General features: G+C 50.8%; 5 protein-coding genes and 1 long non-coding RNA gene across 7 annotated transcripts; 1 reads left to right on the top strand and 5 right to left on the bottom strand.

Moving 5' to 3' along the window:
* Positions 1 to 9,687: 9,687 nt before the first annotated feature.
* On the bottom strand, positions 9,688 to 14,710 carry LOC142450163 (uncharacterized). Its single transcript, XR_012784919.1, has 3 exons — positions 14,350 to 14,710; positions 12,520 to 12,611; positions 9,688 to 10,078 (listed from the first exon to the last, which is right to left on the bottom strand). It is a non-coding gene; the product is annotated as an uncharacterized LOC142450163 (long non-coding RNA).
* On the top strand, positions 14,117 to 30,465 carry DRC2 (dynein regulatory complex subunit 2). 2 transcript variants are annotated; one of them, XM_075551775.1, is made up of 8 exons: positions 14,117 to 14,443; positions 14,997 to 15,164; positions 27,012 to 27,181; positions 27,826 to 27,964; positions 28,890 to 29,087; positions 29,261 to 29,479; positions 29,788 to 29,940; positions 30,064 to 30,465. In XM_075551775.1, exons 1-8 carry the CDS (start codon positions 14,321 to 14,323, stop codon positions 30,379 to 30,381), a joined length of 1,488 nt encoding a protein of 495 aa, XP_075407890.1. In that variant the 5' UTR covers positions 14,117 to 14,320; the 3' UTR covers positions 30,382 to 30,465. The 2 variants fall into 2 exon arrangements, with proteins under 2 accessions (XP_075407890.1, XP_075407891.1); XM_075551776.1 differs by lacking the exon at positions 14,117 to 14,443 and having other exon boundaries at positions 15,025 to 15,164; positions 26,968 to 27,181.
* Positions 20,120 to 21,518, bottom strand: LOC142450161 (annexin A5). Its single transcript, XM_075551778.1, has one exon. It carries the CDS (start codon positions 21,369 to 21,371, stop codon positions 20,406 to 20,408), a length of 966 nt encoding a protein of 321 aa, XP_075407893.1. The 5' UTR covers positions 21,372 to 21,518; the 3' UTR covers positions 20,120 to 20,405.
* A 348-nt stretch (positions 30,466 to 30,813) lies between the features above and the next one.
* FKBP11 (FKBP prolyl isomerase 11) lies at positions 30,814 to 33,789 on the bottom strand. Its single transcript, XM_075551779.1, has 6 exons — positions 33,544 to 33,789; positions 33,336 to 33,401; positions 32,875 to 32,962; positions 32,565 to 32,598; positions 32,167 to 32,237; positions 30,814 to 31,053 (listed from the first exon to the last, which is right to left on the bottom strand). The coding sequence occupies exons 1-6, from the start codon at positions 33,667 to 33,669 to the stop codon at positions 30,836 to 30,838; spliced, it is 603 nt and encodes a 200-aa protein (XP_075407894.1). The 5' UTR covers positions 33,670 to 33,789; the 3' UTR covers positions 30,814 to 30,835.
* Positions 33,790 to 39,634: 5,845 nt separating this feature from the next.
* Positions 39,635 to 57,683, bottom strand: ARF3 (ARF GTPase 3). The gene is made up of 5 exons (XM_075551774.1): positions 57,523 to 57,683; positions 43,985 to 44,224; positions 43,117 to 43,227; positions 42,796 to 42,920; positions 39,635 to 42,214 (listed from the first exon to the last, which is right to left on the bottom strand). The coding sequence occupies exons 2-5, from the start codon at positions 44,130 to 44,132 to the stop codon at positions 42,053 to 42,055; spliced, it is 546 nt and encodes a 181-aa protein (XP_075407889.1). The 5' UTR covers positions 44,133 to 44,224; positions 57,523 to 57,683; the 3' UTR covers positions 39,635 to 42,052.
* Positions 57,684 to 62,337: 4,654 nt separating this feature from the next.
* Positions 62,338 to 67,194, bottom strand: WNT10B (Wnt family member 10B). Its single transcript, XM_075552987.1, has 4 exons — positions 67,081 to 67,194; positions 66,654 to 66,916; positions 64,357 to 64,736; positions 62,338 to 63,507 (listed from the first exon to the last, which is right to left on the bottom strand). Exons 1-4 carry the CDS (start codon positions 67,152 to 67,154, stop codon positions 63,049 to 63,051), a joined length of 1,176 nt encoding a protein of 391 aa, XP_075409102.1. The 5' UTR covers positions 67,155 to 67,194; the 3' UTR covers positions 62,338 to 63,048.
* Positions 67,195 to 68,612: the final 1,418 nt, after the last annotated feature.

The raw sequence follows: 68,612 nt of genomic DNA, 5'->3' as shown, positions 1-68,612 counted from the left end.
CACTTTCAGCCCTTTTGTAGTCCTGGACCCAGTTTGGTGCCTCCTGGTTTGCCGACATCCATCGCCTGGTTAGGCAGGAGTCTCAGGGAAGTGTGGGCATTTGAGTTTGACCAGGAAGGAAGCAGAAAGCCCCTCACTGAATCCACAATTTCAAGCATTCCCACAAAAGGAGGGTGAAAGATAATGGTCTGGGAATTCTTTTGGGGGTAATGAAAACTTTTAAAACGAAAGTTTTAAAATAATTCTTTGACTATGCCAGAAACCACCAAATTGTACATATTAAATGGATGAACTGTATGGTATGTGAATTGCATCTGTATAATTCTGTTACTTTTTAAAAATTCCCATAAATAAGAATTCAGGCCCCGATCTGGAACCAATGAATTCTACCAAACAGTTCAGGAAGAAATAATGCATTGTATACAAATTCTTCCAAATATAGAAAGAAAGGTTATTTTCCCCAATTCTTTTTTACCGGGCCAGGACACCCTAATGCCAAGCCGGACAAAGACATTAGAAAACAGGGAAACTACACGCATGCTCACTAATATGGGCCTCCTAAGATGCAAGCAAACAGAACCTCACAATACATAAAAAGAGTCATCTGTCCTGAGGGGGAACGCACCAGTCCTTCTACCAGAGAGAAGGACTGTCCCCATAAAGATTACAGTCTAGGAAACTCCACGGGGCAATTCTACACTGTCTTACAGGGCCACCGTGAATCAGAAGTGACTCAATAACACACAACAACATGTTCACTTGGAGACCCTGGTTGGTGCACATGGTTAACATTCTCAGTTGTTAATCGAAAGATTGGAGGTTTGGATCACCCCAAAGTACCTTAAAGTCCCGTTGATTTCCTTCTGAAAAACCAGCCATGAAAAGCCCTAGCAAGTACAATTCTACTCTGACAAACACGAGACTATCAGGCATCAGACGCAATGAAGGGCAACTAGTTTTCATTCCAAAAATGAAAGGTGGCTTCACCGTGTGAAAATCGATTAAACCCAACAAGCAGACCTTAAACTAGTTATATGCGTTTCCATTTTTATCAGTGGCTTTCTTTTTGTTATTGTTATTTTGTTTTTTGGTTGTTGGTTTTGACTTCCTTTGTTGTTTTATTGGCTTTGCTTGGCTTTTGCACTTACTAATGTATCTGCATGTCTATCTAGGTAAGATAGGCAGGATAAATAATTCAGCGATGAAAAAAACAGGACCAGTGGTTTGGGGGGGGGGGCGGATACAAGAGAAGGGGAGGTGGGAGAAAGGAAGGGTGAGGGACCAACCAGGGACAAGGGAACAACAAGTGAACTAAAATCAATGGAAATAAGGGCAAAGGATGCCTACTGGGGCTTAATCAAGGGCAATGTAGCAGCGAGGAATTACTAAACCTGAATGAAGGCCAAACATGATGGTGGGACAAGAGGAAAGTAAAAGGAAATATAAGAAAGAACCAGGAGGCAAGCAAACAGGTCTAAATAAAGGCATGTACATATGTAAGTATATGTGAGAGGGGAATAGAACTAGGTACTCATATCTATATGTTAAGAAGGTTTTAGATGAACATTGGGCCTCAACTCAAGTACTCCCTCAATACAAGAACACTTTGTCCTAACAATCCAGCATTCTGTGATGCTCACCTTCCTGACACGATCGCTGAAGACAAAATGGGTGCATAAGCAAATGTGGTGAAGAAAGCTGATGGTGGCCAGCTATCAAAAGATTTAGTGTCTTTAAGATTTAAAGGCTTGAAGATAAACAAGTGGCCCTCTAGCTCAGAAGCAATAAAGCCCACATGGAAGAAGCACACCAGCCTGTGGGATCATGAGGTGTTGATTTGATTAAGTATCAGGCATCTAAGACCCAGAACAAAATCATACCATATCCCATGTGAATGCAGTGGGGCATGGATGGTGGCAGGGAATGGAGTGGAGACCCAATGCCCATCTGTAGACAATTGGTCATCCCCTCACAGAGTGGTCACAGGGAAGAAATGAACCAGTCAGAGTGCAGTATAGCACCGATGAAACACACACCTTTCCTCTAGTTCTTTTGTGCTTCCTTCCCCTCACTAGCATGACCTCAATTCTACCTTACAAATTGGATTAGACCAGAACATGCACATTGCTACAGATAAGAGCTCACAACACAGGGAATTCAGGATAGATGGACCCCTCAAGGCCAACAATGAGAGTAGAGATACCAGGAGGAATAGGGGAGGGGAGAGGGAGAAAGGGGGAATTGATCACAAGGATCAACCTAAAATCCCCTCCCAAGGGGACGAATAACAGAAAAGTGGGTAAGTGGCGATGGAGGATGATGTAAGATATGAAAATAATAATCTATAGCTTATCAAGTTTGTGAGGGAGGGCGGGCAGGGGAGGGAGGGGGAAGACATAGGGAGATGATATCAGGGGCTCAAGTGGGAAGAGAATGCTTTGAAAATGATGATGGTGGCATATGTGCAAATGTGCTTGACATTGGATGAATGCATGGATTGTGATAAGAGATGTAAGAGCCTCCAATAAAAGTAATTAAAAGAAATCAAACATATGAGAAATGTTTTATATCCACATGTGTGGACATTTGATTTTTGGCCAAGAGGGCACTGTAGAGCAAGATGCATCAGAGTGGCATAACTCAAGATTCATTATGATTCAGAAAAACTCAATCTCTTAATAAACTAAGAATAAAAGAAAACTTAATTCAATTAAGAGTAACTTCAGGGGAGAGGGGAAAAAAAGAGTAACTTCAAAATGACTGTAAGTAAACATTCTCCTTAAAGGGAAAAGGTTGGAAGCTTCCCCTTTGATATGCACAATGAAATACCCACCATCATAGTTTCTGTTATTGTTTAACATTGCCCTAGAGGTTCTAACGAGAGGAGCAAGCAAGGAAAAGGAATAAACATTTTAAGAATCGGAAGAGAAAAAATAAAGCTGTTGTTATTCACAGATGATATAAGCATAATGTAGAAAGATTTATAAATAAATGAGTTTAATAATATTGCTGAGTAGAAGGTCAAATTTTTAAAAAATGGTTTCATTTGTCAGCAGTCTGTCAGCAAACAGGAAAAGCAATTGGTTGGGGGGGGGGTGTTGCGTTTGTCCTTTTAACTTTTTATTGTGACTTGGGTAAAAGGTTATAGACCACATCTTTTTTTCTTTTTGGAGCTTTTTTTAAAAATCATTTTATTAGGGGCTCATACAACTCTGATCACATTCTATACATACATCAATTGTGTAAAGCACATTTGTACATTCATTGCCCCCATCATTCTCAAAACATTTGCTCTCCACCTAAGCCCCTGGCATCAGCATCTCATTTTCCCCCTCCCTCCCCGCTCCCCCTCCCTCATGAACCCTTGATAATTTTTAAATTATTATTTTGTCATATCTTTCCCTGTCCAATGTCTCCCTTCACCCACTTTATTGTTGTCCATACCCAGGGAGGAGGTTACATGTAGATCCTTGTAATCGGTTCCCCCTTTCCAACCCACCCTCCCTCTATCCTCCCAGTATCGCCACTCACACCACTGGTCCTGAAGGGAGAATCTGCCCTGTGTTCCCTGTGTTTCCAGTTTCTATCTGTACCAGTGCACATAACTCTGGTCTAGCCAGATTTGTAAGGTAGAATTGGGATCATGATAGTGTGGGGGCGGGGAGGGAGGAAGCATTTAGGAACTAGGGGAAAGTTGTATGTTTCATCGTTGCTGCATCGCACCCTGACTGGCTCATCTCCTTCCCGAGACCCTTCTGTAAGGGGATGTCCAGTGGCCTATAAATGGGCTTTGGGTCTCCACTCTACACTCCCCGCCCTCATTCACTATGATAAGATCTTTTGATAGCCAGGCACCATCAGTTTTCTTCTCCACATTTGCTTATGCACCCATTTGTCTTCAGCGATCGTATCAGGGAGGTGAGCACACAATGATATGATTTTCTTTGATGTCCGATAACTGATCCCTGGTACCTCGTGATCATACAGGCTGGTGTGCTTCTACCATGTGGGCTTTACTGCTTCTGAGCTAGATGGCCGCTTGTTTATCTTTAAGCCTTTAAGACTCCAAACACTATATCTTTTGATAGCCGGGCACCATCAGCTTTCTTCACCACAGTTGCTTATTCACCCACTTTGTCTTCAGGGGTTGAGTCAGGAAGGTGAGCATCATAGAATTCTAATTTAATAGAAGAAAGTATTCTTGCATTGAGGGAGTACTTGAGTGGAGGTCCAATGTTCTTCTGCTACCTTAATACTAAATCTATAAATATATGCACATAGATCCCATCCTCATATATAAATATATTTGCATATGGACATGCCTTTATTTAGACCTCTATAAATGCCTTTTGCCTCCCAGCTCTTTCCCCTATTTCCTTTGACTTTCCTCTTGTCCCACTATCATGCTCAATCTTCATTTGGGTTTCAGTAATTCCTCTTGGTTACATTACCCTTGATCACGCCCTATCAGGCCTCCTATACCCTCCTTACCACCGATTTGAATCACTTGTTGTTCCCTTGTCCCTGGGTTTGTTAACACCACTACCTTTTCCCCCACCTCCCCCTCTCCCATGTCCCCCAGGAACTGTTGGTCCTGTTTTCTCCACCACATTGTTCATCCAGCCTATCTTATTTAGACAGACCTGCGGAGATAGTAACATGCACAAAAACAAAACAGAGCAAAACCAAGCAACAATATACAACAAACCAATGACCAAAAAACAACACAAGAAAGGAAAGCTTGTAGTTAGTTCAAGGACTGTTTGTTGGCCTTTAAGAGTGTTTTCCAGTCCAGTGTGTTGGGGCACCATGCCTTGGCCCCAAAGTCCACCTTCAGCATTCCCTGGGGACCTCGTCACTCTGTTCCCTTGCAGTTCTGTCTGTTCCCTTGCAGTTCTGTTGCTCCCCCTTAGTGGTTTGCCTCATTGTGGTGGGATCAGATCGGGTGCAATTCCCACACTGTTTTGTCCCCCTGTAGGGTTATGGGTCAGTGAGGGGCATCATGTCTCATAGTGGGGCCGGCCATGTGGTCCTCTCTGTAGACTGGCTGCTCTAATCAGGAACATCGGCCTCAAGGACTAGTGGGACAGGATGTGCTCCATTCTCTCCTCCTCCCCTTTCATCTGCTCCAGTGTGCTCTGATCACAATCAGATATGTCCCTCTCCTGGAGCTGCAGATTCAATGCCGTCCTTTGAAATAAACTCTTCTGGAGGGAGGGGTAGGTGTCCACTTAGTAGTTGGGTTGCGGGCCAGCCCCTCAGACCTCTCCACTGGTTCAATCACATCATTTTGACCATTCAACAACTCATACACATTTTGTTTCGTGCCGTTAATTGCAATCCCATGATGCAAAAGCAAGTAAAATAAAATCACAATATATGAAAACCCAACTCCAGGTAAACTAAAGACATAAATGTAAAAGACAAAGCATTGAAGCTTCTAGAAAACAGGCTAAGATCTTACTTCCAGGACTTTAGAATGGGGAACTACTCCTGAATCACTAATAGCCCTCATTCCACTCACTCCCTGTGGTTCTTATTTCTAGCCTTCCTCCCTCCTACCCATTGCTGTCTTTTGAACTTTGTCCTCGTACAAATGCTGCACTTTTGACCTGGAATGGTTCATTGTTCTAAGAATTTTACCTTCCTGGTAATATATATATATATGATGGTGGGACAAGAGGAAAGTAAAAGGAATATATATATAATTTTATTGGGGGCTCATATAACTCTGTTGTTGTTTTATTTTATTATTTTTTAATTAAAAGATCATTTTACTGGGGGCTCTTACAACTAATTACAATCCATGCATCGATTATATCAGACATATTTGTAGATATACTGCCATCGTTCTTTTCTAGATATTTATTTTCTTTTTTATCATTTTATTGGGGGCTCATACAACTCTTTTTTTAATTAATAAATCTTTTTATTGGGGCTCATACAGCTCTTATCACAATCCATACATACATCAATTGAGTAAAGCACCCTTATACATTCATTGCACTCGTCATTCTCATAATTCACCTTCCACTTGGGTTCCTGGAATCAGCTCGGTTTCCCTTTTTTTCCCCCTTCCCCTCCCTCCCCGCTCCCCCCTTCCCCCTGGTCCCTTGATAGTTTATCACAATCCATACATCCATCCATTGTGTCAAGCACATATGTACATTTGTTGACATCATCATTCTCAAAACTTTTGCTTTCTATTTGAGCCCTTAATATAGGCTGCTCATTTCCCCCCTCCCTCCCCGCTTCCCCCACCTCATGAACCCTTCATCATTCATAAATTATTATTATTATTAAATCATTTTATTAGGAGCTCATACAACTCTGATCACAATCCACACACACATCATTGTGAAAAGCACATGTGTACATTCCTTGCCCCTCGGTGTTATTTTTCATCGTGTAGCTCTGTCTACTGCGTGACTGAGAGTGGAGGGACCAGGTGAGTTCCATTCCACCTCTGAAGGGTGACTAAGGGCCATGTTCTTAGCAGTTCTTTCCAGCTCTTTCCGACCAGTGGGCCTGGTCCACACATAGAAAGTTTTAAAGGCTATCATTTACATTTGACTTTAAGCAAATACCAAATAATTCTATCCCAAAACTTCCAGGCCTCTGCATAGGAAACACTGTAACAATATGAAGAGAAGTAAAGGGGATCTAAAGAAACAAATGTGCTAGTCCAAGTTGACGAGAGAAACAAATTCAGAGACATTCGTATGTGTGGAAGAATGAACTTGATATAAAAGAGCAATTATACATTAAGAAAACATCCCCGTCCAGTCCAGATCAAGTCCATAAATAGGATATTAGCCCATAGGTCCGATATCAGTCCATAAATTCCTCTTTAGACTCACACAGTCACGCAATGATGCCAAATGCAGAAAGATCACAGGCCAGTGGATGGAAAGTCTTGTGGATCCAGTGACAGTGGAAGCATCTCAGCATTGGCATGGGTCTCCACATGGCTCCTCCAGCTCCAGGGCTACAGCTGCCATCAGCGTGGCTCCGTCTGGCTTGTCAACAGGAATGTGTAGCAGAGAGAGTGTGTCCCACCTCCAGGGAGGAAGACAAGGTCCCAGAATCCTCAGGGGAAGGCCATGCCCACACAGAGCCTTTATTGACTATGACCTGATTGATAGGCTAGACTCTACCCTTTTGTTCAAATTGACAGGAGATTATATAACTGCCACAATAAATATACCATGTTCATGAACTAGAAGACTCAATAGTGCAAATTAAAAATTCTCTCCCAAATTTCTCTAGAAAGTCATTGCAATCTCCTATAAAATTCTCAAAAGGTGTTTCTGAGTTTTTTTTTAATGGAAAATTGTTGTCAATTTGTAAATTTATATAGAAACTCTAAGGGCCAAGAATAACTCAAACTCCGTTCAAGTAGATGTGAGTTCTGGCTTTAGTGTCTACACTTGTAATAAGCATGTTGGTGGTGGTGCTGGTCAGTCAATGAGACTCAGAGCAACCTGGAGGGGCCTAGTTGAACTGCCGTGAGGGTTGGTGGGCTGTAATACTTACGGGGGAAGTTATCATGTCTTTTTCTCACAGTGACTGAATGAGTTGACCAGCAGTCTTTTGGTCAGCTGCATAGTGCTTAACCATTTTTGCAAACAAGGCTCCTTTTAATATGTGTATATATATATTACATGTAGCCTTATAATAAAGCCATAATAATTAAGATAGTGTAGTATTGGTACAGGGCTAAGCAAACAAGCCAATGGAATAAAATCGAGAACTTGAACATCAACCCACACGTACAAGGACACTTGATTTATGACGAGAACAGTATAGAGAAGTGAAGACATCCCTGAGGCACATAAAAAATCACAATTCATAAAAATCAGCTCCAGGTGAACTATAACTATGAATGTAAATGACAAAACAAGAAAGTGTCTAGAAAATAGGCTAGGAGCCAATTTCCATGCTGTAGAATACACAGACTTCTTAAACAGTATACCAAGAGACAGACAAGCACAAAACATTAACCCTAAGGGGGAAAATAGGTAGATTTGATGAAATTAACATTTACAAATCCTGTTGATCAAAACCAAACCAAACACCATTAAGAAAACGAGGGCTCAAGTAGAAAGAAAATGCTTTGGCAATGATGATGGCAACAAATGTACAAATGACACAATGGATATATGAAAGGATTGTGGTAAGAGTTGTATGGAACCCCAATAAAATGATTTTTTAATAAAATAAAATAAAATGAGACCTCAGTGCATGGCATAAGGTGCCAGAGATGCACCTGCAGCCTCAGCACCCCGTAGCAGGTGCTCCCAGGTGCGGGGGGGGGGGGGGGGCGTGCGTCACCAGGGACATACGTGTGGGTGGCGGCCAGTTTGAGCGGTGCCTTCTCCCTGAGACTCCTTGCATCTCTTCAGCTCAAAGCAAGGGCCAACCGGGCTTGAGCTCTCCAAGATGACCAAGCAGCTGGACTATGACCTGGAGACCATTAGGAACAAAGCAGAATCCGCCATTGGTGAGCCAATGAAGCACTTCTCAGCCCTGCCAGGTGTCACTGAGGCCCTGCGCCTGGCCATGCAGGTGGAAGAGCTGGCCACAATAGCCCCTGTGATGACAGCAAATGAATTTTACAATCATGGAAGTTTCCCACAAACTTTTTGAAACCCCCTGTGTATGTCCCACCCAACGTTTGCCTGTTGAGCTATTTACAGGTTTAAGCCTTCTTGACAGGTTTAAGCACCACAAGAACCTGTTTGCAAGCGTGCCATTCCATGATCCACGCAGTATTTCTATCACCACTACCCTCCACCCCCACTTTCTCTACACTGACCCTAGTAACCACTAATACACGTTGATATCTATTTTTTAAAAAGAAAAGAAAATGAGACCTCATAAAAATTTAAAACTTTCATTCATCGGAAGACTTACCAAAAAAAAGTGAAATGATAAGCTACCATCTGGGAAAATACCATTGGAAACCATATATCTGATAAGAATCCAAATATATATATGAATGAAACGTTGACATCTTAGCAAGAAATAGACAAATAACCAAATCACAAAGTGGTCAAAGGACTGGACCAGAATTGTCACCAAAGAGGACATTCAAATAGCCACCAAACACACACGAAAAGATGCTCAGCATCGTTAGTGAACTGAGAAATGTAAACGAGAAGCTCAATGAGATGACATTACACACACACTAGGATGGCTAATATTGAAAACAGAAACAGAATAACAAATGTTAACAAATGTCGTGAGGATGTGGAGAAATCGGAAACCTGTCCACTGGTGGTGAGAATGCAAAATGCTCCAGCTGTATGCCCAAAGGTGTAAAAAAGGGGGGGATGGTAGTAATTCTTTAAAACTGAAAATAAAACAACCATGTGATTCAGCAGTTTCACTCCTAGGTATATACCCAAAAGACTTAAAAGCAGAGACTCAAACAGAGACATTGTAGCACCTTTCACAATAGCCCAAAGGTGAAACCAACCTACATGTCCATCAGAAAATGGATGGATAAACAAATGTGGGACAGACATACAGCGGGTTATTACTAAACCAGTAGGAAGAAGAAAGTTGCTACATACTATAGTATGGATGGAGCCGCATTTATGCTGAATAAAATAAGCCAGTCACAGAAGGACATAATATAACCTCATTTACATAAAAGGACAAAAAAAGGCAAATGCATAGAAATTCAAGTTTATTAGTGGTTCCAGGAGCAGTAAGAACAGAAGAACGGAGTTCCCAGTGATGGGAAAGTCACTTTGGTTAGGGAAGGATTGCACAGCTGATTAGTGTAATTACTGTCAGTAAGTTGTATGCCTGAAGAACTTGAATTGGCAAAGTTATATTTACAAAAACAGCACGGTTTAAAGAGGATCTTAGACACAGGAGGTTGCTTAGTTTCAATGGGCCCAATAAGTAAGGGCATTTTATGAACTGGAGTTATGGTTTACAATCTTCTCCCATTCTATCAGGTTCCAGTTATTGGGACTCTGAACAGAACCCTCAGAAGTGGTAGCCAGGCACCAGCAAGTTCTTCAGATGAGGCCATGGTTCATGTAGTTTTCTTTTCTCCTTTGCCCTGGGAAAAAACAAAGCAAACTCACAGGGATGGAGTCAATTCCGACTCACACCCTCTGGGATAGGACAGAACTGCCCCCCAGTGAGTCTGAGACTGTAACTCTTTACAGGAGTAGAAATTCCTCTTTCTCTCATGAAGCGGGCTGGTGGTTTTGAACTGCTGGTCTTGTGGTTAGTAACCAGGATGCCAGCAGGGCTCCCTTGCTCCAGGGCAAGTAGAGACAAATAGTTGTGTCTTAGATGGCTGCTTGCAGGCTGCTCGCAAGTCCCCAGACACTACCCAGAAAAATAGGGTGGAGAACATAAACTTTATGCCCATTGGCTGAGATAACCCAGGAGACCACGGTCCTAATCCTTCACATCGAGGAAACCAATCCCTTGAGGGATTTGGTTATGGCTAAGAAGTATCCATACTTGGTGCCCTCTGCTTGACTATATGTATACAAGTGAAAAAAAGGATAGCTACTCAGGTTTCAGATCATACATGCATGGATCTATTCCAGACAAAATGTGCTTACACGTGTCTGTCATCAGTGTGGCTGCAGACAAGTCCTCTTGGTAATGATCTTGTCTCAGTCTCATTAGGGTGCTGTCCGAAATAGGAGTTGAGCTTCCAAGGGGCTCTGCTGGGCCAATTAAATTCAAGGCAGAGAGGTCAGCTCAGAGGATTATAGCAACTGTTATTTGGGGGTCCAAAGGGGTACTCTTGATATGTTTTCTTAAAGAATGCAGGATGAGCATGGGAGCTTATGATGCAAACATTTTAAGAAAATTGAAAATGGCAATGGTGAGATAAAGGACCAGAAAATTGAGTCAAGGTATCCACTCCACACACACACCATCCCCCCATCATGGCAAAGCGCCTGCTCCTTTCTGGAGGGCAACAAGGACGGTCCTATGAGAATGTATTGGGAACCTTGCCTCGTTCACCTTACAGTCCCGATTGATTTTGCCTCCTCATGCTCCTGTTTGTTTCCCAAACTCAGAGAACACTCTCAAAGGGACATAAATTGAGCTCTTTTAGGATGCCCAAACTGCCATTTGGATGTGGTGTTGATCAAAGAGGGCAGAGTCGAGGGGGGGGGGGTGTCAGAGAGAAGGCAACAACATCTTCCGAAAGGCATAAACCAAGAGGCGGCCACACAGAGAAGGAGTCCATAAGGACAACACCTACACGAAGGAAGTGCTGCATCTTTGAATAAACAGCCACCTGAGATCAAAAGAGCAGCATTCGCCCAAAGACAAAGATCAGCAGGGTTAGGAAAGAAGGAGGCAGGAAAACAAGATACAAAGGAAACAAGGGAGATAAGGGCTGTTACATTGTGGGCATTTCAATCAAGGAAATTAAACAACATATGTATGAGAAGTTGGATAGAAAACCCATCTGCCCAGTAAACTTTCACCCAATTTACAGTAAAAAGTTAAAATTTAGATTAAAAAAAGAGAAATATCTAAACCTAGAAAGAGGATGTCAGGAGCCAGTAGCTTCATATTTTGATATTTTTGCTTTATAAAGGTTTCTATGACTTTGTAGCAGTATTTTTCACTTACCATCATACACGCACATGTATATGCATATAGATACACATAAGAAGCCCTGCTGGCACTGTTGAGTAAGCATTGGACTACTAACTGCAAGATTAGAGGTTCAAACCCAGCAGCTGCTCCACAGGAGAAAGATCAGGCTGTCCTACTGCCTCAGGACTGACTACAAGTTGGAATCAACCTGATGTCAGTGGGATTGAACTCACACACACAGAGTATACTAATATATAATCACATATTTTTTGGTTGTTGTTGCTCTTGTTTCAACATTATATGTCATGCTGTTAGTTGTCTGGTGCTGTGGAGTTGGTTCTGACTCAGAGCGACCCTCTGCCCAATAGCATATGGCTCGTGCCTGTACCCCCTCACAATGGTCGCAGCCAATGTACTAATCCATCTCTTGGACAGTCTTCTTCTTTTCCGATGACCTTCAACTTTACCAATCATAATGTCCTTAGTCAGGGACTGATCTCCCCTGATAATGTGCAAAGTACATGAGATGCTGTCTCCCCAGCCAAGTTCTGGGAGCATTCTGGATGTATGTGTTCTGAGACAGTTTAGTTTGTTCTTCTCTTGGCCCACAGTATTTTTAATACCCTTTGCCAACACCCTAATTCCAATGCATCAGTTCTTCTTTGCTCTTCCTTATTCGTGGTCCAGCGTTCATACACAAAGGAGGCCATCGAAAATGCTATGGCCTGGGACAAGCACACCTCAGTCTTCAAAATGGCATTCTTGCTTTTCAATACTTTAAAGAAGTTTGGTCAGCAGATTTACCTAATACAAGAAATCATTTGATTTCTTGATGAGGTAGTTAGTTTATTGTGCCAATCTGGCAGATAAACACATGTGGGGTTAATCGAAGGGCAGAGAGATAAATGGCTCAGTGAGCCTTACCTTTCGAGTTCTCAGGTCTCTTGCTTTCTGATGGTCGGATCAGGGTGCAGCTGCCTTAGCAGTTCCCTGCTTCAGCTTGCAAGGCTGACTTCCTGCAAGACATCCCCAAAGAGAAGCGGAATGGACCTACCCCATACAGCCCTGGGTTCCGGAGCACCTGTGTGGAGACCCCTGCCAGCGCTGAGATGTTTACACATTCACTGACTCAGCTTTCCTCCTGTAGTCGGCATCACTGCATCTGCTTTGTGAGATGGAGGAGGACTTTGTGGACTGGTGTTGGACATATGGGTTAATGTTGGACTTGTGGGCTTGGGCAGCACTGGGTTGGGATGTTTTCTTGATATGCACTTAACCTTTATATAAAACTCTCTCTTGTACATGAGTTTCTGTGGATTTGCTTCTCTAAAATACCCAGACTAACACACTTGACTACTGCTTTCACAAGCATTGTGTGAATCCAAGCAAAATTATAACCTTTGACAACTTCAATCTTTTCTGTTTATCATGATGCTGTTGGCCCAGCTGGAAGGAGTTTTATTTCTTTACACTGAGTTGTCATCCGTATTGAAGGCTGCAGTCCTTCATGCTCATCAGCAAATGCTTCGAGTCCTGCTTGCTTTCGGCAAGCAAGGTTGTGTCATCCACATCCTGCAGGTTGTTAATACGGCTTTCTCTAATCCTAATGATGTATCCAGCTTCTCAGATTATTTGCTCAGCGTACAAATTGAGTATGGTGAAAGAACACAACCCCAACACACACTCTTCCTAATTTTAAACCAGCCAATATTCTCTTGCTCTGTTCCAAAGGATGCCTTGGGTCCATGGAGGGGTTCCTCGTGAGGACAATGAAATATTCTGGAATTCCCGTTCTTCTTAATTTCATCCACAGTTTGCCACACAGTCGAATGCCTTTGCATGGTCAATCAAACACAAGTAAACCTCTTTCTGGTACTCTCTGCTTTCAGGCAAGATCCATCTGACGGACATATGTCACATATATCATAGAAATTACCAAAAGGCACTTTTTTCCTTGTTTACATGTTAGTGACATCATTAACCATCTTCACCCTCATCTAGGGTCATCTTTCCTTGCATAAAAACATAAGCATCTCTTATCTAGAGGGTGAATCATTTCCCTTTCCTCACTCCTGGTATCCACTTTAAACACTTTATAAACAGTTTGGGGTCAAAATATCAATATCATACAATTCAGCAGTTATGAAGAAGTGTTGTAAAATCATTACCACCATCAATTTTAGTGGCATCCACTTTTGAGAGGTTTTGAAAGTGAAAACAACCTTCTAATGCAGCGGTTCTCCACCTTCCTCAAGCCACGGCCCTTTCATAGTCCCTCACGTGGTGGGGACCCCCCAACCATAACATTATTGTCCTTGCTACTTCATCACTGCCATTTTGCTACTGCTATGAATCGGGCGACTCTGGGAAAAGGGTCTTTCGATACTCCCCCTTCCCTCCCCAAAAGGGTCGCGACCCACAGGTGGAGAACCGCTGCAAATGTCTCAAACCTTGACTGCAGTCCTCCAGCGGGCAGGGGGCGCTCCAAGACAGCGACTCTCCTCTCCGTCCCCCTTCGCAATTGGTCGCCGTGGTTGCTAGGAGACGGAGATGCAGAGTCCGGAGGCTCGGGGACCTAATTTCGCTGCTAACCCGGGCTTTCTCTGGCCCGAGGGCGGAGATCTCAGGTCCCGTTATCGCCCACAGTTCCGGAGGCCCCTTGCTAGGCACGTTTCCCCGCCACCCTCTCTAACGGGAGCGGCGGCCGGCCGGCGGGCCAGTAGCCATGCCTAAAAAGGGGAAAAAGGTCCTCACCGAGGAGGAGCAGCTGCTGCTGTTCCAGCAGAAGTTGTTGGCGGATGAAGAGATGGCCAAGAAGAAGGAGCGGCTCCTGAACCAGTTCTTGAAGGTGACAGGCTTTTGTATGACGTTCTTTTGTTCCCTAGCTGTCCCTGGCCTTTCCACCCTGCTGTTGCCGCAGCCTTCTGTCTATCCTGGGCTCCCCGCCTCCGGAAATCCTGAGATGCAGAGATGCAGACCCAGGGTTCGGGCAGCACTGTTGTGGCAGAGAATATCCTGTGCCGAGCATTGAGATGGGGCGGGGCTGGGTGGAGACGGTAGATAGAGTTTGCCAGTCACAACCGAGCCCCAGAGCTGGGACAGGAGGTGCGGTCAGCTGTCCCTGCAGTCTGAAACTCTGATGTTGCCCCGGAAGTGGGCATTAACAACCACATCCTGCTCTGATGCCACCCCCCTGCAGGGCATTCACCCTTGCCCCCCAAAATGCCACCAGGTTGGTCCTGCTTTACTTCAGGTCCTTCCAGAACAAGAACAGGACCCCCTCCCTGAGATTCAGGTGCCAAGACCGGTTCTGAGAAAGGATAAGGTGTCAGCTGACCCGCTGTGATCGTGCTTGTTGTCGGGTGTCAGCGCCCTGGGGGCGTCTCGGTTCCTTCATTCAGGACAAGCTGGCCAAGGAGGAGCACAACAGTGCTCTGAACCTGAATAAGATCAACACGCAGTGGAGAACTGTCCTCCGGGAAGTCAAAACCAAGGAGCTCCATAAAGACATCGAGATCCTCAGCCAGACGTTTGAACGCGTGGTGGACTGCAAAGACAGCGTCATCAAGGTAGGCACCGTTCCCATGGAAGCCCTTGAGTGCGGTTGCTTCCATGTCTTTTCTTAATGGAGAGGGTCCTAGTGAATTAGCCAACTCATCCGTCTCAACGCCCTGGCAAGACGGCGGACTGGGACCAAGCCAGCCTGTGATAGTACAAACCAACCAACCAACCAAACTCACTGCCATCGTGTCAATAGCGACCCTATAGGACAGGCTGGAACTGTCCCCGGGTGTTTCCAACATTGCAACTGTTTACAATTGTAGAAAACCTCATCTTTTTCTTTATTTTTAAAATTACTTTTATTTTTTTAGAAAACCTCATCTTTTTCCCGAGGGGCAAGTTGGTGGTTGCGAATGGCCCGATCTTGGGGTTGATTGGCACCCCACCCCATCACCACTCCTCCACAGAACTCCCATGGGCAGTACGGTTTCAATGGAATGAAAAATAGAATGTTAGTTTGCTATCCCTCTCCCTCCGTTACAGGGACCGTTCTCAGCCATTACTGGTGTTCCAAGTCAATGCCATACATTATTGGAGTTCTAAGGAATCGTAGATGTGATAGTTCAGTTTATTGTGCCAACCTGGCCAATAGGAACATGTGGGATAAATCAGGTCGAAGTTTGGAGGGCAAATAGATAAATGGTTCTGCAAGGTCCGCCCCCCTCTGTCTTGCTCGCTGATGATTGGAGTGTGCCGGAGTGTGCTGCTGCTTTAGCTAGTTCTGTGCCTCAACCTGTGAGCTACACTACCTGTAGGCCAGGCTAACCTGTGGATCGTGTTACTAGAGCTTGAGGCTCCTTCAAACCCTGCTTTGCCATGCTGCTGGTGAGTACATTGCTTGAGCTTAAGGCTGGTGGATCCTGTTGCCTTGCATTCGAAATTCCATCTGGGCCTGCTTTGCTAAGCTCCCGAGCTACTGACTGTTGGTGACCCAATTTGCTGCTTGCTGCCTGAGGGAGGACTCTGCTTGCCTTGCCTGAGAGAGGACTCTTCTGTCTGCTTCCGTGAGCTTGGACCTGGCAGCCCACATGAGTTGAAGGACTTCCAGTACAGTATCTGTTCCAAGGAAGTGCGTTGAACGGAACCCTCTGTCCTGCTGTGTGGACTAATTAGCAGCTATATTCCTTCTCGCTATATGAACCTGTCTTCATATGTATCTAAAATCATGAGTGTCCTGGTTTTGTTTCTCTAGAGAACCCTTCCTAACACAGTAGGCATGACCCACTGATTTAGTAACACGCTGGAGCATTTCCGTGGGAGGAGGCTCATACAGAGACGGGGACCAACTTGCCTGTGGCCACAGAGCTAGGGGGAGAGCTGAGACTAGAGCAAAACTCTCTTGCCTCCACTGTAGCGCTTTCTTTAGTCCAAATTCTGTTTGGCCCTTTGATTCACCTCCATTGGCCCTAATTAACATTGGTAGATGCTCTGTGGGTCAGAGCAAGTGTGGATTTTTAACTCAGGCCTCCGTATGCTTTCAGAAGGTTCTTGATTTCTTCCCATTGCTCCCTCTAAGTGATTTTGCTGTGTGCCCTTTCATCTTAATTTTCTTTTTTTAAAGATCATTTTCTTGGGGGCTCTCACAGCTCTTAAAACCCTCTGTACTGCTGTGTGGACTAATCAGCTGTTATATTCCTGTCACAATCAGCTGTTATAATCCATACATCATTTGTATCGAGCATATTTGTACATATGTTTCCATCCTCATTCTCTAAACATTCGCTTTCTATTTGAGCCCTTGGTATTTTTTCTTATTTCCAACACGTTAATGCCACATAATTTACATATCCTACAATCGAATAGTTCAATCATTCACTCGTATCAAGGGGGAATTGTACAATGACCACCACATCCACCCTAGAGCATTCCCCCAAAATCAGCTGTGCATTCACGATCGGCTCCAGTGCTCCTTCCACCCCTTCATTATTTACTCCCGAACTCCCCTTACCCTCATCTTATTTTTAACCTATGTTCACTAGCTCCTTCTCCTTACCCTTTTGTCTATTTAAAAAAATTTTCCCCCAAAGCACCAGCATTGTGAACCTGGCATCCCATCTCATTGCTCCTTCACAGCCAAACCATTGGGGAAAATTCAGCAGACCCCAGGCAGCTTCAAGCAATACATATTTGCCAGATTTTCTAACCTATCCCCCAGTTTGCTGAGTGGTGCCCAGACCACCGCTTAACTTCTATGGCTTTTTTTATAAGTGTTTTGTTTTGTTTCGCAGACTCTGATTTGAAGTTAGCAAATATTTGATAAAAAGAGGACACGTGCTAATCATTTAGGGACACTGAGCAGTGGGCCAGGCTCCTTGACCAGCCAATACGCGTCTTCTGATCAAACAGTGTGGCAGCTTGCAATTACAGGTCCTGTTACTGTAGCTGACTCACATATTGCTACCATTATGTCCCTTCACCTCCCATTTATCCTGCTTCACACCCCTCTGCTCCCTCCCTTCTCTACAGGGAAATTGCTCTGGTAAATCCACGACTCCAGAACTTAGGACACGTTTCATCATTGCGTCTCCATCGAATCTAACTGACCCTCTTGGCCAGGCCCTACGTCTTGAAACTCTCCATTCATTTCCATGTATTTGTCTTTCCTGACTTTTCTCAGGCCTCCGGGATCTGGGCATCCAGTCCTTTCTGTGAGTTTTTCTTCTTCTCTCCAGGCTTTGAAACAAATTTCTAGGGCTTAGGCAAGCGTCCTCGTTGTGCTGGTATTGAGCACTGAGGAAGTCTAGTGCTAGCTGGGTTTTCCCTGGAATCCCGTCCTTGATATTTGAGCTTCCTGGACACCTTGTTCTGATTGTGCAGGGTCAGCACGACTGGACCCGTGAGCTCCCCGTTCCCAGCCAGCCCACTTCCCACCCTCCATGTTGTGGCCCTCCCTATACTTTGTTGTTTTTTTTTAAATCATTTTATTGGGGACTTGTACAACTCTTATTGAAATCCATACACACATCCATTTGGACACATTTGGTCAATATGTTGCCATCATCATTTTTGAAACATTTTCTTGCTACTTGAGCCCTTGGTATCAGCTTCTCATATTTCCCCTTCCTCCCTCCCTCCTGAACCCTTGATAATTTATAAATGATTATTTTTTCATGTCTTACACTGACCAATGTTTCTCTTCACCACTTTTCTGTTATCTGCCCCCCTGGGAGGGGGTTATAGTTAGCTTATTGTGATTGGTTCCCTCTCCCCCCTCACCTTCCCTTTCCCCTCCTGATATTGCTACTCTCGATATTGGTCCTAAGGGGTTTATCTGCCCTGGACTCCCTGTGTTTCCAGCTCTTATCTGTACCTGTGTACATGCGCTGGTCTAATTGCCTACAGATGGGCTTTGGGTCTCTACTCTGCCCTCCCTTTCATTCACAATGATAGGATTTTTTTATTCTGGGTTTTTGATGCTGATACCTGATCCTATCCACACCTTATGATCACACAAGCTGGTGTGCTTCTTCCATGTGGGCTTTGTTGCTTCTGAGCTAGATGGCTGCTTGTTTATCTTCAAATCCAATATTAGTCCATATGTCCGATACCAATCTGGAAAATCCTCTTCAGACTCACGAAAGACATTCAATGACACCGAATGCAGGATGATCACAGGCCAGTGGATAAAAAGTCTTTGGATCCAGTGGCGTCATAAGCATCTCAGCACTGGCAGGGGGTTCTATGTGACTTGTCCAGCTCCAGAGGCCTGGGTGCATCAGGGTAGGTCCATGTGGCTTCTCCAGCTCAGGGCATTAGCATAGTTCCATGTGTCTTGTTGGTAGAGCATCTCCAAAGGGTGAAGAGAGAGAGAGTGAGTCTCACTGTCCAAGAAGGAATACCGGATTTCTCAGAATTCTCAGGAGAAGGCTATGCCCACACAGAGGCCTCATTGGCTATGATCCAATTGACAGGCTAGACTCCACCCCTTCACTCTTAATCCTCTCAAGTCCCAAATTGACACCAGATTATGTAACTACCACACTGCACTTTAGATAAAGGTTAACAGAGCAGATCATCAAGTTCACATTCAATCAGTCAGACACGTTTTCTTTCAGCTCATCCACTGCCATCGCCCCAATGTATCCTGGCTTGTCCCCTCTCCTCACTGTGTTTCCTATTTCCCTTCATCCGTCTTGCCTAACCCTCTGGACTTTGTTTTTTGGCAAGTGCTGCCCTCTTGAACTAAATGGAGTGTTATTTTACCCTGGGGGTGAGTTCAGTTCCAGAACTAAAGGGTGACTAAGGCCCCAGTCTTGGGGGTCCCACCAGTCTCTATCTAATCAGTAAACCCGGTCTATTTTATGGTTTCATTTCTGTCTACACATCTCTCTCATCTTACCAACGATGTTCCATTGTGATCCTTCTCAGATTAGGCAGTAGTAGTCGGTGGGCACCTTCTGGTTCTCCTGGTATGTTGTGTTTTATACCTTGTTTGTCCATTTGGCAGGCTGTGGTGCCTTGCGTGTTGCAATGCAAACGTTAGAGACAGAGGGAGGAAGAGTAGTTTGAAAACAAGGCCCTGGTGATAGGAATGAAGTTGGAGATCGCATGATAGAATTTTGCAAGACCAATAACTTCTTCGTTACAAATACATTTTTCCAGCAACAAACACACACACAAAAAGGCAACTATACATGTAGAGTTCTCCAGATGGAATAAATAGAAGTCAAATAAACTACATCTGTGGGAAGAGATGATGGGGAAGCTCAATATCAGGAGCTAAAATCAACCAGGGGCCAACTGCTCATATGTGTTTTTTTTTTTTTAAATGAAATGTTTATTATTTTTCATTAATCATTTGAATGCACTGTCCATAAGGTCACAGGCTTAATTTAAAAGAAAATGATCAATAACACTCCCAAGATTTCACAGTTTCAAGGCTAAGATTCCGGTTAAGGTAACACAGTTAAGTTAATATAAATGAGGTTTTACAAAATGGCTAAAATGAGGTTTTACAAAATGGCTAAAAGCAGCCTGGGCTCCTAAAGTAAAATATAAGTGGCCCGGACTCTAGACTTAGTAAAGTTAAGGACACGTTGGTACTATAACCGCCCGAGAGATAGAGGCATCGCTACTGCAGATCAAAATGAAGTACAGATATGTTCTCCTACAACATATAAGCTTTGGTCGTTCGCAGGCTAGCATGAATAAGGCAACATATGTCAAGCACCGGCGTAAGGAAGTGCAGCTAGATGTGCTGTCGGATGTGGTGACCACGGTGGCCGGCCTGGAGCAGGGGTCTCCACACATTAGTCGTCTTCTCCTCCACAGAGCATCAGCAGGGCTTTCTTATAGTCCCCAGATGTGTCCCCCTTAATCATGGAATAAAGAGAGGTGGCAAAATTCTTCCTAAACTCCATTCTTATGTTAAACAGATCGATCTCACTCCTGGAAACCACAACTCTGATGAGGGTATGGTCATCGGTCCCAGCTCCCTTAATAGCATGGTAGAGGGTCTCTGCCAGGTAGGCGGGTATGCTTCGAATAGACTTTACAACAGCGAGCAATAGTTGCTCCAGATTGCCAGAAGTCTCCCGATCAATGGTTTCCTCAATTTGAAATCCGGATATGGTCATGTATTTGTCAAACACCCTTCTCAAATGAGACACACTTCGAGTTCCGAAGATGGTGATAAACTTTTCTTCATCCGTCCCCCATTTGAGTTCCCCGGCTTGAAACAAAACCTGAGCATCTTGCTCGACTTGGGCTTCATCCAATCCAGTATCAGGGTCTCGATTAGCCTGGAGGAGAACCACCAACATCCTCTGGTAGTACCCCGACGTGTCCCCCACCACATCGTCTTCCAGGTTGGAGCCGTATTCTTCTTCATAAGCTTGTTTTATGGCTCTCAGCTCTGCAGGCGTCCTTGAAGCAATAATTTCTGTCAGTACCTTTTCATCTGTCCCAGCTCCCTTAAGAGCATGCTTCAGTTCATAGGCATCGTAGAGCTTAGAGGGCTTCATCAGTGCTACAATTAATTTTTCAAATTTTCCAGTCAGTTCTGATTTCAGGTCATCCAAGAGATCCCGGCCAAACTGCGTTTTAAAGGCCTCACAGATAACCTGGCGCTGAGCATTACTGCGGGATGTCAGCAGTGTCAGGATGGTGTCCTCGTTGGTACCCAGGCCTTTCATTGCTTTTCGAAGGGTTTCTGCATCGGCCCGCTCATCAAATTCAGGGAAGGCAGCCACAGTGCCTCTGAGAAGCTGTGCCATGGCGACTGCTCCGGTCCGAAGGTGATGGAAATCTAGTCAGAGGGACCCAGATGCTGAGAACCAGGTGTTCACAGAGAATCCCGCTGGGAGACTGTGTCACTCCGGACTAGGCTGAGATGTGGGCCATATGTAAGTTAAGATTGAAGGTAGAGAGGATTAAAACAAGTCTGTGAGAGTCAAAATACAAGTTTGAGGATATCTGTATCTCACCTGAATTTAAATAACATCTCAAAAAACCGATTGCGTATACTAAACACTAATGACAGAAAAATTAATGAACTATGGGATGACATCAAGAACATCATACATGAAGAAAGTAAACAGGCATTAAAAAAAAACCAGAAATAAAGAAAAGATCCAAAGTGGATGTCAGAAGAGACTCTGAAACTTGGTCTTCATCATAGAGTAAGCTCGGGCAAGTGGAAGAATTAATGAAGTCAAAGTGCCAAACAGGAAATTCCCAAGAGCATCTCTAGAAGGCTTGATAGAATATTATGATGAAATATATAAAGACCTACAATTAGAAAACCAAAAAAGAAAGATTACACTCTAGATATCTTAAACTGAAACAAAGAAAAAATTCAAGCCTCAAGTTGCAATACTGAAAGATTCTATGGGCAAAATATTGAATGACGCAGGAAGAATCAAAAGAAAATGAAAGAATACAGAGTAGCTACTGAAAATAACTAGTCAACATTCAGTCAGTTCAAGGGGTAGCATATGACAAGAACCAATGGTACTGAAGGAAGAAGTTCAAGCTGCGCTGAAGGCTTTAGCCTAAACCAAGGCCCCAGGAATTGATGGCATACCCATCAAAATGTTTCAACAAGCTGGGGAGGCACTAGAAGCATTCACTCATCTATACCAAGAAATTTGGAAGACAGCTACTTGACTAAATGACTGGAAGAGATCCTTTTTTGGGGGTACCCATTCCAAAGAAAGGTGATCCAACAGAGTACACAGTCACATTTTGCTGAAGTTCACCCAACATTGGTTGCAGAGAGCTGCCAAAGATACAAGTAGGATTCAGAAGAGGATGTGAAACAAGGGATACCACTGCTGTTGCCAGATGGATCTTGGATCAAAGCAGAGACTACCAGAAAGATGTCTACTTGTGTCTCATTGACTGTGCAAGGACATTTGACTGTGTGGACCATAACACAGTACGGAGAGCCTTGAGAGGAACGGGCACTCCAGACACCTCATTGTGCTTATGCAGAACCCGTACGTGAAGTAAGAGGCAGCTATGCAAACAAAATAAGAAAAAAACTGCGTGGTTTGAAATCAAGACGGGTGTGCATCATGGTTGTAGCTTCTCATTATACTTATTTAATCTGTATGCTGGGCAAATCATCTGGAAAAACGGGATTATATGAAGAAGAATGCATTTATCAGGATTGGAAGAAGTCTTAGGAACCATCTTCAGCCTTCAGTGTGGATTACAACACAATGGAAAGAAAACCCAAATCCTCCCAACGGCACCAGTAGGGCACATCCCGCCAAAGAGCAGAAAGTTTGCCAGTAAATTGTCCAGGACTTCATTTCACTTGGATCTACAATCAATGATCACTGAAGCAGCAGTCAAGGGACCAAACAATGGTTGACTGGGTCAGTCTGCTGCACACGTCCTTTTTAGAGTGTTGAAAAGCAAGGACGTTGCTTTGAGGGCTAAAGTACACCTGATCCAAGCCATGGTATTTTTAAAGTCTCATATGCACGTGAGAGTTGGATGTTGAATAAGGAAGACCAAAGAAGAATTTATGCATTTGAGTTACAGTGCTGGTGAAGACTTCTGAAAGTACCATGGACTGCTAAGGACCAAATCTGCTTGGGAAGAAGTACAGCCAGTGTGGCCCTTAGCAAGGCTGGCAAGACTTTGTCTCACATACTGTGAGCATGGTCTCAGGAGAGACCAGTCCCTGGAGAAGCACATCATGCTTCATAAAGCGGAGGGGCAGCCAAAGAGAGGAAGGCCCTCGACAAGATGGATGGACACAGTGGCTGCAACAGTGGGCTCAACCCCAAGAATCATTGTGGAAGCATGACGTGATACTTCTCAAAGTGTTGCTACGTCCACGCCCCAGAGGTTGATGACTGAGGCGACACACGACTGGGGGTACTTCGTTCTGTTGTACGCTGGGTTGCTCTGAGCCAGAACTAACCGATGGCACCCACCAACAACATTGTGCTTCAGGTGTCCCTTTGTTTTCAGGTAAAGTAGGGGGTTACTTGTTGGGCTGCTAACCACAAAGTTACTGGCTTAAAGCCACCACCTAAGGGCAAAAGGAAGGCGGTTTTCTACTCCCGTAAAAAGTTACAGCCTCGGGAGAAGCTTTACTCTGTCCTATAGGGTCACCAAGAGCCCTGTAGGGCTGCTATGAGTCAGAATCAACTCGACGGCAATGAGTTTTTTTGTGTTTGTTGTCTGTATTTCCTGTACTTCAGCAGGAATCAGAGCTGAAAGCTAAATTATCTCTCTCTGAGAGAGCTTATTATATATAATATATAGAGAGACCACATATGTGTGTAGACATATACATAGAGACATCTGTCTTTTTTGTAGGGGAACAAGATTACTAGACTGCTTCATAGGAGGTACTTCCATCAGGAAAGAGATCTTATTTCTGGTGATGCTAGCTCCTCTTCTTGATTCATTAATTCACTGGGAGAGGCAAATGCTGATATTCTAATAGTATAATTCCATTTCACTTATTAACCGGAATACTTCTGTAAAGAGATCCTTTGCCTCATTTGTCATTCACTTGCCCAGAAGTGTCCTTTGTCCATTTGTCATCCTGTGGTGGCTTGTGTCTTGATGGGATGCGATAAGCTACGCCTCTGGTATTGCAAATTAGAGCAGTACCACCCCCAATGGGCAGGTGTCAGGGGAGCTGCCAGTCCAAGACAGACTAGGAAGAAGCAAGAGGTGGCAGATTTCTGGGAACTATTGGCCCTTGAAACCCCTGTGACTAGCAGCGGAACACCGTCTGATACAGGGCCAGAAGATGAGACCCTCGGGTTGGAAGGCACTCAAAGGACGACTGAGGCAAAGCTGCCTCCTCAAAGCACAGCCAACCTCCATGCTGTGCACGGAACAAAGCTTGAGGAGCTGTCACTTACTGCTGCGACAAAATGAGAAGACAGCTGCTGCACACATTTACTAGTCCTCAAAATGTGGAAGATACAAAGTATGAATCTAGGAAAATTGGAAGTAATTGAAAATGAAATAAAACTCATAAAGATTGCAGTCCTAGGGGTTAGTGATCCGAAACGGGCTGGTTTTGGCCATTTTGAATCAGACAAATGGTCTACTCTGCTGGCTATGACAAATTCAAGAGGTATGTGTTATATTCATCATCAAATAGAACATTTCAAAATCTGTCCCGAAGTACAGTGGTGCCAGTGGTAGAATAATATACTCCTACAAAGACCAGCTAATGAGTGCCAAAGTGTAGAGGTCTGATGCACTCAACACCAGTGACCACAGACCAAGGGAGGGCGTGATGTCTTAAAGAGAGGAAAAGATCCTTAAAGTCAGGAAAGAAAGCAAAGGCTGAAATGCTTCTCAGAGGAGGCTCTGAAAATTTCTCTTGAACATAGAGTAGGTAAACGGAATGTAAGAAACTATGAACTAAAAGAGCTGAACAGGGGGTAGCTCAAACAGAAACGCGTACTATTGAAATCCGCACTGATGGAGAGTTAGAAAGCCAGCAGGGACGAACACGCCACGCTCCTTCCACGGGGAGAACTGAAGACGGGATTCGGTCATGGAGTTGCAATAGTGAGCGATTCTATGAGCAAAAATTGAATATGCATGAAACAGCAAAAGAAGATAGACTTTTTTTTGAAGTTAGACATTTTTAAACCCAGGTCAGCTACACCCTTCTACCCATGAGCAGGATGGCTAGCTGGTGTGGGATGGTTCTCAATTTTATTACAATTTTATGCTTCGTGTTCAACTTATGCTAACCTATGGAAATAAAATATGGACTTAGAAGGAGAAATCAAAAGAAGAAGATGGAAATAAAACAGTGCGTCGCCTTACCAAAAAGAATTGGTGGCCATTCAGTCATGTCCAGAGGTTGCACATGATCAGGAAGCGTGGCTCTGGAAAGGCGTCCAGGATGCACGGAAGGCACTGGCAAGAGACAAGGCTCCAGGAACTGACAGCAGCAGTGCAGGGGTTGCAGCAAATGGTGGCAACACTGGCAGCTGACTGGAAGCGATCCATATTTGTGCCCATTCCGATAGAGATGGTCCAATGGAATGTGTAAATCATCTCACAATAGCATTAACATCATACCCAAGGGAAATGCTGCCGAAGAAAAATTCAAGAACCTTTGCAACAGGACATTGACAGGGAGCTGTCAGAAATGCAAGCCAGAGTCGGAAGAGGACATGGCATGAGGGATGTCATTGCTGGTGTCGGCTGGATCTTGGCTGAAAGCAGAGAAGTCCAGGAAGTTGTTTTCCTGTGTTTTATTGACAGTGGAGAGGGATTCGAACCCACCAGCTGCTGGGCTAGAGAAAGATGTAGCCACTTGCTTCTGTAAAGCCTTGGGCACCCCATGTGGCATTTCTACTCTCTCCATGGGCTTTCTGAGTCAGAATAGACTCGCTGGCGATGGGCTTGGCTTTGTGAACGCCCAAGTCAAACCTACCTGGTGTGTTTTGATCCACCGCAGCTATGATCTTTGCCGGTGATCAGACTGACCCTTTCTCGCCAGTGGAAGTGTTCCAATTACTTATTGCTCCAAAGCACACCATCTCTAAAGGAGTGATTTTAAACTACTTACCGTGCTCTCTTCTGGTTCTGTAGGCTGACTAAGCTCACGAGGGTGGGTGCCTGGGGTCGCTCAGCCAATTTCAATCAAATGGAAGCTGTGGCTGCGTCATATGGAGATCCATTGGGCTGGACATCCTGGTGGCTGGCAGTAGATTCTGTCAGTTGGGAGCTCAGCTGAGCTGTTGACTGGAGTTTCTCATGTCCCCTGTCCCCCACCCTCACCCCTCCATGTGCAGCCCTGGGCTTCTCAAAGCATAGAGGCCTCCTAAAGGAAGCAAAATGTAAAAGGGAAAAGTGGCCAGATCCATTGGGGGCTATGCCCCAAACCGGCAGTGTCACTTCTGCTGTGCTATTGGCCAAGGCAGTCACGAGAGTGTGTTGAAATCCAAGTAGCTAGAATAAGAGGTTTCAGCTCCTACCGAGGAAGTGGTGAGGTGACAATGCAGAACACTGCTGGTTGGGAAACAGTGCTCATCTTTTGAGCTACTTCATATTGGTTCTTGAGCCCTCTCGGAATGACTCTCTTAGTCTTTCATAGCTTCTCTGCTGTGTTGGGTAACAACATGTTCCCAGCTCAATTTGCTTGTTTTCTGTCTCAGACTTCAAAGCAGCCATTTCTCTGGTCCCTTTGAGTGGTAGCTCAGTCACTGTAAATGTTTGCTATCCCCAGACCATGGGCTGGATCCACGGGGCTCTTGCTTTACATTCAAGAGTCCAGAGTCAAAGAACTGGCATTAGGAACAGGAGGGACATGTCACCATTGCTGTCCTCTGACTAGCCAGCTGAATAAAGTCTTTTTTTGTCACACAGATATGCCCTCCAGCCAGAATGGTAACTCTCTGTTTCCTGCCTAGTCTTTAGCTAAGGACCTGGCAGAAGCCGAGGAGCAGTACGCCCATGCCCTGCGCAGCCACCTGCACAATGTTGATCAGCTCTTGGCCCTGCAGAGGCGCCGGCTCAACCTCCTAGAGGAAAGCTACAACATGGAGCTGGAGGCCCTAACCAAGGAGTTTGAGACGGAAAGGTGTGGAGCCCTGGAGCAGCGGTCCTCAAACTTCCCAACGCCGCAACCCTTTCATATGGTTCCTTCCTCATGTTGTGGTGACCCCCCCCAACCATAAAAGTGTTTTCGCTGCTACTTCATCACTGTTATTTCGCTTTTATGAATTGGGCGATCCCTGTGAACGGGTCGTTTGACCCACAAAGGGCTCCAGACCCACAGGTTGAGAACCACTACCCTAGCAGTAGGGGGGGGGGGTAGGGGGGTAGTGGCCAGACTGCAGAGCTGCCACCTGTAAGCAGTGTATCCAGCCCTTTGTAACATCCCCCTTAATCATGAGCTGGCCGCCACAGGGAAGATCACACTGATTCAGGTTTAACCGTGCATCCAGCGGTAGCTTCCCTTGCCCAGGGTCACGGCCACAGTCTCCAATGCCTGCACCAACTACTTTCCAGTGGAGCTAGGATGGAAACCTCTCACGGTGTTCCTTGGAACTATAAACTTCCGTGTCGTTACCTAGTCAAGAATCAAAACAGTGATGATCACATTCCTTCTTCCCCATCCTAAAAGGAAGAGAGCCCTCCCTCCCTTCTTTATTCCACAGGGCTTAGAGCTGGCTGTCGCTGATGGTCTGTATGCTCTAGCCCCCAGGGTCTTGTCTCCCACAGGAAGATGATCATTGACCAGCACGAGAAAGAGATGCACTATCTACAAGACGTCTTCATGGCCATGGAGCAGAACTATATCGATACTGAGTACGAGAGCAAGTTGGAGTTCCAGAGCCTGTGGGATGATCTCAAAAACAAGGTACAGAGGGAGAGCAGGCCGGGAGCAGGTAGTTAAGGGAGAGAGAAATGCTCAAGACTCTTAGGACTTCTCTGGATACTCGTGGATAAGCCGAATTTTTCAGCACATTTTGGTGGTAAAATTAGGTGCCTCGGCTGATACTCGGGCCAGCTTGTACTCGAGTATATATGGTTTCAGACCTAGAAGATACTACTTTAACCAGGGTGGAAGCCAATGTCTCAGACACCAGCAGTCAAGAGAATATCAGTAGCCGCCGTAGATATCTGTGCTGCTTTCTGTAACTTCATGAAAATCGGTTGGGAAACACCAAAATCGGTTCTGAAATACCAGCGGGCTCCAGTAAGGCTAAAAAGCACCCCAGAGACCATCTGGCTTCACTTGTCCTTGGCAGATGCAGACACCAAAGCCTGGAGTAGTGAAATGACGTGTTGCTGGTCTAAGGGAGAACCAGGAGAACCCAGGCCTCCTGCCCCTTGGCCCAAAGTGCTTTCCACCATCTGGAAGTTGCAACCGGAGTAAAAGTATGGGGTTCTTTGTTCCTATTTTGCCCCACGGTTGTTTTATAAAAATTTTAGGCATGCTTTCTATGTTGAACAATTGGGGCATGTCAAATGAAAATCCACGTCTCCAGCCTTGCGGAAAAATCGAGCAACACAGGGCCACATTTCCAAATAGTGACACTCATGTGGAGCCGAGCAGCTGTGGCCCCCTTTCCGTGGAGCAGGTCCCTGTCAGTGTGCCGCAGGCCCACCCCGCCCACAGCACGCAGCAATGCCATCTGCCAGTGATGCCTCTGTGCCCATTTTCATGGGGGACCCCTGCACTCTGCTAGGCAGCCAGCAGTTGGAGGTGAGGTTGCAGGTAGACGTGAAAGGGTCCTAAAAGGATGGTTCTAAGCACTGGCGACTCTGGGCCTCCTTCCTAGAACTTAGAAGAGAAGCACTTTCTCCGCCTGCAACTGGAGAACATCGTGGAAGATCTGTGGAGAAGGTTCCAGGAGGCACTCAAGACTTACACGGATGCCACAGAGGACAGAAAGATTGCCTTTGAGGCCCTGAAGGTGAAGGATGAAAAGAGTTCCAAAGAGATTGAAGCCCAGATGAAGAAAATACAGAAACTACAGGTTAGTGTGGCCTGCCTGAAATCCAGCTACAGCGTGGCCCAGCCCTGTCGTCTCCCCTTCATTCCCATGGGACCTCATCACCGGTGGGAGGAGGTGGTCTCACTCTGACTGCTCTCAAGGAAGACCCCCAGCCAGTCATGTCCCATCTCCTATATTCCTGTCCTCCCGACCAGGATGCCATAGGTGTCTTAAGAGGCAAAATTGTGGCGCACCACCGTGAGAGTGAAGAACAGAGCCAGTATATTCGTAATGACAAGGAGTCGATCCTTATACAACTACGAAAACTGAAGGCCCAGAGGACTCAGACCCGGGAAGTCTCACAGGAGAATCTGGTCAAGCTCGCTCTGGAGAGCAATGACACCCTCAAGACCCTGCGGAGGATTGTCGACAAGGTAAAGGCAGGGAGCGGGCGGGCTGAGCACCCCCAAGGAGTCTGCAAGGTGAGAGGGTTTGGGAAAGTGGGGAGGCGGCAGAAAGCCATCCTCCTGCTCCCTACCTGCGTGGACACTCGCAGGGTCTATCTTGTTCCGTACTCTCTCCGCTCTCGCATGGTAAACGAGATGAGTTAATAAACAGGAAACACTTGGAATAAGGCCCTGTGCCAGGTTTTCTTTTGAGCTGTTGTCTCTGCCCTGGATCCCAGCCAGGGAACAACTCCTTTCCCCTCTCCTAATAAAAGATGGCTCCCTGCTTCCAAAAGGGTGAAAAGATTCTCAAGCTTGCTGAGATATGTAGGAAATACGAAACAGAAGAAGAAAAAGTGCTGCCTTTTTATTCGTCAACACTGACCCCCGAGGAGACGGTGGTGATGGTGGAAAAGAAACCAGAAGAGCTGAGTGAGGAGCTTGCAAAGGTGACATTCCTAAGGCCGGGAGCCATCACTCAGCGCGGGGGTGGGGTGGGGATGGGAGCCACACTGTGCAGCGGTCACTCATGGGGCCTGCCATGTACCTTCTCCCTTGACCTCAACTCCCAGGTGGTGATGGACTATGCAGGGATGGAGAACTTCTGGAAAAGGTATAACAAAGTGAAACTGGAGCAGCTGAGCCTGGAGCGCAGGCGGGCCCAGCTGCTAGACATCAACGGGAAGCTGCGGGAGATGCTCAAGCAGTACCTGGACGGCATCTCAGTGAGTGACGAAGTGCTTAGCCAGCTCAACCCACTCTTCATCGTCAACCACCGGAGCAACTTACCCTCCGCCTTGTCCCCGCCCGCAGCCCCGCCAGGGGCCAAGCCGCCTCGCCTCACTTACAACATCACCGAAGCAGCCCACGTGATCTCTCATACCCTGTGACCCAAGGGGACATTGTCTTCCCCCACTTGGGATTTTTTTGAGGCCCCGAGAACTTTGCTCTATTAAAAGTGTCTGAGCTCCTGATCACTGTGCTGTATTGGACAGAGCAGCCCACTTTGAGGACACTACGAATGTCAGTCCCAGGAAATGGAGGGACTTGTTGGCCCAGGCCAAGAGGCCCACTGCCTAGTGAAAATGCTGCTCCAGAATTGGGGCAACGTAAGGCCTAGTGATCCCGACAGGGGCGGCAGGGGTGTCCAAGACCAGGTCTTTGGGGTAAGGTAGGAAAGCAGAGAGAGGCCTTACCCACAGTGGGTAAGAACCATCTCAGAATGTTTTCCACACCCCATCCCTTCCAGCCCTTTGAATCATGCTTGACACACAGTGAAACCCACCGGAGAAAGTACCAGGTGAAGAATGCGAAGAAGGTGATGTCTTTCACGTTCATTGTTTATTATTTCTTTTTGCTCTTGTTTCGTTTCTCTTCCTTGAGCTTCTTTTTGGAGACTTTGGGACTGCTGGCTTTTTTGTACAGGTGGTAGCCAATGAGGCCCAGCAGGGCTGGCACCAGGACAATGCCTACCAAAGGTACAATGCCCTTCACCAGCTTTTGCCAGTAGTTGGCTCGGACCAGTGCGACCAGCTCCACATCAAACTTCAGCACTGCATCCGCTGGAGAGGCAGAGAAAGGAAGGGGGGTGTAGTTAAACTCCTGGAGGGAATTAGCCAGGGCTGGGAAGCTGCGTCGACTAGGGAGCACCGACCCCAGCAAAGGCAGGGAAAGGTTACTAACGTCCAGCATCTAGGCTGGCCAGGCCAGCCCCAGCTCTAAGTGTGGTTTAGGCCTACTGACAGGCCTTCGATAGCACAGGAAAACTTCCTGTGAATCTGAGAAGTATAAGCCATTCTCCCATCATGGAGGGACCCACCTATACCAAGTGGACCCCTACTCCCACCCCCGGAGAGTTTCTACAGGGCTAGAATGCGTTGGACTTAGGCTAGAAATGACTGTAATTCCACCAACCAATGAGCACACCCAATGTAAGGGCTAGAGAAAATAGGAGCTTCAACAGTGGCGCCCCAGAGGAAAGGGATGTGGCTTAAGTAGTAAAGTGTGTAGTGTGTGTGGGGAGGGGATTGCCCAAGCGTGAGTGGGGGTGGTGGGGAGGAGTGTAAACAGAAGTCAGCAGTTCCGAGTTGGGGGGGGGGGGAGAGATATGAGTAGAGTTTCTGTTTAGTCCCCCTCCCCCTTTGAGTCCGGGTCTTCCCCCACCCCCCAGCCACAAAGCTGGAACTCAGATCCCAACGCGCTGGAGTGCAACACCTTTTAGCTAAGGGAACATCTGTTCTAACCAGAGGCAAGAGAGATGCTTGCTGAAGCCTGTCCAGTCTTAGGCCTTCAAGAATATCTATGAGGGCTTTTGAGAGTTTTTTTTGTTGTTGTTGTAGATGTCATTAGAGACTGGGACCCTCTCTCCCCTGGTGGAGGCTGAAGCGAGAGGTGGGGATGCGGTGAGACACAGGAAAAGGGCAAGAGAGAAGCCCTGCCACCAAGTTCTGTGAGGGATGGTGCAGGCAGCAGACCCACATGGCTCCAGCAGCGCCCCTCCGGGATAAGTCTCTGGCCACCAGGGGCTGAGCCGCCAGGCAGCTTAAACAGGCATTGGTGGTCTGAGAAGGAACTAAGTGGCCCTGCAGAAAGGCACCAGCCACCCCTACCCATTTCGCAGACCGGGCCCTGACGGGCTATTTGGATGGCCTGAGGGAAAGCCCTGGCCAGATTACCTGGGATAGAAGGTGGAAATCCCCGCTTTCCATAGGCTAAGTGAGAAGGAATGATTGCCCTCCGCTTCTCTCTGAGGGACGGAAGGTGAGTGAGACACAGCCAGAAGTGGAAGCAGGTGGGCCAGGAGCTTCCATTGATCTGAAGTCCCTTGCCAGCAAACCTTCCTGGTCACCCTCAGCTCATTCGGACCCATAAAGCACACTCTCCCACCTGGCACCAGACAGACGTCCCTCTCCCTACACACCTCCCCTCCACCAACAAAACCCACAGCAGAGAGGCCCAGGGCCTGTGAATGTCCACATGGTGCCCCTGCCCCTGGCCCTGCTCCATGTGAAATCGGAACCCTTAACCCCACAGTGCCCTGCCAGCTCTGGGGCGGGAATGGTCAGATACTCACCCCACACACATATCTAGAAGGCTTTGCTCCAGTCCTGGAGGAAGAAGACACAAGGGAACTAGAAGCTACCCACATTCCTTAAACACCGGGAGGGCAAAAGCTCCCCCTTGGCCCTCAGTTGAGCTGCTTTCCACGTTTCCAAATACCAGGCTTCCAGCGGAGCTTCCAGAGAGCTCTTCAATGTGAAGTCTCTAACTCACGGGGTGGGGGTGGGGGCGCGACCAGTGTTTCCAGGGCGCATTAAGCCTTAAGGAAACTGAAGCAGGGGCTCAGGATGCTAAGAGATGCGGTGGGAAGCGCCGTGACACACCTGGGATCACCTGCTTTTGGCCAAGTTCAATCACCAAAGGGTCTCGGGTCAGGGAAGTGTCAATGATGCGTCCATCTACCAAGCTGCCCTGCGGGGAAGAGCAACAAGAGCGTGCGCTGGACACCTCTCCCTCCCGACAGGCCAAGCGCGCGGCACACACCTGCGGCCTGGGCGGCGGCGGCGGCCCCCGCAGGGCAGGGAGCAACGGGAAGCCCGGAGGGCTGGCCCTTCTCGGAGGCCGGGTTCTCAGTGCTGCGGGGGGGGGGGGGGGAGAGGAACTAGCAGACACGCTGGCCGCGGGCCGAGGCCCGAAGGCGACGCGCCCCTCCCCCTCCCCGCCACGTGCTGGGCGACCCCGGAGCCCGAGCCCAGCGACTCGCCACGTGTCCAAGGCAGCGCTGACGTGTTTCACCAGAGCCCCGCCCCGCCCGGCCCCGCCCCGCGGCCGGCCGGCTCCTCACCGTGTAGTGGATGTGAAGCGTGTCGCCGTACGCAGCGGGCTCCTCGCACGGTTCCGGGGGCTCCACCTGTGATCGAGCTTCGGGAGTCACGGAGGCTCCCACAGAGATGCCGTGCTCGCCCCGCGCCCCCGCGTCCCCCACTCGGTGCCCGCACTTCCTCCTCTCCCCGCCCCCAGGTTCCCTTGGACCCGGTGTCCCCGCGCCTCACCAGGGTCTGCACTTGGAGGCTCTGCACGGGACTTTCGGTTTCGGCCCCAGCCTCCGCGCGGCACAGCCCCCGACTCAGCAGCAGCAGCAGCAGCTGGAGTAGCGGTCGCGAGGGGCGCAGGGTCATGGCTGGACGCGGGGCAGGGCACCGGAGTGGACACCACCAGGACAGGCTGCTCGGCGGGCGACGCCTGGGACAATGTTCCCTCAAGCGTCCAGGCCAGACTGGACGGGACGGGGCGGGTCGCGACGCGCCAGCTCCTCCTCCCGAAGCCCTTCCTCCACCTTGTCCCCACCTCCTGGAGGGAGGAGGCCGCGGGAGTCTTCCCTAGTCTACTAGTTCGGCCGTTGGCCGTTCTATCCCCCAGTGAGAGGTGGGGGTCACCTAACAATACTCACTATGACCACCCACTGCGTTCCAGGCGCTCAGACCCACCCTGAAAGGTAGGCATAATTGTTTCCATTTCATAAAGAAACTGGGCCCACAAGTAATTCGTTCAAGGTCAGGTAGCGAGGTAGTGGCAAACCTAGGGCGTGTCGGCTCACCCACCCCAGCAGGTGTAGGTGGCATCCCTTTCTCTCACTCCACCCCCATTTGAATTTCTACAGGTCATACGAGCCCTGCCTTGTCTGTCCTTGAGAGAGCCGTTCAAAAGGGAGCCCCTACCCCTGAGGAATGAGTGCACGGAGGGAGTCCTTTTCCTCCTGGCATTACCTTTTCTTTCTCACCTTTCATCGACAAAGCCCTCTGAAAGGTGGCAGGAATACTCCTCCTTTTCATGTTTATGTTTATAGTGGGGTTTTGTTTCAACTATTTCATGTGGTGCTCCTAGCCAGCCCCCTTGTGCATGATTTGAAGTTTTATCGTTTTATTGGGGGCTCATCACAATCCATACATCTATCCATGTGTCAGCACATTTGTATATTTGTTGCCAGCCTTCTCAATACATTTGCTTTCTACTTGAGCTCTTAAGATCAACTCATTTTCCCCTCCCTCCCCGCTCCCCCCTCTGAAGTTTTAACCCCCCACTGCCCATTCAGGACTTGGTTCTGTGATTCAGCTCCCTCAAAAGTCGCTAGCCATTTCCGGATCCCAGCCCCACCCCTGGTACTTCATACCGTTCCCCCCAGCAGTGCTTCCAAGTTCCAGAGGCCACTGCCTGCTGGCGATCTCCATCTGGAGGGTCAGCCTGCATGTCACTCAGCACACTCTAAACTGTGGTCAGTCCTCCTCATCGTCCATCTCACCTAAAACCACTGCGATTCTCTCCCTTTTCCGGTCAGATCAGCCGTTTCATTCTCGGCTCCTGGATCCAGCCAGTGGATTCTACCTTCACTCTCTCCATTCCCATCACCACCACTCTCATTAAGGCTCCAGGTTTTCTTTGGAATTGTCAGAAGCCCCCTCAGCAGATGGGCATGCCTGAGGAAATGGAGAGCCTGACAAGAGACATGGGGTACCGAGGTATGTGCACTGTCAGACTTAGAAAAAAGTACGCCCACGATCTGTGCCTTCTATTGCAGGCAAATTATACCTTAAAAAAGGAAGCAAAAGCACACATCCTCTATAAAGGGTTACTGTTTCGGAAACCCACCGCAGCAGTTCTACTCTGTCCTGGAGGGTCACTCTGAGTCAGAACTGACTCAATGGCAGTGCTTGTTTGTTCTTGTGGTCTTTGCCATAAGTCCTGGCCAACCAGGCAGAATAAACAGAAGTGTTGGAAGGAATTGTCCCAAGCTCCCAGAAAAGGCTCCAGGGTAACACTACTCTCCCCCCATCTCCCTTCCTCTTTCCTGTTGCCTCCAAGGCAGATGAACCTCTGGCAGCCCTGTGAGACCAAGAAGTGGCCCCGAGGGCACACCTGCGGGCTAGGACGGTGAAGCAACAAGACCACGCCCAAGTCCCAGCCCAGGACAGCAGCAGACAGACCCTCAAGTTTATCTCTGAAATGAGGCAAAGGAAATGTCTTAGCTTGTTTTTAAATAGTACTAATGTCCCACCCACCCACCCCCACTTTAGCTCCTCTGTACACTGCAGCTATGCGCATAGTGTCAGTCATGTCATCTGACCCCTAAAGGCCTGTTGTGGCTCCAAGCCATTGCATGTCAGTAAAACCCAGACCCTTTGGCATGCCAGTTGTGTGTCCATTGTGTGGTCCTAATTTGGCTTTTACTCCATTAAACTGGAGAGGCTTCCCTTCAGACAACAGCAGAAGGAAGGAACCCAGCAAGTTTGGAACAAAAGGAGGCAGGGCTCCTGCAGAGTTGTGCCTGCTGTGTGAAATGCCCTGTCTAGTGTGAGGCTGTGGGTGGGATCCCGCATGGGAAGGGGAGTGAGAATAGTAGTGGGGATAAAAGGACAGAACTACTGAAGACAAGCCTACCTCAGCTTCAGGGGCTGGGGCGGGAAAGTACACCCTCCTGGGACCGGTTAAGAAGCTGCTGAAGGATCAAAGGAGTGTGGTGCTCGGCTAGTGGGCAGGGAGCAGGCCCACCCCAACCAGGCTGGAGATCAACACCTCGGAGGACCACTCCCAGAGAAGCTGCCATCCTCTAAAGCAGTGGTCGGGTCTTAACCTGGGGGTCAAACGACGCTTTCACAGGGGTTGCCGGATTCACAACAGTAGCAAAATGATGAGGTAGCAATGACAATCATGTTCTGGTTGGGGTCCCCACATGAGGAACTGTATGAAAGGGTCACGGCGTGAGGAGGCTGAGAACCACTGCTAAGGTCTAGGAGGAGACTGCCTCCCACTCAGGGCCAGCTTGGTTAAGGGTAGGGACGCCTTTCCATTCACTTGTTCAGTCCTCAAGGATGAGTGTCACTTTATACCCAACAGCAAATACCGAGCGCTGCTTTTAAAATGTTTGTTTTAAAGGGGTTGTTACTAAATTAAAAGCCTGCCAAATCAACAGGTGCGCATCTGGGTTCAAACTCGGGACGCCATATTTTCTGGAGCAGGATTACCTGGGCTGATTGCCAGTTTTCGTTTAGGTCTGGTTCGAAGCTCATTCATTCAAGAATGAAGCAGTCACCACTCTCTTCTGTGACTGTTCTGGCCAGAATGGAATCGTTCCATCAATGCAAGATCTGGCAGGGCCCAAACCAGAGATTCCCCCAGCTCCCATCTGTAACCCCGAGTGAAGTGCGTGCTACCAGCTTTGTAACGTTCAGATTTCAGCATCGAGATCCTGGTGCTCAGAGCCTCAGGTCAAGTCTCAGGCTTGGTTCTACCCCAGGGTGGCTTTCATTGATGGGGGGCATGGGGAAAGCTGGTGGAAGAGGACAGTGCCTGTCAGCCTTAAATGGCCTGCTAGGCCTGTATCAACTGAACAGAAATGCTGAGATGCTTCTCTCTGGCTGGTGAGGGTGTGTACAAGTGGTCGGCTCAGGACAGAGAGCGCCAGAGTCCTGGTTCAAGGGTCACCGCTAATCCCACCAGGCTCAGCTCAGAAGGCACATTTGCTCCTGAACAGGAGCTCAGAAACACTGCTGCAGTTGGTGCTAACGTGACACACACCAGCTCTGACTACCACTCTTGACCCAAGTTCCTCACGACATGTCCCACACCTCTGAGCGCAGGGCCCTCAGCGGCTTTGCTCCTCGCTCTAACCAGACTCATAGCTCCATTTCCTCATCTGGACCCTCTTTCCCCTTTCCTTTAGAATTTGGGATCATTTTTACAGTCCCCACTGGGGAGGGGGGAGGACAGGATGAGGAGACCATGATGCAGGAAACCTGCCAAGGAAAGAAAGCATCTGGATTCTATCACACCCCAGTAACCAGCAGGATGCCCCACCCCTCCAGTTTCTGGGGTAAAAAGAGAGCGTGCCAGACTCTGACCCATCTACCCTCCCCAGGACACCACTCCCCGCACTGGGTCACTGTGCAGCAGGAGCAGAGAATGTCCCCAGACACAAGTACCCCAACTCACTACCCCATGTATTTCACGATGGAGCCCGGCAGGTTCCAGAGCATCCCAGCCTCCTCCATCTTGGCCCATTCTTAGCACAGAGTACTAAATACATGTCAAGGTTCTGCTGGTCTCAGCCTACGCATCCCAACAGGAAGTGGCACAGCACGTCCCAGCACCTTCAGACCTGCTTCCAGCCAAGCCTCCTACAAGCTCGGACACAACGGTCTCACTCCTTTGCCGGGCCACTGCCTCCAGCCCTCTCTCTCTCCAGGACAGGGCAGCTGTGCTCTCCATCCCAGGTAGAACGCCAATGCCAGTCAGACAACCCCTCCTGCTGACTTGTTCCAGGCTCCTCTTGGAAAGAACCTTACCCAGGATATCCTCAAGTGGACCTCAGCCTGGGGCCTCTGCCAAGCCGCAGCTGATGAATTATTCCATTCCGTTTGCAAAGATGGAGCGGGGCTTTGTCCCAAGAGCCCAGGGTCAAGCATCTCTCTCCCAGGCGTCCCGCCCACTTCGCAAAGGGTGGAAGGTTCAGGCAACTGCCACCAGAGGGCACCCTCCACCCACTCCTCCCTGGCATCCAGAGTCAAGCACTTGCTTTCCAGGTTGTTTGAAGATCAGAAGACCCCCAGGTGACCTGTCATTCGGCTAAATCCTCTCCCTCCGAATCTTAGGAGAAGCTATCATTTCAAAGACATCTACTTATTAATTCACAAATAAAGCACTTGAGGGTTCTTCATTTGCCAGACACAACTTCACCACGCAGGGCTGTGAAGAGCCTGGTCTTGGGGAGGAAGCGGCATGGATTTGGAGATGTCAGGAGGTGGTGGGGGGCTGCTAAGGGGCTGTCTGGGTGGAGCCACTTGGGGTCAGCGGCGCTGCTCCTGCAGGGTGATGGCTTATTAAGAACAGAGGAGGGGCGGGCAGGGAGATAGATGACCGAATTGGCAGGGGAGGCAGTAGGGAGGTGACTGAATACAAATGACATACTTCACGCTGGTATTGCACACCACCTCACTGTCCCCCTCACAGGCCCCCCACCCAGGGCAGGGGAGACCTGCCCCTGTAGGTTGCCAACACTGGTCACGCTTTATGGGAGGAGAAAGCCGCCTCTTTCTCGAGGGGCCGCGGTGGCTTCGAACTGCTGACCTTATGGCTAACAGCCCAATGTGTAACCACTCTGCCAGCAGGGCTCCACACTGATAGTAAGGGCTCTCAAACTTCCTGCATCCCCAAACCCTGCCCCTTCCCACAGGAGCAAGATGGGGAGAAATTCTGTCCTTAGAGCCTCAGATAGAGGCAAGGGGGGTGGTCTTCATAGTTGACCCAGAGCTCACTGAGGCCCGTGGGGACACGAGCCCCTTCGTTGCTAGGCGTTAAGACAGCAGCAACGGGAGGAACAGGGTAGTGGGAATGGGATGGAGGCTTTATGAAAAAGGTCTTTTCCCAAGACGCTTGTGGAATCGCCCTGGATGAGGCTTGGCACCCTGACAGTGGTGAACCACATGCAGGAAGCAAAGCTGCTGCCGGCCGGCAGTCGTGAGGAGGAGTGGGTTCATCACACTGCCCAGACCTTTACCCAACATGCTTGTTGCCTGCCAAAGTCCAGACTGGAATATACTCCCATCTCTGGCAAGGCTGGAGCTGCATCGGCACTAGCGCACACCCTGCTCCCACTAGAAGCATCTGGTAAGCAGGGCTGGGCGATGTGGTAGGGGCAGCCGCGTGAGGCCCTCCAGGCAGTAGAGGCCCTAGTCTATCAGCAAGCGATAAACACACTGCAAAATCTGGGGAGTCTGGAACCTGTGGTGACAGAAAACTGTCAGCGAAGGAAAATGCAAATAATTTTTGTTAAAAGCAAAGAGAGGGCATGGCGTGGGAATGGGGGACTCCTGAGACCGACAAGAACAAGGCCATCCTGCAGCGTTTCAGCTCTCGTGGGTGTCATGTGTGGTGAAGTTCAGGGTTAAACCCTTTAGAACTCAAAGCAGCAAAGTTGCTCATGAAGCCCTCACACACCTGGGCTCTGTTCTTGGGCTATAGTGGGAAAAGCAAGCGAAGCTCAGTTTCTCCATAAGCCCTGGGCCCCTGGCAAGTGGTCTTCTAAGAAGGAGCAGGCTGGGGTGAGAAAAGTACCCGGTGCTGCACAGCAAGGATACGGTCCGCTCCAAAGCTGCATCAAACAGTTTAATTTCCAACCAGGGTCACAGTCACTGCGAATCCCACGTTTTGAGCAAGGATAGAGCAGGTGAGATATTAAACATATACAGTCTACATTCCAGAGGAGGAAAAAAGAGAAAAACCAGCTCAGAACTGCAGTTACCACTATAACACCACAAACTTTTTTGTGAGGGCGGGAGGGGGTGGTGGTGGTGGTGGTGGTGTGGAATCCCCAGGAGAAGAAAGGCGGGAACACAGAAAAGCATAAAAGTGAACCCACCAGAAGGGGGGGAGGAGGTGGAGGAGGAAGTGGGCAGGAATGGAATGAAACACCAATCCCCAAGGGCTGTGAGGTGAACGGGGATGTGGACGGGCCACCCTCTACCCTAGGGAAGAGATCCTGTACTGCCCCCTGCTGGACAGACAGGCCAGCACCAAGGCCAAGCTCAGGCTGCTCCCAACATCCAGAGGCCCCTCACTGGTCCTCGGACAGCCGCCACAACGCAATGGTGGAAAGGGCCCAAAATTGGGAGAACCTGTTTCGGGGTGGCATCTAACTGGGGAGGGGCAGGGAAGGCATGAGTCAGGAGAGCAGGCAAGGCCTCCCTCCCACCACAGAGCTATAGAGCCAGAGGAGGGGGGAGGAAGGGAGAGAGACAGCAGGTGGCAGTGAGTTGAGAAGGCAGAGTTCAGAGAGGGGGAACAGCAAGGACGGACAGGGGGAAAATCAGGAACTGAGAGACAGGGGCAAAGAAGGGGAGCAGCTGTGGGGTCATGAGAACAATTATGTTTTAAAACAAGAGACCCTCTAGCCTTCCCCCCACCCCACCTCGCCACATGGGGTACAAGATATCTGCACACACCCACTGCCTCCTGGGTAAGCAACACAACACTTAAGTAACTGGCACTGAGGAGCGGCCGCTGGGGACCCTCTTTCACAGTTCGCTTTGGGGTTGGGGGAGGGGTTATTGAACTGCCTGTTTTAGGCTCAGAGGCAGGAGCCTGGCCGGGGAGGTGGAGCTTGGGACAAACCTGGGAAGGAGTCCCTTGGCTGGGCTGTAGGGAGCCTGAGCCCTGACCTTCGGAGCTCAGGGTGCAGCCAGCACACACAGGAGCCCCCAAAGCAGCGGCGGTGCGGTGACTTCACAGAAACCACAGGGGCCAGAGGTCAGGGTCCACAGGCACAAGTGCAGAGACGCAGTAGCATCCACACAACAGACCACTGCATCCCACCAACACCAACAACCCCTTCTGGGTTCTATCTCCTCCACTCCGATGCCCAGAGCCACTGATGGAAATGGGCACAAGGGCAGGGGAATACTAAGGGGCAGAGGGGGACACAGGGTGGTCTGAAGGCATATACTAGACTAGAAGAAGAGCTTTGGGGTGGGGAGGTTGATAGTGAGCTCTGCTGGCCACCCCCAACTGACCTCGCAGCCAGGCCAGCAGGATTGTTGGGGTGATAGAACTACCATAGACCAGCCTGGAGCCCAGCAGGGAAGGGGCTGGTGGGGGTGAAGGGTGGGGAGACAGGAAAACAGAATGAAGATGGAAAACCTGAGGTCCTCCCCCAGTGCTCCCACCCGCTGCTCAGCTCCTGAGAAAGCCCAGCTCAGGGGGGTGGGAAGGGGCCCTGGGACACCCTGGGGGGCTCTTCTCCCCTATCGCTCACAAGGCAGAGCAGAATGGCATCTCCTGTAGGGGCAGTATCTAGAGACAAATGCCACCTCCATGCCTGAGTGGGGTAGGGAGAGGGGTACGAGGTGGGTGATGGAGAATTCCTCATCGTCAGGCCCATCGCCCAGGAAAGTCTTCCATGGGGAGAACCCAGCCTGACTGCACCCTCCCTTTCTCACACCGAGGGAGGGGAAGAACGGGCAGTGTCCTGGCTCCAAGCCTTGAGCTACACTCCACCCTCTCCACCCTCCTGCTCGACCCCTATATATACATCTCTATACATGTATATACACGCGTCCACATGCACGCACACACACAGAGGTCCGTGCAATTTCCATGGAGGACGGGGAGAGGGGGCAAGGGCAGGGATGAAGGCAGGGGTTTAGGGGGCCAAGGAAGGGATTGAGATGCCAAGAAAACAGCAACCAGAGCCGAACAAAGCAAACAGAGAGAACACCCCACTCTAGTCCATGCCCCCCAATCTTAGAGGGTGAGAAAGGGGGGGCATCCCATGAAACCATAACAATCTTGTTTTTGTTTTAAATCCAGTAAATTGGAATGATTCATCATCAGAACAGCAACGGAGGAACTGGACTGACCGTGTTGCCGGACCGGGGAGGGGTGGGAGGCAAGGCTCTTGCTGGGCATGCGGACGTGATACCCAGGGGGCCTGGCCACACTTGCAATGGAAAGGAGGGGCAGGAGACAGGTGTATGGGCTGGGAGGGGTGTGGCCAACAAGGCTGCCTGGCTCTCACTTCTTGTTTTTGAGCTGATTGGCCAGCCAGTCCAGGCCTTCGTACAGCCCATCCCCACTGGTGGCGCAGGTGGCCTGAATGTACCAGTTGCGGTGACGCAGGGAATGCAGGCCCAGCTTGTCTGTGATCTCCGCGGCGTTCATAGCATTAGGCAGATCCTGGAGGGTGAGAGAGATCCAGACAGGAATGTCAGGAACTTTTCAAAGCTTCTACCGCCTCCAGCCACTAGCAGGCAAACACCAGTGCCCTCTCCTTCTACCAGGAAAAAGACAAGGCTTTCTGCTCTTGTACAGAGTCATAGTCTTGGAAACCAAGAGGGGCAGTTCTACCTTGTCCTGTAGGGTCGCTATGAGTCGGCATCGACTCCATGGCAGTGAGTGAGCCCTCCTACCTTCCTGTGCGAAACCCAGCACACCCTCAGAAGCTGTTTCCGATTCAGTTCTTCTAGGCGTCGGAGGGGTGGTTGGGACTGGGTGAGGAACCCTGGGAGCAAGGGCAGTTCCCGTGAAGAGGAAGCAGGACGCTCAGAGGAGAGGCCAAGGGGACCAATCTACCACCCCACAGGACTGAGGTACTGCTAACAGAAGCTGGGCTGAGTGACAAGAAGAGAGGGCACAGAGAAGCCGACTGCCTCCATTTCCCCCACTTCCAGACACCAGAGGCCAGTCACAAGCCTTCCCACTCATGAACGCAAGGCCCCAGGCTGCCCGCCCTGTTCTGGCCTGGGGTGAAGTCGCACCTGTTTGTTTGCAAAGACAAGCAGCACAGCATCCCGCAGCTCATCTTCTGCCAGCATCCTCATCAGCTCCTCCCGGGCCTCGTTGACACGCTCCCGGTCATTGCTGTCCACCACAAATATCAACCCTGGGGAGGGGGCAGAGCTTGGCTGCACACAGGAGGCAGGGGAGGGTCCCCCAGCACCACCACCCCAAAGAGAGCCTTGCACCAACCACATTATCTGCTCTCTTTCCATTGCCCCAGAAGCCACAGCAGGGCAAGGACCAGCTCACCCTCTGCTATCATAGGGTGGGCCCAGCCCTGGGCGGTTCATTAGCCATACCTTGGGTGTTCTGGAAGTAGTGTCTCCAGAGGGGCCGAATCTTGTCCTGGCCACCCACATCCCAAACCGTGAAGCTGATGTTCTTGTATTCCACTGTTTCCACATTGAACCCTTTGGGAAAAGCAGGAAATGACCAATAGGCCTCAAATGCCAGGCCTGCAAACAATGCCCCGAGGGGGTGGCTGTTTTCCCCAGCCTTGGCCGTACCCCAGCAAAGGACTGCAACCCTAGCGATAAAAGCCAGCCACGATTTCCCCAGACCTTGTGTTCCTGGACTAGTCGCTGAAGGCCCCAGAAAAGTGGAAGAGGACCCGGAAAGCCAGCCAAGGAGATTCATGACTGCCTAGGTAACCTGAGCCAGCCTTCCCCAGCCAGCCTCTCCATCTTTAGTTCTCCCCTCTACAAAGAAAGAATGTATCCCACTCCTATAGGTCAGAGAGGTGAGATGCAATGAGTGTAGTCAGCTCCAGGCCTGGAGCCCCCCAAGGCAGAGGCAGCTGACCTCCTGGAGCATCCTATCAAAGGGCAGGCGCTCTCGCTCCCACAGGCAGGTCTAAACCAGGACGAGGGCCACCAAAGAGCTACAATAACGGGAAATCCCAGGCCTCAGGCAGGACGATCAAAGCTTTCCACACAACAGAGAGAACACATCAACTCGAGTGCCTGTGGGCAATGGTTGAGTGCCAGGTTGTGGAGGGCCAGAGCAGGTGGGCACGCAGCAGGCCCGGCACCTGCTGTCACCCTTCCTGAAGCCCACAAAGCACACAGGCTTGTCCCCAGAGAAGAAGCCCAGGAGGGGGAGCTAGAGCAGGCCCTCTGTCCGGCCTGAGGCCTGGCATGGAAGCCCGAATCCTCCCTTGGCCCTTACCAATGGTGGGGATTGTGGTGACGATCTCCCCCAGTTTCAGCTTGTACAGGATGGTGGTCTTCCCGGCGGCATCCAGGCCCACCATCAGGATGCGCATCTCCTTCTTCCCAATCAGGCTCTTGAGGAGGTTCCCAAAGATATTCCCCATGGTGGCAGCTGCTGCTTTCTGAGGACAGTGGGACCCAAGTGGGCGAGTGGCCGCCTGCTCCTGGCCCGGTCCCTGTTATGGAGGGCTGGCCCCTGGGCAGAGGAAAAGCAAGCTGGTTAGCACTGTGAGTGGGCTTTGCCGAAGCCCTCACTGGAGTCCTCTCGGGACCAACTGTGCGCCCGAGCCTCTGACCAGAGAGGCCCAGGCAGACACCCCGGAGCCTCGGAGCGCAGAGAGCAAGCAGGGACGGCTCAGGACTTCTTGACAGGAGCCAGGCGCTTCACCTTTCCCGAACCTCACCTGTACATGGTGGGTGTCAGGCAAGCCAATGGCTAAAGTGCCTCAGTTTAGTCCTGACATTCTACACTCTCCCCCAGGCGCCCCCCCTCCCACCCCACCCTCACCCCGACATTTCTAGCAAGGGTGGGAGCCCAGGGAGTGGAATGAGGAGTGGCTCTCTGACTCCTGATGAGGTTCGGGCTTGCCAGTTCCCAAGGTTTGTGCTCTCTGCTCTAATCAGGAGAATCTGTGTTCCCATCCCTGTGATTCCACCTTCTCTCTACACCGAGCGAAGCGAGGGAGCCGCACTCCTCACCCACCCACACGGCTCTTTTCCACGCTCAAGTTAGGCCCTAGGTGTGCAGAGGCTGCAGGGGGCCCAGGCAAAGGCAGCGGCTCCACCTGCTCACCTGCAGGGAGGGACTCCTCCCAGCCCGCGTCTTCCCATTCTCCACAGAGCCACCAGCGGGCTGGGGACACCAGGGGCTCCTCTGTGCAGTAAAGTCCTCTCAGTGAGGCGCCCCCCTTTCCGTGAAAGTTGAAAGCCCACAGGGGCCTGCCCCACCTGCACTCCCCTTGCCACTTGCCAGTTCCCAGCCTGCTGCCTGCAAGGCTGCTCTGCCTTTCCAGATGGCCCGATTGCCATGGATGCATGCTTCCTGCAGGCAGGCACACGGATTACTCCCTTTCAAAGGCTACCTAATCAATCAGGGCTTCCTTAATCACCTATGAAACACACACACACACACACACACACACACACACATCACGCCTCCCACCCCCACTGGTTTCACACCTCACTTAGCTTCAGGTCATGAACACCATCTGGCCAATTACAGAGTGGGTTCTTGCTGGATCACCTGACTCGTCCCACCGTGTCAACTCCTTGCCTGTTCTAGTCACTGCTGGGTCCTTCCTCTGTATCTAAAACAGTGCCACATGCTCACTGGCATCAGTCAATGCTGGCTCACAGCGATGTAGGGCCCAGAGAGCTGCTCCTGTGGGCAGAATGCCTGCTCTCCCTGACCCTGTGGTTCAGCAGCCCAACAGGCTCCCTCCTGACATGCACGAGTTGAACAACTGAGAGAACGCCCAGGCTCTTTTCTGGCCCAAGGAGCAGCTCAGGTTGGACAGAGGACGGTAGAGTTGGCCCTGAACACATCCCTGCTCAAGGGAGGGTAAGAACCACTGTGAACGGGGCAGTGGAGAGCTGCCCAGCCACTGGCCCCACCACAGAATCACAGCTAGCTAGCTTCCTTCCCGCTCTCTCGAGCACGGGGCAGCTACTGCAATGCCTCTTTGAAACAATACTGAAATGGGGTTTCGGCGTCGCCCGTGCCAGCCAGCCCTCTGAGCCCGCGGGAGGCATGCGTCAGCAGGCAGCTTATTCAGCAATCACCATATGCCAGCTGCTGGCATCCTCTGTAGAATCTGGGAACCAAAGAGACACACACCCCCAAGCCAGCAGGCGAAGGAACAGGTCACAACAGTGCACCTAAACTCAAGAATGTGAAAGGTAGATGGGAAGAAGCCCACTCCCAGGATAAAAGCATGGGAGTCTGACAGCAGTTTGGTAGTTGGGTTTGTTTGTTGTCCCCCCAGAAACTTCTTCAGGTACCCCCTCCCCACCTCACAGCCAGCCCCACTCTTCTCACAGCAGCAAATTCCAGTCGAGTGCACAAGAGCCAGATCAACAGCCCCTAGAGACCAAAGTACTAGTTTGTCCAAAAAACCAGAAACAATGAGCACTTACAGAGTGTCTCATCTTCAAAGGTCTCTCCAGACATCCACTAATGAGCCAGGCCCCGCTCCCTAGATTAGCCCTGCCCCTGACCCAAAGGGCCTGCAGCCCAGGGAGAGAGCCAGGCTCAACCACAGGGCGCAAGCCCAGCCAAGTCGCCCACGAGCTCTCCTCCCTGCCTCAACCCACCCAGGCAGACAGACTCCTGGGGATCCTTGAGGCAAGAGGAGATCCTGCCCAGCTAAGATCAAATCCCATCAGGTTTGTGGTTGCTGGGGCTTCTGATTCTGCCCCCACTGCCTCCAGAAACTGGCATTGTACCCCCCTCTCCCCAAGTCCCTCATGGTCCTCACCCTGCCTCCTTGCCTTTGGCTCTAGATGGTACTTTACTTTGAAGGTCTGGCTTCCGCCCAGATTCTGAACAGAATCTGTACCACACATTTATCTTGCTGTCCTTCACGGCTGGAACAGGTGCAGATGAAATGATTACCAACTGTGAGCCTCGCAGCAGCTGAAAGGATGGGCAGCCACGTGCCCCTGACCCAGAGCATGGACACCCGGCCTTCAGTCTGCGTTCTGGCTAAGCGGTCAAGTCCTGGTTCAAAAGAGGATCCTGATGTGGCGCCTAGTTCTGTTTCCTGGCTGCCACATCCAGGCCCTGAGTTACAGGAACCCCTCCGTGGTCTGCACGGCCTGATGGAGCTCCTTTTGTCCTTCTTTCAGGAACCACCGCCCCCTCCCCCGTGAGTGGCTCCCCCGCTAAGTCATGCACGCATACGTGCGTTCCCTATGGGTCCACACAGTGCCTTGTCCTTGTCAAGCTGCACTCAGGACAAGCCCACTGCAGGATTCCCACCAAGCACACTGGCCAGGTGCAGCCTCCTCTGGAGGTCCCAGAGCGCTGCTCTGCCCACACACCACTGCCACCAGGACTGGGCTAAGGACACCATAAAAGGACAAGACAGGAACGGGCGGGAACTTATGAGTCGGGATGGACCCGAAGGCAGTGAGTTAGGCTGATTTCACAGGATGGCTGCCTGACGGAATAGCCCCAGTAACTCCCATGTCTCCCCTGGGGTAGCCCAGGCTTGGAAACTCAGGGGGCATTACAAAGACTCCTCTTTCAGTCTGATGGGGAACTTGAACTCAGCATGAACACTGCAAAGAACGATACTAGCCTGTCACCAGATTGCATGCAGTCCACCAGGGCTGTGGCAGCTTTTTGTGCCATGGACACAAATCCCTGGCTCTATTGCCAGTTCATAGAAAAAGCTCTGGAAAACAGAAAGACACACACACACACAACACACCCCTGGACTGCTTCCTTATGTACTTACTGTACAGCCTATAGTTACTCTCTCCTACAGATGGCATTCCTGCATTGATAAGGCAAAATGCCAGGTTCCAGGGGCTGCTAGAGGGCTCAGCAGTTAAAACTGAAGATGGCTCAAGATTAAAAATGAAATACAGTAATCTGTCTAGTAACAAAGAAACGAGCTCGACATCTTAGTTTAGTCAGAAACTTTTGTTAACACAAGGAAAAGCAGTAACAGAGCTCTAAGTATGTACTCCTAATTAACTGCATTTTTAAAAAGTGTTTCAGAACAATGGCCCCACTTCATAGAGCACCCTCCCTCCCCAAGTCCAGAGGTGTGCTGCCACAACTGGCTTCTTTAGCCACCTTGAGAGAGAGACAGAGACAGAGAGAGAGAGAGAGAGAGAGAGAGAGAGAGAGAGAGAGAGAGAGAGAGAGAGAGAGAGAGAGAGAGAGAGAGAGAGAGAGAGAGAGAGAGAGAGAGTGTAACCCGCCTCCTGACTCTCCAGGTGATTCGGGGTGTCACAACTCAGTCTGCCACACACACCTGCCCCACCCAGTTCTAATGAGGAGCCCAGGCATGTGTCCTAAGACACCTGGAGGGGCCTGCTGAGCTGGCACCACCTACTCCACCTGCAGCCCTCCAGCCGCCCAGCTCTGGGGAAAGAAAGTCAGCTGGCTCCCTGGCTCCCAGGCCCTCTGCTGCCAGGTGGGGGCACGAAAAGCGGCTTGGTCCCCAAGTGATTTTCAGATGGAGATGACTTTCCGATCGGAATCTATCACTAACAGAGGTGCCAGTTTGGCTCAGCTAACTGAACAGACCGAGGGCCCTTAGAGAAACAAAGAGGGGTCGGCCTGCATGTAGCTTCTCCTTCCTGCAGCGTAGCTATCGACGACCTCTGCACGCTCTCCAACTGTCTCATCTCTACAACACTGTCATCGTGTACAGAACATCACCTTAGTGTTGCAACAACTTCTATTGCACGCTCAAGGCTTTCCCAAAGCCAAGGACTTAGTGTCTGACGTCAGTTCCCATCCAATACTTACACATTTATGAGGTATCCTGAACTAGAGATACAGAAAGGACGATGCTTCCTGCTTTCAGGAGACTCCGACTAGTGGGAGAGCAAGGCCAGTACACAGAGGATTACAAGCAGTGGGAGGATAGGAGTCGGGGACAGAAAGCAGGTGCTGTTCATCCAGACCAGGGAGCAAAGGCCGATTCTCAGACACAGCCGAGTTGATCCTTGAAGGCAGACTAGAAAACCTTCCGTGAAAGCACGCACGACACACACACACACACACACACACACACACGGAGCTTGAGTGAAAGCAAGGAGGCTTGTGTTAGAGAGAAGACTACTAGTCAAAATCAGGTTTGGGAGTGAGTTTATCAGGCAGTAGCATGCTAAGTGAAGAAAGCGATGGGGATGCTGCTGGGCAGATAAGCTCCAGCGAGAGCCTGAAAGATCAGGCTGAGTGACATGATCAGGTCTGTGCTTCGGAAAGTCCGTTCATCCTGCAGTGGTTTATGAGATGAATTAGACTAGAGTCAAAGGGAACACTGGGGCAACAATGACACAGGTGAGAAATAACAAGTTCTTAACTAGGGGTGGCAATACAGGGAGAGCAGATGGGAAACATCTAGCAGAAGCCCCAGGCTTCCATGACTGATTAAATGCAGGAAGGAAGAGGAATTGACCCCCAGGTTTCTGGCCTGGGTGACAAGGGTGGCCTTTCCTCACATAAAAAATCTGAGGGGGGGAGCAGATGAAGAGGGAGGAGGAAAGAGTGGAGCACATCCTGGCCCATCAGGCCGTGAGGACGATATTCCAAATTAGAGCAGCCAGTCCAGAGAGAGGACCACATGGCCAGCCCCACTATGAGACATGACGCCCCTCACTGACCCATAGCCCTACAGGGGACAACACCAGAGACACAGTGTGGGAATTTCACCCGATCTGATCCTGTCACACTGAGGCAAAACGCTAAGGGGGAGCAACAGAACAGCAAGAGAATGGAGCGGTGAGGTCCCCAGGGAATGCTGAAGGTGGACTTTGGGGCCAGGGCATGGTGCCCCAACAGACTAGACTGGAAAACACTTCTAAAGGCCAACAAACAATTCTTGAACTAACTACAAACTTTTCTTTCTCATTGTGTTTTGTTATTGTTTTTTATCATTGGTATGTTGTTATATATTGTTGCTTGGTTTTGCTCTGTCTTGTTTTTGTGCATGTTATTATTTCTGCAGGTCTGTCTGAATAAGATAGGCTGGATGAACAATCTGGAGGAGAAAACAATGGGACCGACAGTTCCTGGGGACATGGGAGAGAGGGAGGTGGAGGGAAAGGTAGTGGTGTTAACCCAGGGACAAGGGAACAAGTGATCCAAATCGGTGGTGAGGAGGGTGTGACAGGCCTGGTAGGGCATGATCAAGGGTAATGTAACCAAGGGGAATTACTGAAACCCTGGTGGGGACTGAGCGTGATGGTGGGATAGGAGGTAAGTCAAGGGAAATAGAGGAAAGAGCTGGGAGGCAAAGGGCATTTATAGAGGTCTATATAAAGACATGTACATATGCAACTATATTTGTAGGCCACTGGAGATTGCCTTACAGAAGGGACTCCGGGAGGAGACGAGCCAGACAGGGTGGGATGTAGCAACAATGAAAAATACAACTTTCCTCTAGTTCCTAAATGCTTCCTCCTCCCTCACTATCATGATCCCAATTCTACCTTGCAAGTCTTGCTAGACCAGAGGATGTACACTGGTACAGATAGGAACTGGAAACACTGGGAATCCAGGGTGGATGATCCCTTCAGGACTAGGGGTGTGAGTGGCGATACTGGGAGGGTAGAGGGAAGGTGGGTCGGAAAGGGGGAACCGATTACAAGGATGTACATGTGACCTCCTCCCTGGAGGACAGACAACAGAAAAGTGGGTGAAGGGAGACATAGAACAGGGCAAGATATGACAAAATAATAATTTATAAATTATCAAGGGTTCATGAGGGAGAGGGAGTGGAGAGGGAGGAGAAAATGAGGAGCTGATGCCAGGGGCTTAGGTGGAGAGCAAATGTTTTGAGAATAATGAGGGCAATGAATGTACACATGTGCTTTACACTATGTATGTATGGATTGTGATAAGAGTTGTATGAGCCCCTAATAAAACGATCTAAAAAAAGACCAAGAAATCCGAGGGGAGGAAAAAATGTGGGAAGTGAACATGTTTGCTTTTAGATTCAACGTTGATTTCAAGCGCTACAGTACACAGCTCAGTAGAAGAGTCTAGGCAGGACCCTGGGGAGTCATCTGTGCAGTGGTAACTGAAGCTTTAAGAAGAGCCAAGGTGACCTAGGGTAGTAGCAACTATTGGTTGCCTACCCAACGGCAGAGAGGGGAACCCTGAGGAGTCGCGGTTCACACACCGGGCTGCGATACCTAAGGTTGGCAGTTCCAAACCACCAGCCACTCCTCAGGGGCAAGATGGGATTTCTATTCTCATACATAGTAGGTAAAGCCTCAGAAACTCACAGGGGCAGTTCTTTCCTAAACTCTAGGGACGCTGTGAGTCGGCATCGACTGGATGGCAGTGAGTTTACCAACTGCATTTTTCTCCTTTCTTTCTTCCACCAAACTCCTCCTATGCTCCGATGCTGGGGTCCTAGGGCATTCGAGATAGGCTTCAGGCAAGATGGCCTCTCTCTCTACCCCAGAGAGTGCAAACTGATTGACTTAAGAGAATCCGGGCCAGGAATGGGAAGGTACTGACTCCAGTCAGTAAGCCGGGTTGAAAGTCTGCTGGAAGCACTGGGAGTGTCCCTTTGAGGGCTTGCAGGCCATTTGTCATCCACTAACATTTTCAGCCTCTCAGGTTTTCTGGGACGCTGCCATCTTACCTGTAGGACTCCTACTGCTCGATGGGGGCCTGTATAGCCTGTGAGTCCCAGGTCCACTTGAGACATCGGTGTGCCCCAAACAGTCTTATCAAAATCCTTATTTCCTAAAAAAAAAGCTTTCCCCTCTTGACCTCAGTATGCTTTCATTACTGAAAACACATGGGATCAACGGGAAGGGGTTTTGTTGTGTGTGTGTGTGTGTGTGTGTGTGTGTGTGTGTGTGTGTGTGTGTGTGTGTGTGTTTTAAGGACAGGGCAATGTTTCTTTCTGTCCAGTCTTTGGCTGTTGATATATGAGGATACAGCAATGTTGGCAGCTGCTGCAGCAATGGTGAGACCATGAAGGGACAGGCATGGGCATTCTCGGGTCTCAGAGCAGGAAAAAAGAGAAACATAGGTCCTGAATGGCAATGGTCAATCGGGTGCAGCAAAAACAAACAACAAGCGTAAGCCCTGTAGACTTCCTGTGATGTGACTTGATAAAGCCCCTTACTGTTTGAGCCACCGGTGTGTCTCCCATCCTTGCGAGTGGTACATGGGGACACGACACAGCGACATGTAAAACGGGAGCCAGAGACACTGTGAGAAGCAACCTGGGAGCAGACGGGAAATCAAGAGAGCATGGCACACTGGAGCCACCGAGGCGCGAGCATATGCCAGGAGAGGGTCTGTGGAGAATTCCCACCCACAAAGACCCCTGCGGGGCAAGACAGAACTATCCCATAGGGTTTCCATGGCTGACGCTCTTAGGGTAGCAGGCTGTTCTGGGGATCTTCCATGGAGCAGCTGGGGCACAAACCACTAATCTTCGGATTAGCAGCAGGATGCTTTAGCCACTGCACCACCAGGGCTTGCCTAGAATGGTTCGAAGGCTGCCAGTACAGCGTCAGAGGCACCTCCTGAACTTAATCTGCACAATGAAGGGCCACCTCAGTATAAACTAGAACATATCGTATACACTCGCGGATAAGCGGAGTTTTCAGCACATTGTTTAATACAGTTTTTGCGGTAAAATTAGGTGCCTCAGCTAGGTGCTTATCCGCGAGTGGGAGGTCTTCCGATTGGCTCTCCAGGACCTGGGGACGCTGGCCACCAAGGGGTGTCTTTTCTGTGCATGCCCAGATTGGGGAAAAGGCTAGGGAGCACTTCCTTGGAATTTAGGATTGTGAAGTCCTTTCCAGCTGGACCCCTGATTTATTCTGCTTCAGGTACCCAAGGTCCGGTACCCTGACCTGTAGCTAGTGACCGGCAGGCTGGCTGTTGAAGAACATGGGATCTCTTTACAACGCAAACCATGTGAGGCTGGGAAAGAGTTCTACAAGCGGTCCCCAATGCCCTTCTTTCAAGTGACAAATTGAAGACTGACAGGCACGGCCCGGAGAGCCCTAAGGGTCCTTGGACAGGACTCTGGAGGCTGCCCAGGGTGGGGGGAGGTATTATATGAGGGCTCTAATTACTATTGTTCTCCCCTCCCCCCACCACAGCTGCTCCATCTTATACATTTCATGTATAAAATCAAGTAAGGCTTTACTAAAGGGTTGACTTCATTAAATAAAAATTTTTTTAAAGAACCAAAAAAATTGCTTCAGCGAACAATGTCTTACTGAATGCTAAACTCAAGTTGTCGATGGAATGTTCCTGCTTGATACTCTTGTGCAAGTATTACTGGAGGAAGGCTGTGCCCGGCTCTCCCCAGGCCGTCACCGCGGACACTCCCTGCCCTCTAGTCCACTCTGACTCACAGGGACCCTCGAGGGCAGGAGAATTGGCCCTGCGGGTTCCCAGAATGTAACCTCAGGAGACTCAACTTCCTCCCACTGGCCAGCAATGCTCGCTAGGTTCGCTGGGTTGGTGCTGACACATATCAGCCCCGTGTCCAACAGAACAAACCCCTGCCCCGTCTTCACAGCTGTGCTTGAGCCCCCCATCGGAGACACTGTGGCTGTCCAGGGTCTTCCTCTTTGTCACTGCCCCTCTCCTTTACCAAGCATGATGGCCTTTTCTAGTGGCTGGTTTCTTCCGAGCACACATGCAAAGGATGTGAGACAAAGCCTGGTGAGCTTGTAAGGGGCACTCTGGTCATACTTCTTCCAAGACGGATTTGTCTGTTCTGGTGGCAGTCCATGGCACTTTCAAGACTCTTCCACCAGCACCCTCATTCACATGCACTGGTTCTTCTTCGGTCTTTATTCAATGTCCAAACTCCACCTGCCTGTGAGGCAACTGAAGATACCATGCCTGAGTCACCAGTAAAAAGCTCCCAGGAGACCTGACACACCCAGTGCCCTCACCTTTCTTCAGGAACATGCCAACACTGGAGGATCCTTGAAAACTGGAGACATTTCCTTGCTGGTGCATATGGTGTAGCAGATCCTCTGGAGAAATCTTTCCCAAAGCTCTACCACACCTGTCAAGTCCCGACCTCAGTTACATCCTTCCCAGGCTACATACCAAAGCTTCCAACCTTCCGGAGTCTTTCTAAATGCTCCCGTGTCTTTCCATTGTGGAAAGGCTTTACTAGGACCCCACCATTTGTGACAGAAGCTGCAAAAAGTATAGTTGACGGAGGATGACAAAGATACCACAATCTGGGCCTTTATACAATACATTCGGAAATACACACAGAGGCAGACATTTAAAAAGAGCTACAACTAAAGGGAAGGAGTGGCCCTGAAAAATAAAGAATCCTGAAATACTGGTTGAAGCCTAGAAGAATGGGCCCTAGGAATCTAAATCTCTGACCCAAGTCAATCAGGCGGGGCTCTGGGGAAAAGTCCACCAACACCTGAGTCCCATTGACTTCTATGCCACCAGCTCTATTCTTGAGCCCCCCTGTCCCCATCCTACATCCACGTTGATGGTTCGGGACCCCTGGCTTGTTCCAGTCTTGCCTCCCACACAGCAGGAGCTACTGATGCTGAAAAAAAAAAGTTTTCCTGCTCAAAAACCTACAACTAGCCCTGGTAACAATAATCCCTCACACAGGCGCCTCAGGCGGCAAGTTGTTCTTTTGGAAACCTCCACTCCTGTAGGGGAGCCCTGAGTGCTCCCCTTATTACTATCACAATCCCGATGACTAGCAGCAGCTGATACAGAGAGTCTAATTCATGGTGACCCTGCCCGACAGAGATGATCTGCTCCGTAGGGCTTCCCACACCACAAATCTTAACAGGAGCAGCCAGCCTCGTCTCTCTCCCTCAGTGTGGCCAGGGGGTTTGAACAGTCAGCTTTGAGGTCAGCAGTCCAACATGTAACGGAAGGGCTTCAAAAAGGTTCGTGGGAACACTCCCTTATTTTTTAATTCCATGTTCTACGAACGTTGTGAAAGCCCATGTTCTACGACCGTTGTGAAAGCCCCTCATTTATTTGGTGCCGACTGTGTGTCTTCCACAATAAACACTAAGCACGCTGCATGTATCACCTGATGTAGCTCTCATGTCAACCCTGTGTGATAGGTACTATTTACACATGATGAAAATGAAGCTAAGACAGGGAAAGTGATTTCATCAAAACTGTGCAGCTAGGTATTTGCAATAGTATTCCAACCCAATCCTGTCTAATTCCAAAGCCCCGACTCTCAATGCCCACGCTATTCTGCCTCTCAGTCCACCTAAGTTCACTAGTCTGCCTGTAAGACCAAGACTGAGCAGAACCACACAGAGCAGCGATGTGCTTTGAGTCTTAGGCCTCTTGGTACCCTGAAGCTATGTGAGAAAGCCAAAAGAAAAAAAAACAAAACAAAAACTCACTACCATCGAGTTGATGCAGACACACAAGTGCCCTGCAGAGCAGGGGCAAACTGCCAGTGAGTTTCAGAGGCTGTAAATCTTCCTGGGAATGGGAAGCCCCATCTCTCTCCCTCTGAGCGGCTGGTGGTTTGTATGGCTGGACCTTATGGTGAACAGCCCACATGCAGCCACGACGCCACCAGGGTTCCGACGTGGGTAAGAAGATTCCACCATTTCCCTCAGTCTAGCAAACCTGGTTTTAAAGAAGTTCCTCCTTCTATCCAACAAATCCCGCCCACTGTCCTGAACCCATTTCCTCTTATTCTGTGGAAGAAAGACTAGCACAGACAAACACACACCACAATATAACCTTTGTGCACTTAAGCTTGCCCATCCACTCTTTCCAGCCTGCTCTCAGCTCTCCTTTGTACTTGCCTTCCGTCTAATAATAGCAGGTACTATTCGCTGACCCAATGCTGTGCCAGGCACCTCACACAGACATACACTTGGCCCCCCCTCTGCTCCTTCAGGATTCCAATTTCCACACACGCCAAGGGGCTTAAATGGAAAGGCAAGCCCCTTCACCTTCAATGGGTATGCAGGCAATCTGGGACTTCAGATAAATATTAACTCCATATTCCAGAAAGTTTTCTCTTTGGGGCATAGCCCCCATTATCAGTGACTGTGCTGCGTCTCTCCAGAAGGCAGAGAGACCCGGGATTTGGGGATTTTGGAATCACAGGGGCCAAGGGTGTCTGTGTCCTCATTTCGTTATCTCCAGGGGCGCTCCCTGGCAGCCAAGCCCTTTCTTTCCCCTCATTTAACTATCATCAGAAAAAACAAGCTCCAGTGGATCCATTCACACCCACTATTCACACTTATGCATTCATCAAGGGTGCAGACTGTGTGCCTAAATGTTCTGGGAGACAAGAAACGAGCCCCAATTCTTGTGCCCAAGAAGCTACCGGTCTCTTTAGAAAAGTAAGGTGTGGACATACACAAATTTTGACCGTGCAGTATTAATTCTCTGCTGGGAGCAAGTAAGCATCTGAGTATGATACGTGGGGGCCTTTCCCAGCTGAATCCCAGTTCACCGATTCACCCATGAGCTTTTACAGACATGTTATTCGGCCATGGGTCTCATGTGCAAGGTCCACTCCACATCCCACGCCAGCCACTCAGAGACACTTGCTCCAACAATAGGCCGACCACAGAAAGGCAGGGAAGACTGTCACTACCTGCCTGACTGGGGACAGGGAAGGAGGTATGCAGAGGCTGGGGTCAGTCCTACTGCACTGGCCCAGGCAATCAGATCTCCCAATAAAACTTTCATGCCACAGACAGGGGGTGACCCAGGTTTTAAGTTACACTTCTCCCTCACCTGATGACCTCACTATTATTTCTTCTCATTTCTGACCACCTAACACACTCCTTTACCTCCACCTCCACCACCAGACTCCTCCGGCATGGCCAGGTAGACTAGTAAACTGACAACAGTATAACCCAGAAGGCAAGGAACTCACCACCACCCTCACCACCACCACCACCACCACCACCCATCCACCCAAAAGGAGGCTCCCCTACGTTGCTAATCAAGTGGCTGGTTTTAACAGGGAAGTCCTGCTCCCCTCAAAAGCACTGGCGTAAGCAGAGGCACCATTTTCTGTTCCGGGAATCCTGCTGCTTCCTAAAGAAAGCAAGCGGATTGGAAGACACCTACTCAGGCCGAGCCGCAGGACGCTCCCTCCTCCCCGGAGACCGCCCCCGCCCTCTCCTCGCCAAGCTAGATCGGAACCCCCTCCCCCTTCTCCGGTCTCTCCTCCCCCTCTCCACCTGCTGCCCTCTTGCCCACCTGCGGTTCTCTGGACCGGACGCCAAGCTCAGAGCGGCCCCCCGGGGCGCTCCACTAGCCTCCCCCGGCCGGCTCACCTCCCAAACCCTTAGGCACCCCTGGCCTACGATTGGGGGGAGGGTATCGCTTGCTGTGGTCCCCTACAGCTCCCGGGTGGAGGAGGGCGAGGGGGCAGGAGAAAACGGCATCCTGTAGCCCTTTTAACAGCAAAAAGATACACAACAGCATCACCGCCCCCGCATCAGCTCTTTCAGAATCGGCTTTCCTCCCTCCGAACCCCGACCCCTCGCAAGTCCACCTCCTTCAGGCCGGGGGATCCCAATCGCAGGCCAGGTCGCCCCCTCGTGCGAGGCGGAGGACAAACCCGTGTGCGCCCCCCACCCCCACTCCAGCTCCGCGTCCTTCAAATGCGGGGGCGGGCGTGGGACCGGCCCGGCACCGCCTTTCCAAGCTGCTGAGTTGGGATGAGGAACCCAGCACCCCAAGCCAGGCAGTGCCGGGTTGGGGGCGCTATCCCCTCAGCCCCCACCCCGAATCTCCATTCGATCAGGACCCGCCTTCCTTCCCTAGCCCCTCACCTGTTCCAGCTCTCGGCTCTGCTGCCGCCTCCGCCCCCGCAGGCTCGGCTCGGGTCTCACTCCGCTCCCTCCAGCTCCCCCGGCCGACTTCGGCACGGCTGCTCCCCGGGCCCCGCTCCCCGACTCCCTCCCTCCGTCCCTTCACCTAGCACCGGAAGCCGCGACGGCGACGGGAGCTGTGCGGCTCACCCCCGGCCCGGGATACTTCCCACCTCCCGGATCACGCGAGAGTTGCGCGACCGCTAGCAGCAGTTCTCGCGATACCCATCACCATGGCAGCGGTTGCAGCAGAAGCTGCCGAGTTCTGGAGCAGAAGCTTGGGTGGGGGCCGGTGTCTGGGCTGGAGGCTGCGGGCGGGCGTCGGGGGCGGGCATCGGGAAAGGGGGATAAGGCAGTGAGGATTCCAAGCTAGAGGCCTTGCCCGCGACGTGAGGATGGGGCCTTGTGCTGACTGCACTGGGCGAAGCCAGAAGAAGCCAGTGCAGCTCTTCTCAAGCCTGCCTTAACCTCGCCACACCTCATCATTATTTCTTAACCAGGCCTCGCTGCATCCGCCTGAGAAGCCTCCCCAAAAATCCACTGCCAGCAAGTGGATGCTGACCCATAGCAATCCTATAGGATCGGGTAGCACTGCCCCAGGGAGCGTTTCTGAGACCAGGGCTCCTTTGAGGAGCTTCAGTGAACCAGTATTGCTCGCTACCCTTACACTAGGTTATTCTGGGATTTGAATGAGACCTTTCCTAAGAAAGATAAGGAGCCCCTGATGGTGTAGTGGCTATGTGTCGGGCAGCTAACAGCAAGGTCAGCAGTTCAAAACCAGGAGGCAGCTCCACTGGAGAAAGATGAGGCTTTCTATTCCCTTACAGAGTTACAGTCTCTTGATCTGCCCTTCACAGGAGCAGTTGTCCTCCTCTATAGGGTCGCTCTGAATCAGAATTGACTCGACTGACCGCAGCGAGTTGGTTTTTGGTTTTCCTAGGAAAGATGGGGTGGGGGGGGGAAGCGGAGGGGTGAATTTAAGGAACTGAATGACAGCTGATCTCTGGACCTGTTTGGGAGTTGAAACTTACAAGACAAGAGCAGTTGAAGCCTGATGCTCGCAGGTGCAGTTTGAGGAAGGATACCTACATGAGATTGGATTTTTGTATCCCAAGGAAAGTAGAGGGCTTTATAGCCAGTATTTCCCTCCTCCTTCTCGTCCCCACACCCCTGACAGTCATTTTGCATCTGGTCTGGATATAAAGAGCTGCGCTGGAATAGTCATGACTGTGATAGGACACTCATAATGTTAAGAACAGAAGGTTCCTCGCTTACAGCAGTACATGAGAACACATGGCTCTTCCTAAGGATGCATTAGAAAAAGTTCTCCTTGTTTCTTTTTCCAAAAACAACAAGGCTGGTAGTACCCATATGTCTGTCTTCTCATGCCCATCCATCCCTGGTGTGTACGCACGCACCAATCACTTCCACTGATTCCAGTCTGTTCTCTTGGTTTTAACCTGGAGAGGGATATGAATGTGAAGCTGTAAGACCGTGCTTTAGGATGATGAGGGCTGAGATGGATGACGAACCTGCTTGTCATGAGGAGGGTTCATCTCTTTCCAGGGTTGGTGCCCTTAAGGGCCTGCTGAGCTCCGTGTTTTCGGAGGCAGAAGACTCCTCAGGCTTGTTGCAGACTCAAGTGGGGCCCTATGTATGATACATCCGTGGGCCCTGGGATACTCCTTCCATGTTTTGTTAGGTTGCCTAGAATTTTACAGCTTCACCCCACCAGATCATGCCCACAACCATCACCCTCTCTTCCCTGGTGTCCTAACGAGACCCTGGGGCTCTAACGAGAGTCTGCTGATGTTCCTGCTCAAACCTTCAGATCCTCTTGAGTTTGGGTCCCAGGTCCGGCAGACGAATGGAGATGGTGACAGCTCAAAGTGGCTAATACAAGTAGGACTTGCATTGAGTCAGGACTGATGGAACTGGAGAATCCACAAGCCCTTCTGCCTTCACGCCTTTGGGGTCTGGAAAGGAAGTTCTCTGTTGTGAACGAACAGTGAACGTTTCCTCCCTACCCCACCCCCAGCAAAGAGGAGCGTAGATCAGAGTGGTACCACCACTCTTAATGTGTGTACAGAAGAGAAGAGTCCAGCTAGGGTGGGCATAAGGTCTGCAATGTTGATAAGGCCTCTCTAGAAGACAGTCTTCTAGAGACTCTGGCACTTAGCCACCCACTGCCACTCCCCAGCTTCCCAGCCACTGGATGAAAGCTAAAGGGTGAGGAGCTCATCCAGAGCTGAAGGAGGACAGGAGGCCAGGCCGGGAGTACAGCTCATCAGTCTTCCAGCCTTCCGCCCTCCTTCGGGCTGCCACTGGAGCTGAAATGGTAATCACCACTCTGTGGGTTGTACCCGTACACACACACACTCCTGTCACTGACCCCAGGCCTGGGCCTGAGCCCAGAGTGTGTGTCAGGAGCAGGCCCAGGCTGAGGGGGGTGGGGGTGGGGGAGCAGGGAGGATTGTCCTTGCTGACAAAATCCATATGGAATTTCTCAAGGTTGTGGTTTGGGGCTTAAGTTTGCCGCAGAGTATGTCTGCTGAAGAGGGAAAGCTAGAAACAGAGAGTCAAAGGGAACAGGAAGGAAGGAAGTAGGAAAACGCTGAAATATACTTGCTGGGATCCCATTGGAGAGTCTCCTTGTCCTCCCTGAATGTGAGGATGTCTCTTCCTAGAGAGTCTTTACCAACATCGCCTACCTTAGGCCCACTCTAGCTTAGCTGGACTCTTTTCTTCTATACACATAAAGCTCAGTCGGTGCCCAAACTAAACCTGGGAGAGCTTCCTGCCTCCAGCAGATTTCCAAACCCAGAATTCCAAGCACCCAAGTGGAAATTCAGGATAGAATGTACTACTTGAATGTGACACTCCTCAAAATTCCCCTACTACGGTGGTGCATCTCATCCCTTCACCTAATTTCGAGGTCCATGTAGGTAGCAGGTATATCTATTGACCAGAGGAGAGAAGATGGAGCCCTGGTGATGGAGTGGTTAAGTACTAGGCTGTGATCCGCATGGGTGGCAGTTCAAGACTACCAGCAGCTCTGAGGGAGAAAGACTGGGTTTTCTACTCTCATAAACAGTCTCAGTCTCAGAAACGCACAGTGGGTTGCAATGAGTCAGCATTGACTTGATAAGAGTCAGCATCTGGCAGCCCCATCAGTATGCAGTCATTTGTGCCTTGTGCATCCTTCTTCACGGAATCTTGGCAAGATAACAGCTCATTTTCAAAGATAACACTAGGAATCAAAAGGGTTTTGGGGGGAAAACGAAGTTCTGTTCTCTGTAGTTATGGTGATCTATTGAAAGAGAAAGAAGTTCTTTTACTACGGAGAGCCCACAGTCAGGAAGACAAAACAACAGGCACATCATTCAGCGGTTTCCAGAGCCAAGGGAAACAATCCTGGTTTTGCCCAGCTCTTTTTAATATGTTTAAGCCATTGGATTCGATGGCGTTGAATTCGATGTCACTAAAACGTCATTCTTTCAACTCTTGTTTTGAGCACACCCATACTGCTGTGGGTGTTGCTGCAAACTCAGAGCAACCCTGTGGGGCCAAGCAGCATGTTCCCAGGGGTTTCTGAGGATGTGACTCTTTCTGGAAGCAAATGGTTTCCTCTTTCTCCCTTGGGGCAGCTGGTGGGTTCAAACCACTCACCTTTCAGTTAGCAGCCTCACATGGGCCCACAGGGCTCCTTATTATCAACCCAGGACCCCCCTTCATCTACCTCCCACATGCACCTCTTTGAAGCAGAGAGAAAAGCACCTGGTCTTTCGGCACTAGGTTCCATGTGCAGACACATTCAGGGGGTGAACACTCCAGAACAGAGAGCACCTCATGGTTTGGGGGAGAGGTCAACAAACTACAGCCAGAGGGCCCAATCTAGTCATCCAGGCTGTTTTGGTGATTTGAGTTCATGTGGACAACTAGCCAAAATCGCTGCCATTAAGTCGATTCTAATTCATAATGACCCCCTTCCCCCCAAAAAAAAAAACCAGACAGGGAAGAACTGCTCCTGTGGGTTAGCAGCCCAATTTGTGACCACTAAGCCACCGACATTCCTTAGTTGGACACAGCCATGCCCATTCGTTTATGTAGGCCTATGGTTACTATTGATCTCCAGTAGCAGAGTTGAACAGTTGTGACAAACAGCCCACAAGCCTAAAATGCTCACCATCTTCTAGACCTTTATAAGAAGGAGAAAAAAGAAGAAGAAGCCAAGCCTTGTTCTAAGGCAGTAAATAAAGTGACCGCTAGCATGGAGGCACATGGAGTAAATCGGGTCTAGATTCTCCACTTAAGCACTGGGAATGCTGGTTTTGCATATTACATTGTCACTGAAGACCATTTGCAATCCTTTGAATACATATCCAGGTAGAACATATATAAAGTGAGTGCGTGCAGGAGCTTAATGGTGTGCTGAGTTAGGCATTAGACTGCTAACCACAAGGTCCACACTTCAAACACAGCAGCCACTCCTCTGGAGAAAGGTGAGGCTTTCTAATCCCATAGAGATTGACAGCCTCAGAATCCCGCGGGGTCAGTTCTACTCTGTAGGGTCGCTGTGAGTCAGAATCAACTCAATGAGCAGTGAAGAGTTTTGCTTTGTTTTGGGTTTGGGCATTTCGCATACATAGCACAAAAGGAGAATTCACCTGGGCAAGAAATCATGGACTGGGATCCCAAGTGTGGGCAGAAACACCACCATCGGCATCCACTGGTCCAGGAACTTAATTTATTTTAGTTACAAACAGGAACCAATAACACATTCAGTGCAATAAATTATCCATTTCCACCCCTTCTGCTGAAGAAAGTAAAAAGAGGCTCAGAAGTTTTCCGGTCAAGCCCTTCCTTCGGAGGGTCCCCCTTGAGCATTTGAATGAAGGGAGACAGAGTCAGTAAGGCCCGGCTGGGCAGCTCCCAAGCACCTCCCAGCATGCCATCCCTTGGCTGAGAAGAGCCTTGCTCCTGCTGTCTCCCAGGACCCCCCCAGAGGGGCCCAGGCTGCAGAAAAACAGTGGTGGGGGAACCTCAAGGAGGAGTGAGTGGTCTCTTTCTCAAAACACGTCTTAGGGCTCCCTGCAATGCCTGGGGCTGTCCCTCACAGGAGGGAGAAGAGCCATCAAGCTACAGGAACTCCCTAGCCACAGGGTCAAAGAATCAAGGTCAAAGAGGGTGGGAGTGGGGTGGGGTGGGTGAGGGGCAATACAGTGCATATCATCATCCTAGTCCCATCAGGCAGTCATGGAGCAGAACGGGGGTGACAGCTCCCCTGCAGGCCTTCCAACTGTAGGAAGAAGGCTGCAAGCCACAGACCATCTCCAAAACACCCCCACCATCTCCAAAACTTTTCAGGGGGCTACTTGGAGCTTCCAGGGGCCAAGATTGACCCTGGACAGAAATCAGAGCAAAGTGCTGCAAGGCGCCCCTCCCCCCAGCCCGCACTGCCCTCTGACGGCGCGGGGAGGCGGAGCCTCACTTGCACACGTTGACCCACTCTGTGACCTTGCACTCCTCGCACAGCACGTAGCAGCACCAGTGGAAGCGACAATGGCAGCGCTCCACGCGCGTCTGCCGCAGCACGTTGTGCCCGCGGCCACAGCACAGGCTGCCACAACCGTCCAGTAGGCGACTGGTCTTATTGCAGGCCCGGCCCTGGGTGCCCGGGGAGCCCACGGCGGGGTCTCGTTCACAGAAGTCGGGAGATTTCTCAAAGTAGACCAGCTCTCCCGAGAGGCGACGAGGACGTAAACGGGGCTGGAAGGCTCCTGAGTTGCGATTGTGGGTATCGATGAAGATGGCTCGGCCCAGCCGCTCCCTCAGTGCTGCCCCCACTGCGCGGAACTCGGGGGCAGCCCTCCAGCATGTCTTGAACTGGCAGCTGCCCGATGTGCCATGGCACTTGCATTTCCGCTTCAGGTTTTCAGTTACCACCTAGAGTTGGGGGGGGGGGGGAGCAGACAACACAGGAGAGACAGTGGGGGCGAGCATGACCAGGAAGCACTGTGAGGTTAGCTGGCAACCCAACTCCCTCATTCTCTGGCTGGGGAACTGAAGTGCCCACTGCCCTCACAGCAGGGCTCAACTCCATCTGTCCTGTCTCCTAATCCAGTGCTCCTTGCAGACTGAGCAGGGCAGAGATGGGCGTCTGGGCCAGAGCACTCCTAAATACTGTCGGGAAGGCAGCTGTCATTCCAGATGCCATGTCACGAGCACTGCCACGGACTAGGCTCTAGGGTGGGTGCTCTACTTGCTGCTGTTGTCTTTAGCCAGCAACCTCTGACACCGGGGGTGGGGAGTGGGGGGGGGGGGACCTGCACAGTGAGATCAGACCATTGTAAGCCATAGGGTTTTCACCGAGACTGGCTTTTCCAAAGTAGAGCATCCACCCTTTCTTTCTAGTCTGCCTTAGCCCAGAAGCTCTGCTGGACGCTGTTGGGCATCATAGTCACACCGGCAGACCACACAGGTGGGGGCTGTCCACATGGGACATTTGCCAGGAATGGAACCTAGGTCTCCTGCAGGGAAAAGTGAGAATTCTGCCACTGAACCATCACCGTCCCCTCACCACTGGCTTGCTCAGTCTTCCTGATTCTATAAAGGTGCTGTCCTGAGGTTCTTTGTACAGATGCCAAACAGAGGTGGGGTGACTTGCTTGAGGCCACCCAGCTGGGCAAATGGCAATCACCCTCCACACCTCATCTTACTACACAGCTAGGCCTTTCAAACTCTAGGCAGGCCTCAGGGGCCAGGGAGGGGCACACACACACACATACCACGTACCTGGCGCCCCACTCTGTTGTTGTGGATCTGCATTCGGGCCTGGATGTCTCGGGGAGCTTCCCTGGAATCCAGGAAGTCTCGGGAGAACTTCTCACCAAAGTCCATGTCGTGGTTACAGCCGCCCCATTCCCATGTGTCCTGGGGGCCTGGGCTGGAGCCTGAGCTGGGGCCGGGTCCAGGGCTGGGTAGCGAGTGAGGGAAGCTCTTGCCCCGGGACAGTGCCTGCAGCTGCAGCAGTTTGGCCCTCAACCGGTCTTGCTCGCCGCTGCCCTTCCAGCCACAGCCGCAGCTTACCAGCTTGCCCAGACTGCAGGCGGTGGCGACAGCATGCATGACCCCTGCAGCCAGCATGGAGAAGGAGAAGGCACTCTCTCGGAAACCTGAGGATGAGAAGGGTGTCATGGGGCGGGAGGGGGCAGAGGAGACAAGGTTGACAAGCAGCTGGGGAAGAAGGTGAAATAAACAGCCACCTCTACCTGCATCCCAGAAATTCCTAAGTGAAGCCTGACCCTAAGCTGAGTAACTTGTGAGAAACCGGAGAAGGCAGGGCACAGAGCCTCGGTTTCCCCACGCACAGAGGGAAGGATGGACCGATTTGCTCTCTGAGGCCCAGTCTCACTGTGTTAGTCTGTGGATGCAAGAGCTAGCCCAGAGAGAGAGAGCCCTGGGGTTAGGAGGTGATGAAGCAGCATGGGTCCTGAGTTCTACAGCCCAAACAACAACAAACGCATGCCCTGCTATCGTGCCAATGCCAACCCACAGTGATCTTATAGGGCAGGGTAGAACTGCCCACGTGGGTTTTCAGGACTGTAACTCTTTCTGGGAGTAAAAAGCCTCATCTTTCTCACAAAGAGGAGCACCCATTAGCTTTGAACTGCCAACCTTGTGGTTAGCAGTTCAAAGCATGAACACTATGCCACCAGGTGTCCTTTCAAACCCCCCCCCCCCCAAGCACTGCAAGGAACTTGGGTGGGTTGGATGTGGAAGCTTTGGGGCAATCATTCTCTTTTGGGCTTCAGGGTCATTTGAATCAGTTCTTCTAATCAACCTAACCTCCACCACCCCAATACTCCCAAAGCAGTGGCGCCGCCCATTCCAGGTTCTAGTACTGTACTGTACTCCTCCTTCAAGATTGCCCTTCATGTGTATCCTAACCTACTATTACCCTGTAAAACACTGCTAGCAGGAATGGAGGTGATTCTCCCTAAGGCCCCCTTAAAAAGTTGACTTCTTTGTTATGCATTGGGGGTCACAAGAAGCTGAAGACCCCTGACAGATAGGCTTTCTCAGGCTTAGATAGCCCTGCTCTGCCTTTGAATGTCAAAGCCGTACTCCACCCCAGGTCTAGGGAGAAAGACATGGATCTCCGGATCTCTGTGTTCCTTTAAGGCACAGCTCTCTGGAGACCCTGGAAAACGAGCACCAGCACCTCCTAGAGGCCAGGCCTCTCCCAGCCCAGGATGCAGGGCTCCTGGCCCAGCCTCTGATCCCCCACCAACCCCAACCCTCCAGGGGTGAAGCTGTTAGCACAAGCCTTGGGAATTCCCCTGCAGATGGCAGCTGCCTATTAACCCCATAGTCCCCAAAGTACTGCCCCCACACCCTGGGCCATCCCGGAGCCCTCTCTGGATCTTTACACCTCCGGAAGTAAGGTCGGGCAGGGCTTGGGGAAAGGCAGCGGCAAGCCTCCCAGACCAGGCCGGCAGTGACCTGTTCTGGCCCTCCAACTGTTCCCCACCTGCTCAGGTGAGTACCACCTGGGGCCCCCACAACACAGAGAAGGGGGCTGCTCCCTGCCTTCAAAGCCACCGGGGTCTTTGTTCCCAGTTTCAGAGCTTGGGAACCCCAGCAATTAGGGGAGCAAGTTTAACTCTTAAACAGCTGGGGGCGTCTCCCCACCCCCGCTGAGGCTCAAGGGACACCAGCCCAGGCTTGTCTCCAAGAAAGGAAGGTTGTTTGGGGGGGAGGGGGAGCTGAGAAAGGAGGGGGGGCTTTTGAAGCTTTCAGGTCTGGGGGCATCTCTTATGCACAGGTGCAGCCCAGGTCGAGCTGGGCGGAGGCAGAAAGAGGGGCCCCCCCGGGGTGGGGCGCCGGACCCAGCTGCCTTGCCGCCAGCGCACAGGTGGAAGTCAGGCGCTCAGGGCCCCAGACGGGTGGCCAGACCTGGCTCCGCGCGCTCCCGGGGGAATTCCCAGGAGAGGCCCTCCGGAGCCAGCCACGAACTCGTTCCTTCCCGCCCGCCCCCCACCCGCCTCTACCTGCCCCCCACCCGGCCTGGCGGCCCGGCTCAGGCTCACCGCGCTTGAGGATGGCGCTGTGGTGCGGCAGGCGGCCGCCACCCTCGAGCGCTGAGCAGTTCCAGCGCTGGTCGCGCAGCTGGTGCTGACACTCGTGGACGGCGATGTGCAGCCCCTGCAGCGCGGACGCCGTCACGTCGGGGCTGCGCAGGCACAGGCCCAGCTGTCGCTTGCTCAGGCCCGACAGCGTCAAGCACACGGTGTTGGCCGTCAGGGCCGGCTCGCCGGGCAGCTTCAGGCCCAGGACCTCATTACTGAGGGCCCTGGGGACAGAGGGGTCTGCTCGGGTCTGGGGTCCAGGCCTTGACCCTCCCTCCAAGTGAGTGCCCTCCCCCCACGCCCGCCCCCGCCCGGGGCTGCAGGGGGTGGAGGGACTGGGATGAGAGGCGGGGAAGGGCAGGGGGGGGGCGCAGGGGGTACTGCTCACCGACTGCACAGCGCCAGGAACAGGAGGCCCGCGAGGCCGGAGGGCGGAGGCCGCAGCCGGGGCCCCTCCGGCATGTCGAAACCGGGCCCCAGGCCCTGGTGGGCAGCTGGAGCGGGGCCTACGGGACAGGGCGACCTGAAGCGGGCTCCGGAACCAGCAGGTCCGCCCGGACAGCAGGATGCCCTCTTTCGTCCCTCTAACCCACTGGTGCCACCCACGGTTCTCAGCCTGCCCCCAAAGCACACAACGGGCCACAGGCAGAATCACCCCTTGGTGGCCAGCGTCCCCGGGTCCTGGAGAGCCAATAGGAAGACCTCCCACGAGCGCCCCTGCCCTGCCCGCCCACGCAGACACAATGCGGGACACCAGCAGCCACCGCCACCGCTCCCCTTCCCAGGGCCCCAGATTGCTTCCCCCGCCCAACCCAGCTTCACGCCCCCACAGGACTGGGGGCGGGGTCCGCAGGGGGTTCCCCACCACCTACAGCGGGCAGGGGGAGGGGTGTCGCCTCCAGGTGCCGTCGAGGGCCGGCGGGCTCAGCAAGCTAGATAGAGAAAGGGCCTCCCCAACCCACTCCCCGCTCTTTTCGTCGGTTGGAAGGAAGGGAGGTAGTGCGGCAAAGAGAGAGACCAGAGACTTGGTTCCCGCCTGAAAGGGACCGTGGCACCCGCTGAGTCCTCTTCCCGTCCCCACCCACCTCTCCAACTGCACGCTCCCCTCCTCTGAGCGCCGCCCGTCTGGTCCCCAAGGGTTCCAGGCTTGGTCCCCACCCCTTTGCTCTGGCGTTCAATGCCCCCCAAATCTGGGCGCCCTCTTTCATTCACTCGGACCATCTCTCCAGCTGTCTCTGTGCCTCTGTGTCCCCTTGGCTGGATGCGTGTCTGCCCGCCTGCCTGCCTGGCCCCGGGCGCGTGCCTGCCCTCGCTGCCCTCCCGGCTCCCGAGTACCTCCAGCGGCTCTGGCGTAGGGCCGCGTCCTGCGGGCGCTGGGGTCGCCTGGGTTCGGCTCCGCACGCGCCGCTCACAGCGTGGGGAGACTGGGTCGGGCTCTGCCCCTTCGGCAGAGCCGCATTCTTCCAGGGCAGGGCCACTCCTCTCCGGCGCTTCCCCAGCGCCCGAGCGGCCGCGAGCAGAAAGGGAGGGCGGGAGGGCGGGGGCCTCTCCGACCCTGCGAGCGAGCGAGCGGACCAGCCAAGAACTGGGGACTCTGGCTCCGGTTGCGCCGGCTCACCGGCAGCTCTGCGGGGCCCCTCCCCAGCCCTGGGCATCCCCACTCTACCCCCCTGCACCCCCACCCTGACCCAGGAACGCAACTGCTCCCCCTCCTCCGCGCGCGCGCGTGCGCGCGCGCGTACACACACACCCTCTCCCCCGACGCCGGGTAGGCTGGGTCCCTTTGCGAAGCGGGGAGGTGGCCTGAGTTCCCCTCACCTGCTCTGGGGGTCGCCAAGGCTGCACAGAGGGTGCAATGGCCCAGACGGGGGAGCTGGCATAGCTGGCCCCTGTGGCTACTTCTTTCATCGTTCCTTGACC

This window comes from Tenrec ecaudatus, chromosome 6 (assembly GCF_050624435.1).
Source record: "Tenrec ecaudatus isolate mTenEca1 chromosome 6, mTenEca1.hap1, whole genome shotgun sequence".
Classification (NCBI taxonomy): domain Eukaryota; kingdom Metazoa; phylum Chordata; class Mammalia; order Afrosoricida; family Tenrecidae; genus Tenrec; species Tenrec ecaudatus.
This window is presented reverse-complemented; position numbering and strand designations above follow the sequence as displayed.

What these genes read in the sequence shown, in the direction of transcription:
- DRC2 (XM_075551775.1), top strand. Translation starts at nt 14,321, where the DNA reads ATGCCTAAAAAGGGGAAAAAGGTCCTCACCGAGGAGGAGCAGCTGCTG. An exon ending in GCAAAGACAGCGTCATCAAG is followed by an intron (nt 15,165 to 27,011) that starts GTAGGCACCGTT and finishes TTTCCTGCCTAG; the next exon opens with TCTTTAGCTAAGGACCTGGC. An exon ending in TGAGTGAGGAGCTTGCAAAG is followed by an intron (nt 29,941 to 30,063) that starts GTGACATTCCTA and finishes CTCAACTCCCAG; the next exon opens with GTGGTGATGGACTATGCAGG.
- LOC142450161 (XM_075551778.1), bottom strand. Translation starts at nt 21,371, where the DNA reads ATGGCACAGCTTCTCAGAGGCACTGTGGCTGCCTTCCCTGAATTTGAT.
- FKBP11 (XM_075551779.1), bottom strand. Translation starts at nt 33,669, where the DNA reads ATGACCCTGCGCCCCTCGCGACCGCTACTCCAGCTGCTGCTGCTGCTG. An exon ending in GCCTCCAAGTGCAGACCCTG is followed by an intron (nt 33,402 to 33,543) that starts GTGAGGCGCGGG and finishes GCTCGATCACAG; the next exon opens with GTGGAGCCCCCGGAACCGTG. An exon ending in CCAAAAGCAGGTGATCCCAG is followed by an intron (nt 32,599 to 32,874) that starts GTGTGTCACGGC and finishes TTCTTCCTCCAG; the next exon opens with GACTGGAGCAAAGCCTTCTA.
- ARF3 (XM_075551774.1), bottom strand. Translation starts at nt 44,132, where the DNA reads ATGGGGAATATCTTTGGGAACCTCCTCAAGAGCCTGATTGGGAAGAAG. An exon ending in CACCACAATCCCCACCATTG is followed by an intron (nt 43,228 to 43,984) that starts GTAAGGGCCAAG and finishes CTTTTCCCAAAG; the next exon opens with GGTTCAATGTGGAAACAGTG. An exon ending in CTACTTCCAGAACACCCAAG is followed by an intron (nt 42,921 to 43,116) that starts GTATGGCTAATG and finishes CCCCCTCCCCAG; the next exon opens with GGTTGATATTTGTGGTGGAC.
- WNT10B (XM_075552987.1), bottom strand. Translation starts at nt 67,154, where the DNA reads ATGCCGGAGGGGCCCCGGCTGCGGCCTCCGCCCTCCGGCCTCGCGGGC. An exon ending in TTCCTGGCGCTGTGCAGTCG is followed by an intron (nt 66,917 to 67,080) that starts GTGAGCAGTACC and finishes CTCTGTCCCCAG; the next exon opens with GGCCCTCAGTAATGAGGTCC. An exon ending in ACAACAGAGTGGGGCGCCAG is followed by an intron (nt 63,508 to 64,356) that starts GTACGTGGTATG and finishes CCCCAACTCTAG; the next exon opens with GTGGTAACTGAAAACCTGAA.